Here is a 70,361-nt window from a genome sequence, read left to right as displayed (position 1 = left end):
CTATAGCTATATATTCTATAGCTATATATTTTATTCATCTATAGCTATATATTCTATAGCTATATATTTTATTCATCTATAGCTATATATTCTATTAATCTACAGCTATATATTCTATTTATCTAAAGCTATGTATTCTATTAATCTATAGCTATGTATTCTATTAATCTATAGCTATATATTCTATCTATACATACCTCGGTTTTCTTTTATGATGGTTTCTATCACTTCTCTGGCTTCATTGACTTTCCCTTCAGCCTCGCAGGTCAGCTGGGTGGCAAAACAGAGGAGTTAACCGACACCAGACCGCCAGCACGGCTGATAACGGTCTGATTGGACTATGATGAAGCATAGTCTTCTTTACATCATACCTTGATGTTGAACAGGCCTTTCCCCAAACGGACCAGATCAGCTGTGTTCAGACTGTTCCCATCCAGAGAGAGGTACGCAACAAGACACACACACAGACGGGCATTCAGACAGACACACAGCAATGTAGGCAGCTGTTACACAGGGTTACATTGTGGTAAATGTGTCAAATATGATTTGCTTTTCCATGACCATTTTGACTAAAAGGAATTATGTCCATCCATCAAGTCTCCCACCCTTTTCTCCCTACCCCCTTATTTATGCCGTTGAATAGAATATTGTTCAAGCAGAGGATAATAACAGAATGCAGATGCTCACCTTTTTGGGATCTAGAGACTGGCGTTTCCCAATGCAGGTCTATTCCTTACCAACGTGAAAAGTCGTGCCTGCTCCGCAGCCATCCATTAGGAGAGAGAAACAACTATCAGAGAGAAAGAAAAGAACAGAGAGAAAGAGAAGAGAAGAAAGAAAAAGAGAGACCGAAGAGAGGAGAGGAGAGAGAGAGAGAGAGAGAGAGAGAGAGAGAGAGAGAGAGAGAGAGAGAGAGAGAGAGAGAAAGAGAGAGAAAGAGAGAGAGAGATACAATCAAAGAGTGGTAAAGACAGGTAGCTAGTGTGTGACAATTCTTTATAAAGCCAGGGGAAAGGATCATTTTCATTCATTAACTGCTCTACCCACCACAGGGCTTGTTGCAACAGTTAGGCTTGTGCCTGGTCGTTACTCTACGTCCGATTAAAAATGTAAGACCAACTTTTTAAAAATGTGTAACTGGTGCAACCAGCCCCCGTACATGAGCAGTTCTGTCTCACAGTAACACCTCATATCTCTGTCTTGGTCCCCAGTCAGTGTACACCTGGTTGTGTGGGATATCATTGTACAGAAGTGTCTACACCTATATATATTTAATTGAAACTACACCTATATATATATATATTTAATTGAAACTACACCTATATATATATATATTTAAACTCCACCTATATATATATTTAATTTTAAAAATCCTGCACCCAATATTCAATAAAATGACAATAAAACACAATATCAAATTAAAGTGTAAAGGCTTACTCAACTTTTTTAACATGAGTCCTATACCACTCCTTGGTTAGCCAGCATCTGCCTCCTCAGGTGATGCTGCAGATTAATCAGTTCCCTCTTTATACTGCATCTTATTGATGAAATGGTATTAATGGAAAAAGGTCAGCTTCACAGTCAGGTTCCAGCCAAAGCTTACCCAACCCTCATTCTAGGATTGTGCAATTATAGGTCCACTATACCCAGCCACCAAGCAGATTGTGTCCAGTAAAGGGAGGGAATTGTCCTGTGTGACCCACCAAGTTAGTCACAACAGTCATGATCCATAACGGTCTGATATGATAAAGATGGAACGGATACAAAATAAATTGGATTATTTGATGCGTTGGATAATCATTTGTGCAAATACTCTGAATGTAGACCATTCAAAAGTATGCAAAAACACGTGTATCTGTCTGCAAAGACAGACAGGTAGATTGTAGTGTACTTGTTTGTACTGAAACTACAAATGTAATGGAGTAAGTAGCTGATTTGTCACGGGTGTCTATAGAAATAGGGTGGCGCTGTGTTGAATAATAATAGAACATGTGGGATAATTCAGTTGTCAGCACGAGGGGGTCTGACTCTTTCTGTTAAAATCAGTTTCTGAGAAAGCAACGAAGGAGAGCAATTTTGACAGTTTTGGACTTTTCAAATAGATTAGAACAGAAGCGAAAAGCTTCCTTTCCAAGGGGACTTTTGAGCTGTACAGCAGAGCACAGCTCTCATTCAAGATCTTCTAAATGTCAGCGTGTTTAAGGCACTTGAACACTTGCAACCCACACTTGGGTCAAAGCCTAATAAAAGGAGATGTATCATAGAAATCTCTCATCTTGTGGTTACCCATAACAACCATTAATCAGGGTCAGAAGAAACAGCAGATATGGCTGGCCTGCGGAGGGTGGTAACAGTGACTCCAGACATGCCTATGGGTATCTATGGGATGGTATCTATGGGATGGTATCTATGGGATGGTATCTATGGGATGGTATCTATGGGATGGTATCTATGGGATGGTATCTATGGTAGGGATGGTATCTATGGGATGGTATCTATTGGGATGGTATCTATTGGGATGGTATCTATTGGGATGGTATCTATGGGATGGTATCTATATGGTTGATGGTATCTATTAGGATGGTATCTATAGGATGGTATCTATGGGGATTTTATCTATAGGATGGTATCTATGGGATGGTATCTATGGGATTTATCTATTAGGATGGTCATCTATGGGATGTGTATCTATGGGATGGTATCTATGGGATGGTATCTATGGATGGGGATCTATGGGATGCAATCTATGGATGCATCTATGGGATGGCATCTAGATGGTATCTATGGGATGGTATCTATAGGATGGTATCTATGGGATGGTATCTATGGGATGGTATCTATGGGATGGTATCTATGGGATGGTTTCTATGGGATGGTATTCAGGCAGAGTGGTATTAGCGTGAAGCGTGATGGCGCTCTGGCCAGATAATAGACTACTGCAGAATTCCAGAGACAACATTCCAGCAGCGGAGAACGTTCAATTAGAGTGAGAATTGGAGCTGGAGCAAGGCACGGAGATACCAGGGAGACGCAGTGGTGCCTGGCCCTTTTAGATACACGCACACACACACACACACCTTCAGGTCGCAGGAACATCTTGTGTGGGAGGTATAAGACAAAGCCTATTATCCCTCTAAGGGCTCAGATACACCAATAACATTTGCTGGCCGAGAGTACTTGTAATGTAATTTGAGAACAGAGTGCGCACCAATTTTACATCTGGAATCACGTGAAAAAGGAGGGTGGTCCCTAAAACACAGCGCGCTGAACGATCGGCAGACGAACGCTAGATCCACATTCTGTGCGATGTGTGTGAGCCTTAACTTACAATTAAGTGTACATCATCTCCAATCCCACACAGGACAGTTTGTTCACTATCAGCTCAGGGCCATTGCTCTGGGTGTTACTAAACACTGGGACCACCACAGCTCCATCCATAGTAGACAACCCTAACTKAGGTGCTGCCCTACATTAAACATTCCTCTGACTTCCCATCCCCCGCGGACTCTACTGTCCCTGTCTGAGCTTCATACTTCCACATGATTTGCAGGCTGATGGGTTAAAACCACAGACAACCGTACGGCCATCTCTGATAAGGTGTGTGGGAGGTGATGGGTGAGGAATGCATGGGGTAGGGCAAGGGGAAGGGGGAGATGGGAGATTAAACCTGAGAAGATCAATGCCAGGGAGAAGAGGGGGAGGAGAGGGAGGAAAATAGGGAGAGTATGTAAGAGAGAGACGGGGGGGAAGCGGAGTGAGCAATGGTTTAAAGTGGTGTATGTGTGAGAGGGAGAGAGTGAAAGAAAAAGAGAGAAAGTGTGTGAGAAAGTTAAAGGGATTTGAGCTGGTCTGTCCTCGTGTGTGGTTGGGTAGTGTACACAGTTGACAGGAGCTGTGCACCTGTCAACTGGAGAGACGGGGAGAGGAGAGAAGGGGAGAGGAGAGAAAGAGGAGATGACAGACATTCCTTCACCACCGCTGCTATTCCTTAGCCATGCACCCAGCCCTGAGGCACTAACACACAGATAGCTAGCCTGGCAAGCTCCATAGCTACTAATAGTGAACCAGAGATGGCTAAAGCTGGAACAGTCTGGTGATATGACATCATGACTATAAGTATGACTATAGTCTTCTATAGTGACCATGACTTCCTATGAATGACGCTACATGACCGTGTTCCAAATACTTCTGCGGTCATCTCCCCCCAGGGCCGCAGTGGCTCAGCCAGTCTTACCTTGGGCCCCCAGACTGGAAGTGGTCTCTGTCAAGTACACTCACACATGCTCCATTTCCTTCTATAGAAACGTGGGATCGCCCCTCTCTTTTCCCCGGGAAGCTCCCGTTGGCCACTTCCTGTGCCGCTCCCAGTCTGTGAATAAACAGAACATTTCTGTGTCTGCGTGTCTCACAACACTGCTTACACACACACACACACACACACACACACAAAACCACACACATCCTGACCCCCTTGCCATGTCTCCTCTCTGTGTCTGAGGATTTATATTCTGCATATCCACCTTTCAAACACACACGCACCAACCTCCACCCTTTCCCTTTCCCTGTTTTCTCCAGCTTCATTCCATCCAAGACATACTAAAAATAACAAAACTATATCCATCCCATCCATCACACAGCGGGAAGCCTAGTCCAGGCCTCTCCCCAAGACACGTCCAGAGACTGCTTGCGAGTGGCCTCTCCTCAAGAGTCTCAACCCAGAAAGGGAGCTTCATTGACAGGCTGAGTCAAATGGAGACCTGGTGTAGATCTGGCTGTCGTGTTTACTATCTGTAATGTCAGTAGTGATGTTCGCACACAGTAGCACCTCCAGATAAACCCTGGGGCTGTAGGGGTCATCTGATACCTCCTCAGCTTTGAAAGCTTCCTCTCAGACCCCAAGTCTTGGAAATGTTCCATGGGACCCACAAAGATGTCACCCACCCCCAAACTACTAACCCAACTCCTCACCCCCAGATACCAACCCTTCACCCCACTACTCGCCACCCGGGTCATCCTAAGTCACGTCCTTACCTCCATCCCCCCGCCTGATACAGGTGAGGAGAGGAGGGTGAGCAACATAGCGTTCAATAGTTAGAAACCAGCTAAAAACCTCCCTCACACATTCTTTCACACATGATCATGTACACGAACAGGCAGAGATATCAGGAGCGGCTCCAGTTGGAACCAGGCTTCTGATAAGGAGGTGTGGAGTGTTCTGTGTCCTGTCACTGAGCCTGTAGTGTACCTCCTCCACACAACTACGCTACGAGCTCACACACACACACACGCGCACACACACACACACACACTGTTGTCTATCAACAATGAGGGGTCTGACAATCTGGGTGGAAAATTACTGAGGATAATAGCAGATGATATTGCCACTCCTATTTGCCCATCTTTAATTTAAGCCTACTAGAGAGTGTGCCCTCAGGCATGGAGGGAAGCAAAAGTAATTCGATCCAAGAATAGTAAAGCCCTCTTTACTGGCTCAAATAGCCGACCAATCAGCCTGTTACCAACCCTTAGTAAACTTCTGGAAAAATTGTGTTTGACCAGATACAATGCTATTTCACAGTAAACAAATTGACAACAGAATTTCAGCACGCTTATAGGGAAGGACACTCAACAAGCACAGCACTTACACAAATGACTGATGATTGGCTGAGAGAAATTGATGATAAAATGATTGTGGAGGCTGTCTTGTTAGACTTCAGTGCAGCTTTTGACATTATCGATCATAGTCTGCTGCTGGAAAAATGTATGTGTTATGGCTTTACACCCCCTGCTATAATGTGGATAAAGAGTTAACTTACAAACTACCTGCCCCCCAGGACACCTACACCACCCGATGTCACAGGAAGACCAAAAAGATCATCAAGGACAACAACCACCCGAGCCACTGCCTGTTCACCCCGCTATCATCCAGAAGTCGAGGTCAGTACAGGTGCATCAAAGCGGGGACCGAGAGACTGAAAAACAGCTTCTATCTCAAGGCCATCATACTGTTAAACAGCCATCACTAACATTGAGTGGCTGCTGCCAACATACTGACTTATCTCTAGCCACTTTAAACAATGCCACTTTATATAATGTTTACATACCCAACATTACTCATCTCATGTATATACTGTACTCTATACCATCTACTGCATCTTGCTTATGCCGTTCGGCCATCGCTCATTCATATATTTTTATGTCCATATTCTTATTCATTCCTTTACACTTGTGTGCATAAGGTAGTTGTTGTGAAATTGTTAGCTTAGATTACTTGTTAGATATTACTGCATGGTCGGAACTAGAAGCACAAGCATTTCGCTACACTCGCATTAACATCTGCTAACCATGTGTATGTGACAAATAACATTTGATTTGATTTGTCTAACAGAACACAGAGGGTGTTCTTAAATGCAAGCCTCTCAAATATAATCCAGTTAGAATCATGAATTCCCCAGTGTAGCTGTTTAGGCTCCTTGCTTTTTTCAATCTTCACTAACAACATGCCACTGACTTTGAGTAAAGCCAGAGTGTCTATGCATGCGGATGACTCAACACTATACACATCAGCTACTACAGCAACTGAAATGACTGCAACACTCAACAAAGAGCTACAGTTGGTTTCAGAGTGGGTGGCAAGGAATAAGTTAGCCCTAAATATTTCTAAAACTAAAATCATTGTATTTGGAACAAAACACTCACTAAACCCTAAACCTCAACTAAATCTTGTAATAAATCATGTGGAAATTGAGCAAGTTGAGATGACTAAACTGCTTGGAGTAACCCTAGATTGTAAACTGTCATGGTCAAAACATATTGATGAAGTAGTAATTGAGATGGGGAGAAGTCTGTCTATAATAAAGCAATGCTCTGCCTTCTTAACAGTACAATCAACAAGGCAGGTCCTACAGGCCCTAGTTGTCACACCTTGACTACCGCCACAAGAGGTCTCTTCACAGTCCCCAAGTCTAGAACAGACAATGGGAGGCACACAGTACTACATAGAGCCATGACTACATGGAACTCTATTCCACACCAAGTAACTGACGCAAGCAGTAAAATTAGATTTAAAAACCAGGTAAAAAAACATCTTATGGAACAGCGGGGACTGTGAAGCAACACAAACATTGGAAAAGACACATGCATACACACACGCACATGATAACATACGCACTATACATACACGTGGATTTAGTACTGTAGATACAGTATGTGGTTGTGGTGGAGTAGGGGCCTGAGGGCACACAGTGTGTTGTGAAATCTGTGAATGTATTTAAATGTTTTTAAAATGGTATAAACTGTCTTAATGTTGCTGAACCCGAGGAAGAGTAGCTGCTGCTTTGGCAGCAGTTAATGGGGATCCATAATAAATACAAAAATACAAACACACACACTTCAACTGAAACTATCAAGATGTCACCTACAGACACGGCTGCCTTGTTTCTATTTCATAAACGTTGATTTGGAGAATACAGTGTGTAAGTAAAGAAGGTGACTTCCCTTCAATTATATTTGTGAAACGTCCCTTTCTTCATTTACCTAGTTTAAATTGCATGCAATCCTTCAGCTATATGTAAAGTAAATATGTAACCTCCTGGATGAAGCACCAAAAGCTTTTTATACTTAGAAAGGCACACAGAAGAGTTACTCAACGGAGCACAAATTTCAAGCCAAAAAGGATGTGTTTTCTGTTTCGAAGGGTGTGTGCTGTATAAAAGGTTGTGTTTGATGTGTTGCGGATATTTTAACAAATCGTTACATTCTTGTGTGTCAGGGTGTCTCCCCCTCCATACCAGCCCCAGCTCTCCCCCTGACCTGCTCAGGCAGGGTGCAGTGGAGGTGGAATATTTTTTGGAGTACGTAGGCCTCAGATGCTGTCTCCAACAGCTCTGGGATTCATCTACCCATGGAAGGGGGGGGGGGGGGTGAATGATGTACTAAAGTAAAACTTCTTCCTACACATACCTCAGTGATGTTACCGCAACAGAGGACACAGTGCCCAATTACAGACTAAAATTCCTGTACTCGAAGTCTTCATCAAGTCTGATTGTTTGATCACCTTCTTTGTTTTCTGAAAGTAAATTAGGGGAGAGTTCCATCACTTTAGGATTGGAGACATCCTAATGGAAATTGAATAGGGAAACATGTTGATGGAGAAGCTACCAAATTAATCCATTGTTGTTAAGCACCTGTTGCACAATCTAATCTCGGTCAGTGTTTTAAAATGATCTCATTTTATGGGCTGATTAATTTCATTTCTAGCACCAGTGGATACTCAGTGTTAGTCGGTAACTGAATCAATGTTTTGTTTACTTAGTAAACCTGGGCAACAGTGTCCACCACAACAGCCCATATTCACATGGTTCTACCAGGATCATTCACCATCAATACACTCAGATGTAACTAACCCCTGCCATAAATGTCCTGATAAACCAATCTGTGCTTCCAAACATGGAATTCATCATATAAGGGAGGACCTGGCCTTCGACTTTCTGTGTTTGGTACCATGTGAGTCCAAGGAGGGGACTCACATGGTAGGGGTGTATGAGGGGAGCACTGTGGTTAAGTGGGGAGTTGTGACGTGGGAGATATTAATGTCGGTGAGGTAAGTGAGAGGGAGACCTAGAGGCACCTCCCACAGTGTCTCTCTGAAGAGACTGAGGTCTAGGAAGATGGAGGGATGTGTAGGGGATGAGGAGGAACGTAGGGGGATGTAGGTGTAAGTCGGACTTAGGGAGTTGTAGCGGCGTTTGGGGCGTAAGGAAGGAAGGATCAACAGGAGGTGTAGGGGTACAGGTGGAGGAAGGGACTGAGGGGGGTGGATGGGATGTAAGGGGGGAGGACTACCAAATTGAGAAGGGTTGTTGGAAAGGTGAGGAGAGAGCGCGGGCACACATTCCAGGCACGCCCGCTCCATTGTAGGAGGCTAATGAGGCGAGTGAGTGCTGCTCCGGGGCGAGAGAGAGAAAACTCTCGGGAACGCCATCCGGCACGGTAAAGTGAGCTAACGGGAGAGGAATTCCAAACGCTGGACATGAGAAAGCATGGCTCAGAGCCAGCAGATCGCTCTCTCACACAGACATACAACTCATTGTGGTTAAGTAATCATGTCTTTAGAATGTGTATGAGTTCACATCAACTGGGTGGACACTATCCCTGGGTCGACTTCCCCTTTGTGACATAGAGATAGATGTTGGCACCAACAATCACATACATCACTTGGGACAGACACACAGTCACATGGCTAATCTGCCAAACTGACATTGATCTTTGAGAAGTTTAACAACATAGCTTTTTTCATTTAAATCTAGTTTTAGAATGAGTTATAGTATTTCTACAACGCACCATCAATAGGAGTGGCCAAATGAAAAAGTAGATAATGACAGCTTTAATAAACAAAGACGAAATCAATGTACTAAATGTCCATAGGTGCTCACAGTCCTGGGGCAACTTGGCACTGAAGGGTGCTGAGAGACAAAAATGACAGTTCATGGTTACATGACAGGTCAGTCAGCAGCCCCACTGTGATACCCCTCCCAGCCCTGTGTCTGGCCAGCCTGGTGAGGTGAGGTGCAGCATCAGCCCTCAGTCAGATGATGGTACTGGAAGGTGTAACGTTTGAGGAGTTTAGAGGATCCCTAACACCAACACAGCATTCCTCTGACCAGCTGCTGGTACTAGGGACGATTGGTGGCAGTCACACACCAGCTCGCTCGCTCACTCACACATACACAAGCTCCATAGATTCGTACAGGTGTAAAAACACTTGTCGACTCCCTCTGCCACACGCACACACAGTCAGTCACAAACAAACAAGGGCACACACAGCGTGTATGTACACCACTCCACACTCATAAACTACACTAAACTCTTACGTGTTCTTTCAATCAAATAAGTTGTATATTGTTGAAGGTAAATGAATAACCCAGGCTGACATGGGAGGGAGTACCATTAGCATAGCTTTGAAAGCTCCACATCTAAACAGCTTAATAATGACCGACTATTTCAGTCCATAGAAACGCCCAGGAAAACCTCCACACCCCTGATCTTATCTCCTCTATTTTCCCCCTAATTTCCCATCACCAGAGCAGCCACTGGATCTTATATCAGACATCATGCCTGGGGACCTTACATCTTTCAAAGATACATGTATTACAAGTAGGGATTGATGTAGAAGTTATTCAAGATATTAATGAAATATTGTCTAACACATGAAGCTGCCAGTTGAGGCAAATCAAGTATTTTGCCAAAAATAATCACATTAACTTTTGGATCCAAATGTCTTTGACTGACTGGTCTTTGAAGAGGGCATAATCAAAAGCGCGTTCAAAGCAATTCCAGGAAAGCCTGTGAATCCCCGTTGTCATGGCTTCTGAGTGGAATTAACTCAGCTCTCTCCTTAGGGTCAAACAGCCTGGCTTGGATCCCCAAATCCAAAAGACAAACATCACACCTGCTGGTTATATGCCACTTTCCCAAGCAAATTAATCTGTCCTTGTTGGCTAATATGGTGAATGAATCGAGGACTATAGATATGAATGATTTGGGAAACATGTATTACCATGTCGTGTGTCTGAAAGAAGCAGCACGCTAAGAATCGTCAGTTATTTATTTTCATTGACCATTATTGGAATAAGGCAAATTGAAGGAACATAAGTCTTTGGGAGTCGTTTCCTTTGTTATTCAAAGTGTTGGTCAGTTTGAGAGTCCACCCAAAATGCTTTCTATTGGATCTCCCCTGGCCTCGCATGACAAGCTGGAATGGGCAGTGCCATGGGCCTGTGAGTAACAGCTGAACACTTGTAAAGAAGACTGGGGTCTGGACTGGCCACGGGGCTTGCGCTTTGAAAGCACAATACGTCTTCAAGCCACTCCGGGAGAGGGAGCCAGCAACAACAACACAATCAGCGCAGCCAAGGAGACCGGAGAAAAACTTTCCCCCAAATTCCCGACTCAGAGAGGGGGAGAAAAGAAGGGGAGAAGCGCCAAACAAAAGCATTCTTGGCTTTCAGCAAAACAATAACTTTGCGAAAATAATTTACTTCAAATACAAATTCAATGAGATAGGCGTAACGGAACGCGTCTCCAGCAATAATCCGCTACTTTTATTCAACATTCTGATTCTGAATACTTAAAACCACGGATTGAGTGCTGCAGCAACACTGAATGAAACAAAGTTTCGTAAAAAACAGAATGGAAACGAAAATGCGAATCACGTGGGCACTTCTTCCACTTGGTAAGTGTCTATTCTTTGTATTTTATTTATTTTATTTCACTTGATCAAAGTTGGTTTTATTTTTGGGGACCCACAAGACCCCATCACCACCTTTCCTTTATTTGAGCAATTGAAGACATTCAATGAGAGAAGTTAACATAGGATGAGATCACATTTGGTATCATAATTTATCAATTCATAATAAAAGAAATACAACTAAATAAAACAATGTTGATAATGATAGGTGTCTGTGTTTCTCCTCAGCAACAGGTGCGCACATCAATAGCCTACAGTTAATGGTGCACGGAAGTTTGTAGCCTAATCTGTAAATCAAAATGGAATGGAATTCCCATTAAAAATGAAATCGTTTTCGTTATATTCCGTCTATATGATTGACATATTTTCGTTTTCTTCCGTCATCGGTGCTAAAAGAACATGTTGCTTGGAAGTAATAAAAAAATAGAATTCCTATTAAACCATTATCTTATTAGCCCTCTATCCCACCAATACTAGTGAGAGTCTATACCAGCTGCGCGCTTTCACAACATGCTGCTCTAATTTCGGTATCGACGAGTGAGTGAGGGGGAGTTGCACTGTAAGTGCGAGGCAGAGACTGGCACCTGAGGGAGTGCCACCGGGGAGTCAGGGCCAGGGCCGCGCAGCTGAAACATCTGCCCCCTCTTCACGCCCGGGTCCTCTCCTCTCACACTGTGCTCAAGAGCCGGGAGGCCGGGAGGGAGACAACGGGACGGCATAATGAACTGCCCCCGTGACCCGCTCGAGACGACCCTCATGCCTAATGGTGAGGCGGAGTGTTATTCTTTAATTACGCGCAGGTCGCACCTGCCTCTTTCCACTGTAAATTAATGACAAGTAGAGACTTTTGTTTTTTTGTCGCCGAGCAAAAACAGACTGGATGTTCACGGTCAGCCCTTTTTCCAAAACTTTTTTAGACCACATAATGAGTTAGGCCTAAAACTAACTTGACAAGCATTATTGCCAAGCATATAGGCACTAATAAAAAAAAATGTCCTCCTTGGATACAAATCAACCTCCATTACCATTTGATAGAACACGAACCATTCATTTATGATGTATAATACAACATTTTCAATCTGCAAACTAACCATAGTGCTATTAAAAGAAAATGTAAAATATCCCAGACCATATCCTTCCAGAGCCTACCCCGCACACACCACTTCCCAGTCCTTTTCATCCTCTATTTGGGGTCATGAAGGTCATGTCATGTGTTTTCCTAAAAGGTAAACCCAGCCAGGATCTCTGTTATGATCGGGATGCGGCTTGGCAGCCATGGCTATCCTCCCTAGGCCTAGCCTATGGGAGAGCGCTAGTGGAGAACAATAGATAGGAAAACACCTTTAACAACATCCCTGTTCCTAAGGAAGGTGTGGCACCAGATTCCCATCCTGAGAGGAGACGGCCATGAGCTCCCTCCGTCTCCTCACGCGCACACACAGCCTGGTTCACTCAAATGCAAGGACAGGGAGACGGAGTCCTCACTCCTTTACTCCCCTGGAAATTCACCTCATAAAAGTGTGGGGAAACAGGACAATAAACAGGCTGTGCGTCTGAAATGACACTCCATTACCTCTATAGGGCACTACTTTTTGACCTGAGCCCTATGGGCCGTCCAAAAGTAGTGCATTGTAATGTGGCCAGGGTCCATTACAGCTCTGGTCAAAAGTAGTGCACTATAAAGGGTGGGTGCCATTTCAGAGGCAGCCAGGGGATTTAGATCCACTATCGACATTCAGGGGATTGGGGTTTTAACAGCAGTTTTGGGGAACAGTACAGGAGAGGGAGGCTTCCAGTTCCTCTAGGCAGTAAGTGTAGTAAAGCCTTGTGATTCATCACTGTCTGATGTGGATGATAAAGCACCACCACACCCTCCACCTCTATCTTCACCCCAGAGCAGCCTACACTCCTACATGTCCAGGCCAGGTGGACATTAATCAGGCCAGTGGCTGGCACCATGCATCACAGACCTTCACTCAGCTCCCCTCCTCCGGTCTACCGCCTCCCTGCTTCATCTCTCTCTCATATCACACATGGGGAACACACACATGTACAAGGTCTCTCCCTCCCACCTTCACTCTCTCCTCACACTCTTTTCTCTGCCATGGCTGGGAACTCCCTTCTACTTTACCTCTAAGAAAACAAGAGAGTGGATGTTTCCTAATAAGAGCCAAGCAAACAAAACGTGTGTGTGTGTGTGTGGGTGTGGTGTGTGTGTGTGTGTGTGTGTGTGTGTGTGTGTGTGTGTGTCAAAGAGTTGGCCTTAAGTGAAGTGTCGGTGACACTATATCACTCCAACCTCCTCCATGATGTCAACTGCTCCACACTGTGGTCTACCAACATTCCTTGCCTAATGTATTTACTGGCAATAGATTAATGCAGATACTGCATTGCTTAGTTTAGCTCAAGCCAGCCAACACAGAGGACTAAAGACAATAGACGGTCGTTCCACAAAATGAGTTCTTTGTATTTTAAGTAGTAAAAACCTGTTATATTAAAATAGAACTTCCGGAAGATTTGCATACTTTTTACCAGTAGTTCTGAAAGTAGCGCACAAGAGCTAAAATGGGTCCCCGAAAATGGTATACTACATCATTTATGTGCTCATTGGATAACGCTGGGCAGGCCTGGGCCAGCCTTATTTACTGTGCAACTTGTGGGCTGGCCAATCTTGCAGCACTCAAAATGGTGCCACACAGCTTCCAGAAGCTTTCAATCTAGGGATTTCATGGCTAATTGAGATATAACAGTAATTCTGCTAATAGATTATGCATGCGGTGAACTACACATTGGCACATCCAGCCCAAGGCGGGAGGTTTAATAAAAATACTTAGGTAGTCGACAAAGTTCCGGATGTCTCTTTAAATGTAGTGCCTATTAATATAGACCACATGGAAAATTCATGAATTTGATTTTTATTATGAATAAAGACTTGCTAAAGTGCCAAAATGCAGCATTTTGACATGTCCCTCTGTACACCCTCTGTGACTTCTAGGAAGATTTTAACCCACTTAACCCAACATTTCTCCAAGCTTAGTCCATCTGTAACATTTCAACTATCTACTACCCTTAACCCCTATCCTAACCCTTATTCTAACGCTAACCTCACTTAACAAGCAGTTGCAAACCAACAGATGGTTTGCTGATAGTATGACCATCTGTAGAGAATCTACAATGGACTATCAAATAAAGTATGACCCCAAGTTTTCAACATGATTGTAAAGCGCTAGCTATTTTGTTGCTGTTGATAAATCATTCCTGAAGAGTATTATTTTTCATGTGATTAGTGATTCATTTTAAGGGGGAAAAAACCTGTCCCTCATTTTAAGGTCAGCCCTGTTACGTGAACTAAATCTCGTTTTAATATGGTGAACTATTCCTTTGTAAAATTTTCAAATAAACATTGTAAAAATATAGTGTATAAGCAGGTGACTGGTTCTACTCTTTTTGGACTTTTTCTAGTGGAAAACTTAGCGTGTCGAGCATAACATGTCTACCCTGTTACCCGTAGATAGACAGGCTAGAATTGTAACAACCCTGTCACAGGGATTTATGGCTGATTTATGACTAAAGTCGCCCTGTTAATTTATTTGCACTCAGTAGGACTTATTATAATATATTGAACTCTCTTGATTAAAACTTGTATTAAGTTGCTGTTCATGACGAATGTTAGATTAGGTGAAATCAAACTTATTTTTCATTCACTAAGTTACATTTCAGTTACACTGAAACGCCAGACCTCTATAGACTAAAGTCCTGTAGAAGTGCTGGACCATATGTGCACACCACAGCTCAACATAGACACAAACACACCCATCACCTGGCATACAGCACTAGAAATGTGGTTGTGTTTGGGTGTGTGAACCACGCCGTGTGGAACTAATAATCTTATCAATGTCAGTATGCTGTGTAGTCACAGACAGTTAAATAAAGGTTAAATAAAATAAAAAATAGATTTACACCATCAGACAGAGACCAACACCCTTTTTCACCCTCACTCTCCTCTACCCACCTCCCCTATTCCCCATTCCCGCTTTCTCCCTTTAATTCATACAGTGATTTTACATTCACAGCCCCTCTCTTAACGGAGGAGCCTATTGGATAGTACTTGTGTAAAGACGGCCTCCCTCCTCCTTTTCTCTTCCTTCATTCTCCTTCCCTCCCCCAGTTCCAATTCTGAATTAGCCCTCTCAATGGGACAAACCCCAGGAAGGCGGGGGACTACTGGGCCCTAAAAAGCTGGGCCGCAGCAGGGGGCCGGGGTTGAGGGAGTAACCCCCCCTGGCAGAGCCACACGCGGGGAAGCCAGGCTTTTGTGTGGGCCGTCACCCACTTAACAGGGTGCTTTGTGCGTCGGGGCTGGGAGGGATAGCTACATTTATTTATTTACTCCCTGCCTCTGGCAGCGCATGGTGGAGTTCACGCTCAGACGACATAAATCTGGCCTTTTATGGGATGGCCTGGCGTGGCAACATACAGGGACAGAGATGAATACACACACAGCTAGACAGGATCACATACCCATGCCAGAACACAAGTGGACCGGCAGACACACACCCTTAGGACTCAGCATTAAGAAAGGCTCTTTTTATTTTTAAGATGTCCACTGCTGGTGTCCAGGCTGGTTGCCATAAGCCTCTGCTCCCCTCCCTCTATCAGTAGTCTGTGTGGGGCCCGGAGGTTATTCTTACAATATGGCTGGCAGGAAGGCAGGATAATTCAACAAGTCTCCACCCTCCAGGCCAATTGTCATTCTGCTTTAACTGTGTACGGATGGAGGCTCTCACGCTAAACATGATTGTGCTTGACGCCCGCCAGGACCCAACAACAGGACCCCTGTGGGGAGGGCAGGGGAGAGGGAGACACCCCTCTGACCCCATTACTGACTCGTTAGTCACAGTGGGACAGGCCAAGCCRTAACACTGTCACAGGCATGAGTTAGGAACACAAACACTGGGGAAGTTGGAGAACTCAACCCTATGGTAAATGGTATTTAGAGGCCTTATCATCATCTTGTTGCATTTCCATCTTAAAGATCTGGAAGTAACTGACTGTATTTGACTAGGTTTCTGTCTGTGTCTCTGTTAGTCTTGAGTCAGAGCAGGGTGTGTGTAGAGTGTTTCATGCTCTCTGTGTTTCAGTCATGCACACACGTGAAGGACGTCACGCTGCTTACTTAGCGTGTACCACTTCTTCCTGATTCGGCTCACACCGAGGCTCGAACCCACGACCTCTGCCTTGCTAGCACACATAACCAACCTCCTGAAGTGTCTTACCAGTCGGCGCCATGCAAAAAGCTAGGTATTTGTGGCGCAAGTGGAGAAACCTCAGGCTGAGGAGGGAGTTTCACACATTTACATTTGAGTCATTTAGCAGACGCTCTTAACCAGAGCGAGTGTTTACTTTTATTCGTACTGGTCCCCCATGGGATTCAAACCCACAACCCTGGCGTTGCAAGCGCCAWGCTCTACCAACTGAGCCACACAATCCCATGTGCTACACACCCACACAGTGAGAGAGCAAAGAAGCCCATATCTTATTGCATAACAGAGTCAACAGGAAGGACCYTGGGGTCGGTTCTCACACCCTCTGACTACCGTCTGGCCCTGAGAGGGTCCAGGACACCGGGTCGCACCCCGTGGGAGAGAGACAGGCCACTGTAGTAGCAGACCCAACCGGACGTAACCGGACCCAATGACCTAGCGATCCATCTTAATAATAGACTGGTGGAGGAAGAGGCTAATAAGACCTGGCTGCAGGTCAGTCTGTGTTGGCCCAGTTATGCTGTGTAGTCACAGACAGACATCCAATACTCATGGGGATAGTAATGTAATCCTACTGTGGTATACAGGAACCTGCTCTGGTGTGCTCTATGAGTTACAACAAGGAGGCTTCATTCCCGATTCACTACTAAGCATCATGGCTAAGCATCATGGCTACTAGCTAGGGACCCTATAGCAGAGGAAAGGGAAGCTATGGAGATGGGAACCTTCCATTCCATCTCCTGCCCCCCCACCCCCTCCCGGAGAAAGGAGGACATATCTTAAGGAATGAGTGTTTTTGGAGAGACTACAGGTGCTATCCGTGTGTGTGTGTGAGTGAGTGTGTGTTTGTGGGAGGGTTGGAATGTCTCTGAGGTAAAAACAGCCCCAGCTAATAATGTCAGGATCAGGGTTGCTGCTGTCACCTGTTAAGAAACAGACCCCCGTGTGACAGATGAGGTCAAAGAGGGTCACCCCAAAAATATGACACCACAGCTAGAGGAGGTAGAGGAGGGGGGAAAAGTGGAGCAGACAGATAGAGACACACGTCTCACAACAACACAGAGTCTCAGAGGCAGAACACTGTGTGGAAATCACAGGAGCAGTTCACCAGTCCCAGGCCAAATACATACTGTACACGGAATATCTGCATGATCAGTACAGATGTTTAGAACAGTCCACTCCCAAGACATTGCATAGTGTATGTCCCAAATGATCTGTATCACTCCTGATTTACACATTTTCAAAAGCTGTCWAAAAATGTAGCAAAGAAATACTGTCTGTAAAACATATTTTTTTTCATTGTCATTCAGTCCTGCTGGGAAACTTCCACCTGTTAGACGACAATGTTGAAGCAGCCTCCTTTCTCGAGCTACCCAGCCTGGTCTCATTGACTAGACTAGACTAGACTAGTAACATAGGAAATATAAATCCGGGACACTGAAATTAGTCTGATATGTTACATGTGGTATGGTTACATAAGAGAGAAGGTTACTTAAGGCAAAAATGAGCGGAGGGTGGTTGGTCGTTTTAGCATTTTAGCTAATTAGCAAATGTTCAACTACTTACTACTTTTTAGCTACTTTGCAACCACTTAGCATGTTCGTTACCCCTGTCCTAACCCTTTTATCTAACTTTTATCCTAACCTTAACCCTTTAACTTAAATTCATAACATATTGTACGTTTTGCAAATTTGTAACATTTATGATTCATAATTCGTAACATATCAAAATGAATGGAGTGTCTTGTATTTATGTAAAGAATAATACGAAATGCTCTGAGACCAGGTTGAGCCACACGGGGGCATTACCAATGCTGAAGCAACCTCCTTTCACTAGCTACCAGGGGACATTACCAGGAGTGTAAACAAACAGGCTGGGCCCGGGGGGAGGATTCAGAGTTTCCCCCTCCTACAGAGCTGTCTGTGTCTCTGGCTTCTCTCCTCATAGTGACTACTAAGCTGCTTAATGGAGCCTGATAACAATTGGCGTGTCTGCAGTTTAGGATGGCAGCCACAGTTTAGGCTGCCTGTCAAAGGGAAGCGATGGAGACAACAAGGTTTTACCTCTCCCCTCCTCCACCACCCCTCTAAAACAGACACTGATAAGAGGCTGTTTTAGACAATGTCCTCATTGCCCCTGACAACCACTATTAATCACCATGACAACCCACCATGTCGGGATTTACATCTTTACATCCTGGGTGAGCATCTTTTTAACGGGCTGGTCAACAGGAGGGGCCCTACTCAATAACACACATACAATACAATGRCTATTAGAGTGTGAAAATATGTATTGATATGGAGATTGACAATCTGGTTGGAATGTTGTAAGGGTGATTCAAGTAGTATAGAAACCTTGTTATGAGGTTGGATTGAATAGAGTTGATTAGAGCCCCCACATCTCTTTATTCTACAGTGCACATGTGGAGTGGGAGGTGAGAGTGTTCGTGCATGGTTTATGTGTGGGTGTGTATGTACAGTTTGTCCACTACATGTATTGTAGGCCTGTGTTTGTGCATGTAACCTTGGGAGGAATTTCAAATTATTGAGCACTGTTTAAAAAACAATGTCGTCCTGTGTGTATGAATTTAGGGCTGCACAATATTTGCAAAAAAAATCTAAGTGATTTTTTTAACCAAATATTGCGATTTGACTTGCAATATACAGGTAACTGCCAAAATAAAGGAAACACCTAAATGAAGTGTCTTAATAGGGCGTTGGGCCATCACCAACCAGAACAGCTTCAATGTGCCTTGGCATAGATTCTACAAGTGTCTGGAACTCTATTGGAGGGATGCGACACCATTCTTCCACGAGAAATTTCATCACTTTGTGTTTTGTTGGTGGTGGAAAACACTCTCAGGCGGCACTCCAGAATCTCCCATAACTGTTTAATTGGGTTAAGATCTGGTGATTGAGAGACAGAGACAGAGACACACACACACACCCCCCTATGCTCCTTTGAGACCCCTCTTCCAAAGTCACAGATCTCTTCTAACCATGGTAGCCAAAATAATGGGCAACTAGCCATTTTTATACATCACCCCAAATACTGTCTATTATATTGACAAGATATTCAAGTTACCGCTCTAACAATGGAAATACATGTTCCCAAAGATAAAAGGCAGGCAGGAGGAGATGAGATCAGATGGGACCATTCTAGCTAATGAGAGGGCAGATAAACAGGCCATAGAGATATATAAAGGACTAATCTAATCTTTGTATCTGTGCAATTCTAGCGTCTGTGACAGCATGGGCAGCGCTATTGAGGCAATCTCCATTTTAAAGTATTCAACGTCTTCATTGGCTGATTCCTCCCAACTCATAGGAATCCCCATCCAGTTGACTACTTTAAAATGGTGGAACCTTCGATGGCAATGTCCATGCTAAAACAGGTTATATCCATGATGAGTCCTCCATCTACAGTACATTTGGAAAGTGTTCAGATCCCTTGACCTTTTCCACCTTTTGTTACATTACAGCCTTATTCGAAAATTGATAAAATAATTTTTTCCCGCTCATACATCTACACACAATACCCCATAATGACAAAGCAAAGACAGGTTTTTAGATTTTTTTTGCAAAAAATTATACAATTATTTTGTTGTTGAAATATTACGTTTACATAAGTATTCATACCCTTTACTCAGTACTTTGTTGAAGCATCTTTGGCAGCGATTACAGCCTCGAGTCTTCTTGGATATGACGCTACAAGCTTGGCACACCTGTATTTGGGGAGTTTCTCCCATTCTTCTCTGCAGATCCTCTCAAGCTCTGTCAGGTTAGACGAGGAGTGTCGCTGCACAGCTATTTTCAGGTCTCTCCAGAGATGTTTGATCAGGTTCAAGTCAGGGCTCTGGCTGGGTCACTCAAGGTCATTCAGGGACTTTTCCCGAAGCCACTCCTGCGTTGTCTTAGCTGCGTACTTAGGGTCGTTGTCCTGTTGGAAGGTGAACCTTTGCCCCAGTCTGAGGTCCTGAGCGCTCTGGAGCAGGTTTTCATCAAGGATCTCTCTGTATGCTCCGTTCATCTTTCCCTCGATCCTGACTAGTCTCCCAGTCCCTGCCACCGCTAAACATCCACACAGCATGATGCTGCCACCACCATGCTTCACCGTAGGGATGGTGCCAGGTTTCCTCCAGAAGCGACGCATGGTTTCATCAGACCAGAGAATCTTGTTTATCAGCGTCTGAGAGTCCTTCTGGTGCCTTTTGGCAAACTCCAAGAGGGCTGTCATGTGCATTTTATTGAGGAGTGGCTTCCGTCTGGCCACTCTACCACAAAGGCCTGATTGGTGGAGTGCTGCAGAGATGGTTGTCCTTCTGGAAGGTTCTCCCATCTCCACAGAGGAACTCTAGAGCTCTGTCAGAGTGACCCTTGGGTTCTTGGTCACCTCCCTGACTAAGGCCCCTCTCCCAATTGCTCAGTTTGGCTGGGAGGCCAGCTCTAGTAAGAGTCTTGGTGGTTCCAAACTTCTTCCATTTAAGAATGATGGAGCCCACAGTGTTCTTGGGGACCTTTAATGCTGCAGAAATGTTTTGGTACCCTTCCCCAGATCTGTGCCTTGACACAATCCTCTCTGAGCTCTATGGACAATTCCTTCGACCTCATGGCTTGGTTTTTGCTCTGACATTCACTGTCAAATGTGGGACCTTACATAGAAAGGTGTGTGTCTTTCCAAATCATGTCCAATCAATTGAATTTACCACAGGTGGACTCCAATTAAGTTGTAGAAACATCTCAAGGATGATCAATGGAAACAGGATGCACCTGAGCTTAATTTCGAGTCTCATAGAAAAGAAGTCTGAATCCTTATGTAAATAAGGTATTTCTGTTTTTTAAATTCATAATACATTTGCAAACATTTCTAACAACCTGTTTTTGCTTTGTCATTGTGGGGTATTGTGTGTAGATTGATGTAAAAAAATGTTTTAATCAATTTTAGAATAAGGCTCTAACATAACAAAATGTGGAAAAAGGGAAGGAGTCTGAATACTTTCCGAATGCACTGTATTTCTATGACAACAGGCACAACTCCGATATAATCGTTTTTGGGTAAGTTGCCGAAATGCCACATATCAGTGCATTCATAACAACCTAACCATTATGAAACTTCTATTCGGTCAAATAAGCCTCATGTATCACATTAGCAATTGCATTTTTGTTGACCAAATTCGACACACTCTCATTGACCTCCATAAAAAGAATTACTCACGTCGTGGGCTTACTTTCGTGGACAGATTTTGGGTGGAGTAAAACTGCTTTGCCTCTTCCTCTCTGATGACCCTAAGCATGATGGGTTGTTAATTGCTTAATTAACTCAGGAACCACACCTGTGTGGAAGCACCTGCTTTACATATACTTTCTGTCATTTACTCAAGTGTTTCCTTTATTTTGGCAGTTACCTGTAGATGAAAACACTTGGGTGAACTGTTGGAATCCTAGAAATTATTTATATTAAAAAGCAAAAACAGTGTCATTGTTGTATTTTGGAACAATCTGTTGACTGTATTTGACCTAACAGAACAGCATGTAAACTTATAGTGAATCTAAATAGGAGGAGGAACTGTGCTGCTTGATGGGGCAGGGCTTGTGTGAGTGGGAAGCAGCCACAAGTAAACTATAAAAACGGACACTACACATGGCTGAGCAGTGTTTCATAAATATTGCATGCGATATGAATCTTCTTGCGACAAGAATATTGCACGACAATATTGCGATTTCGATGTGAATTCGATTAATTATGCAGCCCTATATGAAGTGACAGCATATGCAGCCTTTGAAATGTATGCTATTTAGTGTGCAGTGTGTTGGTAATGTAGGTACACGTCCTTATATATGGACGTGTGTGACTGTCCATCCAGGTATGTGTATGACTGAGTATGAGGAAGCAAGTAGTTGTCATAATGCTATGGTAGTGTGTGTGGGTTGAGGGAGGGGATCCTATAGAAGCCATTGTTCTAAATCCCTAGGGTCCCAGCCTAAGAACGTGGTCCAGGATTGTTTACGGTGCGCTAGGGCAAGCCCATAGGTTGGGTGTGGTACTTCCTAGGTTATTGTGTGGAGCATCCTGTCCTGTTTACTATAAATAGAGTAACAAAGAGAACGACTACTGTACAGGTGTCTGGGGAGAAGGAAATAAACCACAACAGGTTTACACAGAGTTCACCACAGAGGCTCCTCAATATCTCATCGCTGATATTCTCTTGGAAATACAAAATATGTATAAAACTGTATGCAGGCCACATGAACGATGGACCATGTTCTAGAGACTAGAGAGAGCTCAATTTAAATGGAAAAAATGCCAAGTAGATTACATTTAGTTAGGCCTACGTAATATTTGTTTAAGATTAAACCGTTAATTCTGTTTTATATCTGTTCACTCCAGGTTTTCTACTTCACTGTACTCATGCTGATCCAACACAAACACCCTCTATTTCTTCAACTCCCATGGTGCACACCAGCTTCCCAACAGTCGCATACAATAACGACAACGTGAACAACACTGTTTCTGATCCAGCCACCAACACCACACAAAATATCAGCGCCACCCATGCAGTAACCACCCCCAGTCTAATCAGTAGCACCGGGACTGCACCAGCCCCGCTTACCGCTGGGAGGTCCAGTGGTAATGTGGTGTCCACCACCATGACTACTGCTGGACTGGACTCCACTAGCTCCTCAGGAATCCCCACCCAGACCACCGCGCAATTCACTAGCTCCTCACGAACCCCCACCCAGACCACCGCGCAATTCACTAGCTCCTCACGAACCCCCACCCAAGACCCACCGCGCAATTCACTAGCTCCTCACGAACCCCCACCCAGACCACGCGCAATTCACTAGCTCCTCACGAAACCCCCACCCAGAACCACCGCAACTCACTAGCTCCTCACGAACCCCCACCCAGACCACCGCGCAACTCACTAGCTCCTCACGAACCCCCACCCAGACCACCTCGCAATTCACTAGCTCCTCAGGAACCCACACTCAGACCACCGCGCAACTCACTAGCTCCTCACGAACCCACACTCAGACCACCCAGCCCCCCACTAGCTCCTCAGGAACCCACACTCAGACCCCCCCGCACTCCACTGCAGGTGAGTCTCTACCTCCACCACCATTTCACCTCAAAACACCTATCACTCACCCAGCATAGAGTTTGGCTGTAGTCGAAAAGCTGAACAGTTCTTATGACATGCACCTCATACATATTCATATGCAGTCATGTGTGATTACATGATGGAAGTGAAAGAATATTCCACTGACAAAATTGTCCATTCTCTTATTTATGCTTCTTGAAACAGTCACAGAGGTGGATGGGAGACATATTCCAAACCTTACAATCCCATGGTCAAGGTCGTCCTCTCCATCCCAGCAACCTTTCACATCCAGCCCTGTGGGTTCAGGAAGCGGTTTTGCTATCACCACAACCCGTGCACAGGGAGGGATGGTGTTAACAACCACGGCTGAGACTACAACCACGACGACCACTACCACAAGTCCTCCCAAGAGCTTTATGGTAGGACAGAAAGAGTTTTACTTAAAGAGACTTGTCAGCCTGGTTCAAAAAATCACAACACAAATATGACCTTAACTTTGTGATTGTTTCTGCTTTTTACAGTTTGTCATGTCCACAGGAAATGAAGAGGTAAGGGTTTCTCCTTTCTACTGTCGTCCTAGATTTGCTTACGAGTTTAGGTCTGCGTTTACATTCGGTGTCAAATGACAAATGTAATGCCAAATCTTCAGCTGCAGTTAGATCCATCTTAGAGTGCACCGTTAGCTGACAATGATGTGCATTCATCAATGGGGCAGAAGTCAGTGTGTTGTTGTGGTTCTGGATGGCCAGATGGCTAGCAACAATGACAAGAAGCTGCCATGTGGGGAATCGCAGGTGGCGCGTTTCAGCTCGTTGTATCTTATTGATACCATGTCTTGAAGTATTTTGACTGATATCATTTCTATTCTAATATGGCAAATATTCACTTGCTAGCAAACCAACAACTGCTCATTGTGCAAATATATTTATGTTTTCAATAAACATTTGGAGACAGAGTTAACATGTTGTCAACAATCTAAGCAAACCGTCTGTTTTGACCCATAAACAACCAACCCGTCTATTCTCAACACAGAACACAGAGCGACACTTCTCTGTTTCCAAAGCCAGGACAGGAAGTAGTGCATCATGTTATAAAAAAAGATTCTGCAGGCATTGGGTGGAAAAAGTCTTAGTGGGAAACCTTCCTGACATTTTGCTAGATTCCATCTTTCCCACACCTCTCTCGCGTTCTCCCTCGCTTTCTGACTATGAACAGCTGCTCTACTTCAGAAAGGCCAAGAATAACTGACACCTCACTGCACGGGAAACGCTGACGTCCCACCTTTGACCTTTTCCTCGACTCACTACAACCAGCATTGTAGAGATGGCTGTAATGATGTCATGGTGAAATTACATCAGCTCAGCAATTGCCAATCTCTTTAGATAGATTGAGATTCACTAAACAAGGCATGTTGATTGTTTTTTGTCCCGATTATAAACTATGAAAACATTTGGCGCAATCTACTAGAAAAAGTTGAAAACTAATGAAAAGCTTGATGGAGTCTTACAAAGGTGTTTGTTTTCTCTCATCAGAATCATGAGAGGAAGGACCTGGAGAAGCTGTGTCGAAAGCTGATGTCTCAGATGCATGACGCTAACTGCACTCTGACTGGGAGAGAGAACGGACACACTACCTTTGACAGCGTGGTAATTACCGGCAAAGGTATGTAAACTACCCAGTCCCCACTACTCAGCAATTAAATAGATCACACCTAAAGTACCCCATTTCCTAATGCTAGTCTTGGTTGTATGAGTTGTGTTTTTAAATACATACTAATTGAGAGGGTTTGAGCCAACTGCTGTCAAGGTCAAGTACCAGAAGTGAACAGTCGTAAATTAAAGTTTCCTCTGATTCTTTTAGTGGACAACGCTGTCGTCCAGCAATACTATGAGGAAATCACCAGAGTAAGTCTAACATTGTGTACATATCTCCCTGAATGTCATCATAAACAGGCTACTGGAGAGCATGTAAAGTTGTATTTGGAGGGAGGCGTGTCAGAGTGGGTCTTTATTTACTTTTTCATCTATTCTGTCAGAAACCAAGTGACAACATGACACTGATTGCCATTTTGGCGTCCTGCGGAGCTCTGCTGGCCATGATTGTAGGCTTCGCCCTCTACGCCGCATACCACCGCAAGTCCTATTGGAAGAACCACCAAGTAAACAATTAGAAAATCAAACCTGAAAATCAAACTACTCTACAATCAATAATGTCTGTCCGTGATATGTCCACATTCTTCCTAAAATACTTACTAATAATAGTTGAGCTATGCTTTCGGAGGGTCCTCACCAAAATCTCCCCTTATCTTCTCTCAACAGCAACACCTGACAGAGGAGATGCAGACGGTGGAGAACGGTTACCATGACAACCCCACGTTGGAGGTGATGGAGGTGCAGCCGGAGATGCAGGAGAAGAAGGTGGCCCTGAACGGAGACTTCAACGACAGCTGGATTGTTCCCATCGACAACCTGCTCAAAGAGGACATGCCAGATGAGGAGGACACTCACCTGTAGAGGGGGACTGGAACAGACAGGGGTGCTACTATAATCCCTCGACCAACTGACTCTCCCTTCCCTGCACCGTTACAAGGGCCCTGTTTAGTAGAGGGTTCTAGCTCCAAAGGTTTCAGGTAGAAATGTATTCTATATAGAATGTATACAACCTTAAATAATGGGATTTGAGAAATCGCACAATTGTGAGTTCAATGCAATGCATTTCTATCCGCAACACTTTTAATGTTCCTCCCCATTGAAGCAGACCCAAGGCAACAACACACAGACACCACCTGACAAATCTGAAAAAAATAACACCCAGAGGATGACAGGTTCTGGAAACCCACCGGGCCTAAACGGGTGTCTGAGTCCCATCGCTGTGGCCATGGAAAAGTAACAGGGCATTTGGTGGATACTACACCAATCAACATTGTGCCTAGTTTTAGGAGATATTAAATAAATATTTGGGAAATGTAACTCTCAAGCATACACAATCCCATTTTAAGCACCATTGAGTGTTTAAAGGTACTTGATGTACCTCTACATAGTTATTGATTTAATTGGGAAAACCAAACACTCAAACCACCAATATTTCAGGGTGGAGTTTATGAACTAAAATCTGCATGTTCTTTATGCTGTAATCAATGTAATCGACAAAAGTGCATTGAATTGAGCACCTGTACATAGTATTTTCTTATATTTTCAGAGAAAATGGAAGCAGAAACTTTGTAATACTGTAACACTACTTGCCTTTATGGTTACATCTCAATAGTATTGATTTAGAGAAAATGACCTCAGGATAAAGTGAAATAATCATCCTGGTGAATGAATTAAACTACTAGTGAATCTCAGCTCTGACGACCTGGCAGTGGCTGCTGTATAGAAGCCATATACTGGTGAAACAACGGGGTCCCTGGAGACACTGCTGGGACAGGAGCTTCTACAGATAAAGGGGAAAAACACTAAATAGTCATTTGAAAGTTCTAAAGAATTTTACCTAGAGCCTGTTTCCTGGACATAGATAAAGCCTAGCCTTGGACTTAAGAGCCCTTTCAACTATGCTTTTTAGTCTAGGACTGGGGTTACTCTATCAGGGAAGCTGGACCCTAAAGATACAGTTGAAGTCGGAAGTTTACATACACTTAGGTTGGAGTCATTAAAACTCATTTTTCAACCACTCCACACATTTCTTGTAAACAAACTATAGTTTTGGCAAGTCGGTAAGGACATCTACTTTGTGCATGTGTAACAGTTTAACTTTACACCCGTCCCCTCGCCCCGGGCGCGTACCAGGGACCCTCTGCACACATCAACAACTGACACCCACGAAGCATCGTTACCCATCGCTCCACAAAAGCCGCGGCCCTTGCAGAGCAAGGGGAACCACTACTTCAAGGTCTCAGAGCAAGTGACGTCACCGATTGAAAGGCTATTAGCGCGCACCACCGCTAACTAGCTAGCCATTTCACATCCGTTACACATGACACAAGTCATTTTTCCAACAATTGTTTAGACAGATTATTTCACTGTATCACAATTCCAGTGGGTCAACATATTGTGGTAATTTGTTAAACACCAGGGATGACTTGTTACATAGGCCTCTGGACATTTTCCTTTTTGTTTGTTACCCTTTTTTGTCAAATCAACTGAATAGAAATGTATTTAAATATCCATTAAATATCCAATATGTGATTATCTGGCAAAACATTCAAATTCATGTATAATTCACATGGACACAATAATTCCCAATCATATTTAAGCTGTAAAATCAACAAAAACAATCCACCACTTATTCTACACATTCCTATGTACTGTTTGTCATTAGTTATTGTGTACAGTCACTCACTCGTATTAGATTTCTTTAACTTTTACACCAAAGTATTTAGCAGTTATTGTATATATTTATGGTTTGTTTGCTGATGAAGCCAAACAACAGGGGGTCTGACACACTGGAAGCTGTGCCTCGTCTATCATGACCAGGGCAGCCATGTTTTCTTATACCAATAAAGATTTGCCAATAAAACACACTTATTTCAAACAGGTGTTGTATTTTTTCTAACTTTTGACCAATGATGAAACAATCAAAATACAAATGTATAGTTGCATCCCAACTGGTTACAAACAAATCAAAGACCTGAGTCATTTATTTATGAAAACCTGAACAAAATACAATCTTTATTCGTTATGTACATTACATACAATGCAATTCTACAATAGGCTCTTCTACACATTCACGTTATCCACAGAGTAGTGCTCATTCATGCACCCTAGAGTACCTCCACATACTCCTGAGTCCCAGTTGGGGAGAAGAGGGGGCAGATGAAGAAAATAACATTCCATTATTTTATCTGAAAATTATAATATCCTTCCCCTCCCAAAAATAAGAAAAATAATTATTTGGCATTGTGTTTATATATATATATATATTTTTTTTGTTTTTTTTGTTGCAAAGGTGCTTCTTTATTTCATGTTTTCTTAAGCTTCTTTTTTTTCTGACAAAGAAACTAATGCAAACATCACAAAAGTCTTCTATTCTGTGATAATGACCATAAATGAGTCCTTCCTAAATAACGGGTTTTTAGTACAAAGCTATGATGGTAAGTATGACACTCCTTTCTCTCTGGATCTCAGTTCAGAGAGCTAATATTTACTAAGCTTAATATGATGGCAGCAGAAGACATACATTAACAAACAGACACAAACAAGCACACAAACTAGTTTTAAGCTCACACACTAAGCATACAGGTGTGTGCACCGTGCACACAAGCAGCAAACGCACACAGCACTGACTGTGATTCAAATTAAGCTAATACTGATTACTGAGGACATGAGTGCAAACGAACAGAGAAATCGGATCTGATCACTCATCTTCTAACAATAAGAGCAGATGTCTTCATGTATATGCCTGTATGAAGAAACCAGATGTAATGAATCTATTGGGACGTAGTGTACAATCTGCCAATTTGATTAGGATTTTGATCAAGGATTTATAAGCATCTAACAAGAAAAAGTATCTCTAAAGTTTGTCTCTACCACCCTTGACAGGACTCAAGCACTAAGTGTGCGTCTCCTTGAATGTGAATAGTCCCTCCATCCCTGGTTATCTGATAGTGGAGTTGATTGATCTCAAAACAAAGGGGATGGATATTTCACAGACTCCATAGGCCTTTGCCTAGAGTGTACTCTGCATACTGTACAGCGGTCTCAGAAAAATGCTAAATATATAGACAATACACACAATGTAATGGAAGACTAGGCTGCTACTATTCTTGAGAAGGAGGGGAAAGGGGATCACTTCAATCATCTCTCCTACTGAGATTAATGGAAGAACAATATGAGGCAAATGTTTGTATTATGCTACACAGGTGAACTAAACAAAATACCCTGGCGATCCGAGACAAACACACATATTGACGGACAGACTCTCACTCACACACACACACACACGTCAGCTATATCAAAGGGCATCCTCAGTTCCAGCATAATGATTATGAACCAATCAAAAACATTTCCTGTACATCAAAACTTTGGCTGGAGCCACAAGACAGATACCATTTGCTTACTTGGTGTTTAGAGATCACTTGTGAATGCTCCTATCGCCTTATTCTGAGTAAGAATGAAATCTAGTGTTCTGTATTTCTTTAGGTCAGAAATGAAGAATGTCTAGTCATCACTGTTTGCATAAGAAACAGCGAGAACACAGTAATCAGGCCATAGCTAAAGGGGGAGACTGGGCTCTCTCTCAATGAAAGCAATCATTCATTCTTCCTTTACCCATAAAATAAACTCCCATCGTCAAAGGAAGATACATCCCAGTCAATGAGATCATGTGAGTATAGATGTGTTTGTACATTAAAAAAACCTCCCTCTGATACAGCAGGACCATCATTTTGCAGTTCTTACAAGATGGGGAGTTTGAGTTTAAAAACAATAACGTTCATACTTGGAAACTACATTTCCCAACATGCCTCAGTGACAGATCCATGGTTACATCACACTAAAGTTACAATAGCCATTACCAGAATCACAAGCTTTTGACAACTTGACAATGTTTTCCCCCAAACCCATGATTGATTTTTTACATCGATAGAGGATTTAATTGACATATATATTGTCTCTTAGGATCATTATTCTATTGTTTCTATATAACAAAATTAACATTTTGACACGTAGTGTGCAACAGCATGGCCGTCATAATTATAAATATGGGGCATATAATATGGCACCAATAATACAGGCAGAGCAAGCAAAAAGCATGAACTTGGTTGAAGGTATATTCAGCGTACAACACGCCGACAGGGTGTCATTAAGTAACACAATTACTTTCACAAGCAGGTTTGTGTGAGTGCTTGGGTGTGTGTCAGAGAGACGGATGCAAGACAGAGTGGAAAATAAAAGGAAGAGACTCCTCCTTGATCTAACAGGCTACTAATGCCAAGCAAACTCAAACGCAGCGCGTAAAAGCATCATGTAAACCTCACAAATCAAATGACTTGACACAGAAGATATGTTTGGCAGAGTTCTGGGTTATTTTAAACTGTTAAATCAGTTTATTCAACAAAGACCATCAGGCCTGGGGGAGTTTGTGTTTTTTTTTCTTTTTCCACAGTGACATTCAGTATCAACCCCTTTAAATCGTGGTCTGACCCTCATTTTCCCTTTTAGTTCAGTTCCGCTGTTGAAGAACCAACGTCCTAAATAGGGGGTCAACAAGTGCAGTCCGCGAGCAGAGCACCCCTGAATTTGGAAGGGTCAAGTATAGAAAAATATGAAGTTTGGCTTTGGGCCAGCCAATCAGAGTCTTATTGGCATATGGTGGTGGTGCGTAGGGTTCTGGGGCGGGGCTAGAGTGTGATGAGGTCAACGAGGTTACCCTTGGGCGGGGTCATGCTGTCCGGGAAGAAGTTGACGAGCGTGTCGAAGAGCTGCGTGCGCTGGGCATACGTCTGGTCCACGTCTGAGAAACCTGAGAGAAGGAGGGAGAGGGGGAGAGATGAGCGTGGGAAGGAGTGTGACAGAAGGGAAGAACGGAGAGGGGAAGAGGGATGGAAAGAAATAAAGAGAGGGAAAGAGGGACAAGAGAGAAGGTGAAGGGGGAGAGATTGGGAGGAAGAAAAGACTCACTTCAATTGCTCAATCTCCACAGGAAGTTATATGAGCTCATAAAGGTCACATACACGCTCAAAAAGGTCATGTGGGAGGATCAAAATGAAAGTACGAAGGGCTGAAGGGGGAAAAAGCAGGCGAGAATAATCCTTCCGTTCATTGGTTTTCATCTACTGTGTATCCAGTGAAGTATGCAGATAACACAGCAGGCTCTTACCCAGAGGGATGAAGTCAGAGCTGGACTTGAAGAGAGCCGAGGGCAGGAGCTGGAACTGAATAGTCACACCGGAACACAACATCTCAGTCACTGAACACTAACGCAACACCGCCAACAAATACACTGCCATTTCACTCCTGAGTAACTATGGTAATAATATCAAAACAATGAACATCAACAAACAGGCTTTGAATGTTACATTCTCAAACCATTTCATCCGTTTACTTGATCTAAAAGCAGTTTAATAAATAACACTGCACAACGTGCAAGTACCCCTCTCCCCATCAGTCAACCCTCCCTCCCGTCCCTCACCTCTTTGGTCTCGTCAGGGTTGGTGTGGTCCACGGTCAGAGAGAGGTCGTTCTGCAGGTACTTCAGAGCATTCAGAGGCTCCGACTGGGCCTTCTCCTCAAACCTAAAAAAAACCACACACAGATCTTCAGGAATACCTACAGAGAGCTTGAGGAAATCGTTTAGCCTAACCTACAGAAACTCTGTACCACACAAGGTGAAAAGATCACTGCAAAGACTGCAAAATGAGCGAGGAGAAAACCCTTCCCTACAATGGCAAGACATGGCCACTAGGTGGAATCAGTGTCAAAGCAGAACTCGAAACTAGAATTGTGTCATAACTCCTATACATTTGTATCCACCGTTTTGCTATATGGTACAGAGAGGTTACAGTTCAGTTCCAGGTGTATAGTCCATTCTCTGCTTCTGTACCTGTACTTCCTGATTAGGTATCTGCAGTGTCGGAGCAGGTACTCCTTGGAGGGGCGACACAGCTTGAGGGACCAGAAGTCATCCAGACGCATCTTAGGAGAGCACGACTTCCCTGGGTTCCCTCCAAACAGGTAGTGCACCTGGACACAAAGAGGAAAAATAACACTGGATATATTCAATATTATCCATCAATACCTCAAAACTGCAGCTGGTCTCAGATCATAATGATATCCTGAAACAGTATTTAACTAGACTTTTGTGCCCTTATGCTTATAGCATTTTGTAGAAGTGTGTGTGTGTGTGTCCATGTTCTTCACTGACATGCTGCATGTTATATTGATGTATCTTAGTCTGGTTGATGTCATGTGTCGATGCTGCTGTCTTCGTTCAGGTCTCTCTTGAAAAATAAATGTTCTCTACCAGACTAATCTGGTTAAATAAAGGTCAAATAATTTTTTTTAAGCATGTGTGTGCGCGTGTGTGTGTGTGACCTTGTGCATTTCGTCATAGACCAGCTGGTGTGCGAAGCGTGGACAGGGCTCCTCCTCCTGCAGGGCCTTACTGGGGTTCTCCTTCAGCGCCTGGTCATTCTTATATACACATGACCTGCATATACACATGACCACATGACACACACACAAACACAGTACAACAAGTTAGTACGCACATAGCCTTAACCCTGAAGACGAACACCCATTGTGTTTCTATACCTTAAAAAGGAAACACGCCCACACACCCCGAAGCAAATACTGGAACACACTTCTAGACAGCCTCCTACGGAGAAACACACACACAGCTTGAGCCGTTACATTGACTTAATTTACTGGACACTCAGTAAAAAGAACGACTGGAGAAAGCAGTGTACCGGAACCAGCGGCAGGCAGCACTGACAGCCTGTTCTCTCACAAGCACTGTTTCAACTGACCAAATTAGCTAGGCCAGAACAAAGACTTTCTCCATGAAGGTGCAGAGGTACAACAAACACACGCTCTGAAACTCACCCTCTGAAAGAACATTTAGTTCTCTTTTGAAGGGCAGAGAGATTATGAAACTCACTTTCAGGTCAGGAAAGCCTTTGAAATATGACGTTACTGGTTGACGATTGTATCAAAGTGTCTTACTGTGTGCGTTTGCCGGTGTGTGGGCGTGTTCAACTATACTTGTGGGGACCAGAAGTCTCCACAAGAATAGTAAACAAACATTTTGTTAGTCCCCACAAGGTCAAATGCTATTTCTAGGGGGATTTAGGGTTAAGGTTAGAATTAGGTTTAGGAGCTAGGGTAGGGGAAAATATGTGAATGGGACTGAAATGTGTGTCCCCAAATGGTTAGTTATACAAGACTGTGTGTGTTTCGTACCAGTTGTTGCGTGCGATGTCATAGATCCAGAAGGAGTTACGGACGTTCTCCTCTCGTTTGTCCTTGTCCTTGCTGAGGCCAGACAGGACGTGGATCTCATTCAGCTCGGGGTCTATGGTGGCCCTCTGGGTGAAGCCCGTCATCGGCACTGTGGGACAAACACACATCAGAGAGAGGTTTAAAACCGAGACTGGTGCTACTGAGAACACCGAGAGAGAATAGCCGGCTACATTGAGAGAATGGCAGGGATTCAGCATTTTTCCTGGTCACAGAATTCTAGGCTCTATGGTTATTTAACGCTATCACACATTTTTTTCCCCCCATCAGAGGCCAAGATTAAAAAGACTTGAGAGAAATGGGATAGACTACGAAAGCAAAAGGCTGCTCACATAGCAACGTACATAGCAACGAGATTCGCTGGAAACAAACAGGACACAATGCAAATGTATGTTTGTTTTTCTACGGATTTGCATTACCGACAGAACAGGATGTGTTTGTGGTCACAGTGTAAACAGTACGCAACTATCCATATGCATGGTGTTTTACCCAGATTTACGTACATTGCTTGTCTAAAGCAATCCCCTGATAGCACCTGATGTGTTTGTGGTCATGACACGTCACAGTGTATACAGTATGCTCCTATTCATACGTATAGCAGAATATGGAACACATATAGGCCAAGTATTTCCGCTTTGTGGTCATCGGCTGCTTATTTGTCACGTGTTTCAGTAGTTGTAAGTAAGAAGCAGGTATAAGCTTTCGCAATGACTTCACAGTGTATCAAATCTATGTGGGTTGTTACCATGGCTATGATAGTAAGAACAGTGTCAAAAACAAAGACGAGGTGTTGTGCTGGGAAGACATTCTTTAAATCACTTAGTACTACCAACTTCAACTAATACATTTTTATGGAAACCACCATATGCTTTCAAGGAAAATTAGAACCATTTCTCAAACAAGCTCCATAGACAGTTTGCCAAACAGCACACAACATGAATTATGCGTCAACGTCCTGTTCCAAGACATTAAGCTATGCATTAACTTCTGGATAAATAAAACAGGCCCCTAGGTCAACCAGCCAGTGTAACTTGAGTAGAGTGTACAGACTGTTTTAGGGAATCAACAAAACAAATAAGTTTATTTGAAGAACAAGAAAAAAACACCAGAAGGACAGAGCCACCAGAGACTGTGCTCTGCCCTTCAGACATAGGGTGCTATTTGGGACGTAAGCTAACACATATAGTGCACTACTTTTGACCAGGGCCCATGTGAGTCCCAAATGGCACCCTAACACATATGCAGTGCACTACTTTTGACCAAACGCTATGGGCCCTGGTCAACAGTACACAATATAGGGAATAGGGTGCCATTTGGGATAGATATAGAGCTCATTAGAGCACAGTTCTAAAATGGAAATGAACAGGAAGATGTTGCGGCAGCGATAAACATTAGAGAATTATTACAAGAGCACTGTTTGGGCTTGCTACTTCCTTCCTGCCAAAATACATTCTGTTCTTTCTCGCTCCATCTCTCCTGTTCTTTTGCTCTCGCTTGCTCATTCTGCATCTTTCGGTTTCTTCGCTCCCTCTCTCTCTACTTCTGCCTCCCTCCACCCTCCCTCCTTCCCCATCTCTCGTTCTTGCAGGATGACACAGATGCGAGAGGCACACAGACAGAGGTCCTATTAATACTCTGCCATCATCACGCCAGTCCAGTCCAACTCCGCCCATCCAGAGATCTTAGACAATCTGTTTCAGGACAACAAGCATCTCTTTCTCTCTGCTGCCCTGTGCCTTTTAATGAGCTGCACTGAAAAGTCTGTCACATGTCACTTTAATAGAGGAGCCATGAGATGGTATCTCCTCCTACAGCCATCTACTGCATCTGAAACCACAGATTCTATTAGATTCTTTAGTGTAAGGGTAGATGAAGATATGTGATGGGGAGAGTTCTGTAAATGTAGTATCACTGAGTCACAAGCTTGAGGGGAAAAAGACCGATTAGGCTACACACACAGCTGCTGACCAAAGCATCAGCTGATAGCGACTAAACGGAGTGCAACGTTGCGATTTGCTCAGGTTAGCATTCAGACTGTGTGTGTGTGTGTGTGTGTGTGTGTGTGTGTGTGTGTGTGTGTGTGTGTGTGTGTGTGTNTGTGTGTGTGTGTGTGTGTGTGTGTGTGTGTGTGTGTGTGTGTGTGTGTAGGGTTGCAAAGGGAAGGTACATTACTGGAAACGTTCTAAGTTTACCAGCAAACTACCAGAATTTTGGTATCTTTCAAGGATGTAATTTATCACAAGACATCTACTGGCCCTTTTGGGTACTTCAGATTATCACAGGTGTCTAATCATCTCTGGTCCTCTGTGTGTCATCACATGTAAAATATATGAAATAATGAACAAGATGATTTATACAAAAACTATTAAATGACAACGCTGTAAAACATAATCCTAAATATAAACTTAGTGAATACCATTGGTGTTTAATTTGTATGTGTGAACAAACACACACAAAGCTCAGAAAAAAATTAAGAAACCACTGCAAAATGATCAGTTTCTCTAGTTTGACTATTTATAGGTATGTGTTTGGATAAAAATGAACATTTTTGTTTTATTCTATAAACTATTGACATTTATTCCAAATAAAAGTATTGTCATTTAGAGCATTTATTTGCAGAAAATGACAACTGGTCAAAATAACAAAAAAGATGCAGTGCAGACTGACCTCGAATAATGGTAAGAAAATAAGTTCATATTCATTTTTAAACACAATACTAATGTTTAACTTAGGAAGACTTCAAATGGACCAAAAGTTTGGACAAACCTACTCAGTCAAATGTTTTTCTTTCTTTCTTTTTTATTTTATTTTTTTTTTACATTGTAGAATAATAGTGAAGACAAACTATGAAATATCACACATGGAATTATGTAGTAACCAAAAAAGCAAAAGTCCCATCCTGAAAAAGGGACGTTTCTTTTTTTGCTGAGTTTGTTTTGTGTTAACTATCAAAATTACTGAAGATTCCAGTAACTTTGGTGAAATACCAGTACCTTTGCAACCCTGTGTGTGTGATAGAAAAAGTAGAGGATAAAAGAGTGTGGTTCTGTGAGAGAGTGAGAATAAAACGTAAAGAGAAAGTGAATTGTGAGAGATTGAAACAGTGTGTGTGTGGTGTGAGAGCGCAATCTAATTAAATGTTCCTGTGAGGTTTTGCTAAATACCACAATAATACGGGGGTGGGAATTTCTAAGAACCCCACTTGCACATGACAAAAATGCTATTCTCAGAAGATGATGACATCAACTGCTCACTTTCTAATCACAGCAAGCAATTATGAATTCCAACTTTGTAAAGAAACGCACCACGGCCACGCTACTGGATTCTCTGTTGCCCTGCAGAATGGGTAGAACCCAGGGTGCAAGTGCATCGTGCTGAAAGCAGTAAGGGGACTTTTACATGAACACCTAAATGAGTTTAGCCTTGCAACACCCTTGGCATTAGACCTGCCAATCTGAGACCTGAACAGATCAATTTGGAACAAAATGTTGGCACTAAACAATTAACTTCTTACGGCTGAGATCCCGTTAACGGGATCGATATGACAACAGCCAGTGAAAGTGCAGGGCGCAAATTCAAACTGAAAACTCATAATTAAAAATCCTCAAACATACAAGTATTTTCACATTGTCTGATTTCAGAAAGGCTTTACGACGAAAGCACACCATCTGATTATGTTAGGTCAGTACCTAGTCACAGAAAAACACAGCCATTTTTCCAGCCAAAGAGAGTAGTCACAAAAAGCAGAGAGATAAAATCACTAACCTTTGATGATCTTCATCAGATGACACTCATAGGACTTCATGTTACACAATACATGTATGTTTTGTTCGATAAAGTTCACATTTATATCCAAAAATCTTAGTTTACATTGGCGCGTTATGTTCAGTAATATTTTGCCTCCAAAACATCCAGTGATTTTGCAGAGAGCCACATCAATTTACAGAAATACTCATAATAAACATTGATAAAAGATACAAGTGTTTTACATGGAACTTCAGATACACTTCTCCTTAATGCAACCGCTGTGTCAGATTTCAAAAAACCTTTACAGAAAAAGCACACCATGAAATGATCTGAGTACGGTACTCAGACACAAAAACAAGCCAATACAGGTACCCACCATGTTGTGGAGTCAACAGAAGTCAGAAATAGCATTATAAATATTCACTTACTTTTGATGATCTTCATCAGAATCCACTCCCAGGAATCCCAGTTCCACAATAAATGTTTGTTTTGTTCGATAAAGTCCATAATTTATGTCCAGGTACCTCCTTTTTGTTTGCGCGTTTAGTTCCAAAATCCAAATTCATGACGCGCAGGCCAGACGAAAAGTCAAAAAATTCCATTACAGTTCGTAGAAACATGTCAAACGATGTATAGAATCAATCTTTAGGATGTTTTTAACATAAATCTTCAATAATGTTTCAACCGGAGAATTCCTTTGTCTGTAGAAATGCAATGGAACGCAGCTAACTCTCACGGGGGCGCGCCTGAGTGAGCTCATGGCACTCTGCCAGACCCCAGACTCAATCAGCTCTTATTCCCTCATCCTTCACAGTAGAAACATCAAACACGGTTCTAAAGACTGTTGACATCTAGTGGAAGCCTTAGGAAGTGCAATATGACCCCCATAGACACTATATATAGGTAAACCTACAAACCTCAGACTTCCCACTTCCTGGTTGGATTTTTTCTCAGGTTTTTGCCTGCCATACTCACAGACATCATTCAAACAGTTTTAGAAACTTCAGAGTGTTTTCTATCCAAATCTACTAATAATATGCATATCTTAGCTTCTGAGCCTGAGTAGCAGGCAGTTTACTCTGGGCACCTTATTCATCCAAGCTACTCAATACTGCCCCCAGACATAAGAAGTTAAGGTGTGTCAGTTGTACTATACTCCACCCATGGCATAAACAGTTACTGTCCCTGGTGGCTTAAGTGACTAAGCGGACAGTCTTACCCATGCCGGAGTCCTTCTTGGTTCCGTCTGAGATGATCTCCACATGGTTTCCGTCCACGTCGTAGCTGAAGAAGTCATTCAGGTACGTCTTTGACCTCTGACCTCCGAACACATACAGACAACGATTTCTCTGGAGAAAGGGAGGGGGGATGAGAGAGAGAAGAGCAACACTATTTTATAATCATGCCAACACTGAATGGTTTACATTCTTCTGTGAAACAAGATAATAGTCTGAACAATTTTCCTTGGCTTCATAAAAGTCCTGAGAGTAAAATTGGTGCATATTTGTTCTGTTATGTCTTTGGCTTTCTCTAAAAACACAAAGCAGAAAGCGATGAATTCTGAATGCTTCAGTCATGATTGTGTGGGTATTGATTTGTTACTGTCAATAAATCATTCTGGTGTTTGTGCTGAATTCTATAATTCTCACAGCAACACCAGTCATGGTACTACTCCCATAACTCACAGTGTGGAAGAGCATGCAGTGTCCGATGCGTGACTGGACATCCTCAGGCCCAGCGTTGCAGGAGTCTTCCCTGAGCAGGCTCCAGGTTCCGGCCTGGCAGTGGAAGGCATACAGCCCGCTGAACTGGGGCTCGGACGTCCTGCTGTCCTCCACACTGCCGTTACACATCAGAATCCGACCACCAAACGTATAGATCATGTGCTTCTCCGAGTCCATACACATCTATAAGGAGAGGGGGGAAGGATGAGAGAGGAGAGAAAGGTTGGGTACAAAGAGAGTCATGAGATTCAACATTTGGTTTTCAGTGTTGGGCTTAGAGCAGTGGAAAAAATATGCAAAAATCCTTGGCATTTACAGATCCATTTTTAGCTTAAAAAGTGGGACAGGAGGAAAATATGTCAAGACTATAGCCGGCTAAGCCTTCATCATCAGTGCTCTGGTCTCACCTCCAGATGGCTGAGTGTACCAATTATTTAACCAACAAAAACTCTGTAACCGATTTTTAATGAAGCCCAAAGTGTTTAAATTCACTCCTAGCCAGTTTGGTCCAGTTTGGACGTGTGTGTGATACAGCTGTGTGAGGGGCGTGATAATGGGGTAACCTGGTGGTCAAAGACGAGCTTGGGCCCGCCGTCGGCTGACGTGTCCTCGCTGAGTAGTGTCCAGGTGTTGGCGTCGACGTCGTATCGATAGAAGTCACTCTTCAGAGACTTGCTGTTCCTGACGCTGGAGTCTAGGTAGCGGCCGAGTGTGTAGATCTGCCGCCGCTGACTGTCGATGCACATCTTGTGACAGGACCGCGCACTGGGACCACTCTGGGAGAGGACGGGGTCAGCCATCACACAAACTATCTATACAATAGGAGAATGAGACGACTCGGCCCCCTGCTCCCATGTGGTGACAGCGTTGCTACCATTTACTGAACTTTGTTGATATCTAGTACCTGCTCAAAAACATTACACCTTTGTTATATTTCCCTATAGTGAAACTTTCAACTATTATCTTCATTATAATCATCCGTTAGATAGACATTACCCTCACCTTGACCACAGAAAACTGCAGTCATTATCATGATCATGTCTATAAATAATTTAGTGTTCTGCTCATTAAGCAGCTGTAACAATCAGTATAGACCATTTAACAGTGTTGTTCTGTGTCACAATAACGGCTCTTTCCACCGTCCTTCGGTCTTTCATACATCTTTCCCTCTCACCTCTTTCTCGGTGTCTCTGGAGATGCAGACCCACTGGTTCTCCTGAACACTGTAGGCCCAGAAGTCAGCCAGGTCCTGTGTGCCGTCCCAGCCCCCAAAAAGATACACCGTCTCTGTAGGAAACAGGAAGCCAACGCTGGTCAACACCTGGGATGCATTCAACATCACTGAACTACTCTGGTGCCTATACTGAAACTGGTCTCCACTACAGAGCTGCATGGGATTCAACTGACAGGCGTTGTAAACAGCAGTACTAAGCGCAACAAGAAGATACCCCCGTCCCTCCCGCTAATTTGGCTACTTTTGCACATGTTTAATCAGAGAGGGGAATATTGTAGATCAAGAGGACTCGATTTGTTTTAAAAGATGAGACGTTGATTATAATAAATACTGCTTTGATGTCATACAAGCAAACCACACACCCACAAGTCCAAATGTGCGCTTTGCTTTTCCATCTGACCAAACTCATGTCCTTCACATTATCAACGTTTATGATCGCTATATTTGATGTACAGTTACAAGGATGACATGGCGTCATACCCTGGGTTATTTTTAACAGGAGGAGCCTGTTTGTCACATAGTGAAGAAAATTTGCAGCAGAACACGCACCTGAATGCACTCAATAATCCATGCTATGCACACCAAAATGACTATAATTTTCTCTGAAAAGTGCCTTATGTTGGCAAGAGAATAAGCTTCCAAAATTGTGCCCACCTGACCCAGAATGCAATTTATAAATGGACCAATTATGGATTGCAAAAACAATAATTGTGCCATGGGGATGAAGGGCAGTGCTTGCTTCAATTCTTCAAAGGTACAGCTAGGAGAGCTAAAAAAAATAACTAATAGTTGAAAGCTCTTTTCTTGAGCCATAAAAGTGAATTGAAATGAGTTAGTAACTGTGCACACTTCGGAGAGCGGTGTGGCCACTTCCATACACCAGTTAGACCTCTTAATCTAACGCTTGACTGCTGTGTCCTCACCTTTGGTCTGATAATTTCCCCATATTATGAAAAGTGGTCCCTTTCAATTGCTACCATGGTTATGCATATGTTTCTTCAAACATTTCAACGTAGCCCTATCCATAGAGGCCAAGTCCCCACGAATGTAAAGGGTTAAGGAGGAGAAAAAGGGTATTCAAGAAACACTTAGACTACATGCTGCCATACTGAGTGCAATCATGAGAATTTGGGGAGGAAATCATCACTTCAACTGTAGTAAACACAGAGTTCCATTCCATTCCAGAAGTCCTGAAGAACCCCTGAATTGAGTAGCATGAGTGCATAATTAACACAGCGGTGCACAGGTTCAATGGGCCGTAACCATGGCAAATCAGCAGAGCAGCACACAGGGGTAATGTTTGCATGGTGTGCAGACGGTGTGGAGGTTTTTGTAGGTTGGGGGGGTTACTCTAGGTCATCTGGTTTGGCCAAAAACACAGTACTCAGTGTCTGGGGGCCTGAGAGACAGACCAGCAAGATGCAAGGCTTCTCACAGCCTGTATACACACTCGCACAATACAAGCCTTTGTCTTTACAATCACCTGCAGGCGAGTAAGCCACCAAAACATTACAGAGCACTAAAATAACCACCGTGTCTTCTGCAAAACAGCTTAAAAAAGGCACTAATATGTCTTACATATCCACAGCAGTAGAAATCCACTTTTTTCGAGCTGAAAGACGATTGCCAGAGCTTACCCACGATGTTGGACAACACTAAGTCAATAAGTCATTGTTTTAGTCAAAGTAGAATATATTTGGGCTTGAAGTGACAACCCCGAACTGCCCACTTCGTGCAACTTCGTGCCAATGACATGTCTTTTCCTATGAAATGACGTGCAAATTATTTTTAGCATACGTTTCATTTCAGGGCTGGGTTTTCATCAAATGGTACCACCCACCAGCATGGCATTGTTTATTAATCAGAAACACCTGCAAAGTTTGCAAGTCGCAACTAAGCTGAGCAATATAATAGAAAATATTTGGCTACAGCAAAGATGGCGGATAAATAAAGATAGTTCACTCAGGCTGTTTACCATTGAAAAACATGTGTCAGTTCCGGTCTAGTTAATGGGTTGGGTCTCCCACAGACACCAATGCAACAGCAGCTGGGTCTGGTCTATTTACGTCATTGACTTTTATTGAACCAGAAAGAAAGAAAAACAGTGAGTGGGGTGTCTCGCTTCCTCTTCCTTCTCTGGCTATAGCTTTTAACCATAGGCAGCCAAGTGTAGGCTGAGCCATGGCGCATATTAAAATAGGGGGTAAAAATTTATGTTTTTGCACCTCCACTTTTTTTATCAGCAAATTATCAAAATTCATTGGATAACGTGTCAAGTTGCACTTATTTAAAATTGCGTGTGATATGCTTGCATTTTGGAATCACGCTCCCCGCAAGATGAATGGTTTTGAACACACTCCACTGCTTTGATTGGTGCTGCTAGAAATCAAGTGTCCACGAACTTGTTTATCTAGCTTCACGGCGTCCCCAGTGAAGGTTGCACCCCTCATAGTTAGGCTATCCATATTACCAGAGCGTCATCTTATTCTTTCCATTTCTATGGCAGATTCCCGGCCACAATTTATGAATGATGACAAAACTTTGGAGATACAATAGATGGCAAAGACACGGCTTTCCCCTATCCACCTGTGGCAAAGTTTTCCCTACATTCTTATGACAAATTCAACTCCAGAACCAGCCATAGCCTAGCTGGCTAATCTTTTGAATGCAGTGTAGTAGCAGATAACATTAGTTAGCCGGATAAGGTTAGCATGCTAGCTAGCTACACTGACAGCTGTTGGTGCCCTACTTGTTGTTATTTGTCCACGTCATGTGGAAAGCAACCACGGCATTCCCACCCCCAATTCTTGAATATGTATTAGCAGCCTGCGTCATTCTGCAGAGGTGGAACCTAAACGTCAATTTCCGCTAAAGGAAAATAATTACATTGAAATAGGGGTGGGATTGCCCTCTGGTGGGGGCCTTTAAGGCCAGTTTGTAAAACACATTTGGAAGAGGAGAATTGCAGTTGAAGTAATAGCTGACATTATAGGGGGTGTTGTCTAGGTGTGGTTTTAGCCAGCATGCCTCACCTGTCTGAACGTCGATGACCATCTGATGACCTCCCCTCATCCCTGGTCTGTTGTCATCCTCATTACCTGGAGAGAGCGATGGAGCGGGAGAAAGGGGTTGAGGGAAAGGAGGGAATAAAATGTAGGAGAGGGATGGAGTGTTGAAGGAAAATGGAGGAGCAGAGGAGAAAGGGTGGGCAGGGGGAAAAAATTATTCATCGCTATAGACCGGTTATGTACAGCATACCATAGCATTTTGTTAATGAGAACACATATCCTACTTGAATAGTTTGTCTCACTGTTCATGTCATCTGGGCTTGGCTCTTGGGCGGTTGTACCTTTGTTACTCTTGGGGATGATCTGACTCCATCTTGGCTTGTACTCTTGCTGGCTGATGTACTGGTTAAATAAACCGTCTACAGAGGAAAAGGTCAAACACAGGAAGATTGTCCAGATTATTTTAGCCAGGAGATAGAAGTGAATAGTTTTGTTACCTTTTCAACCTCAAAAAGAAAGTATGATGTCAGGATGACATTGCCACGCCCTGTGGTTTCAAATCAATCTGATAAAATGAAAAGGTCACGTACAGATACATGGGTCATATGGGTCTATAGTGTAAATAATGAATCACTATGGTAACCACTGAATTCATGAGCTAAATATAAGCCGAGCTAGGTTTCAAGATCTCAGTCATGGGATGGTAGAGGTCTGTAGTTAGTATGATGATTGAGGTCATGTAGTTGTATTGCAGTTGATGTGTACAGAGCAGTAGGTCCAGCCCCCATCGGTCTGTCTGAGGAGGTGTGGGTGTCAGGACCTTTGACAGCTTTGTCGATGAGCTCCTCACAGGCATCAAAGTCTCCCCGGAGTACCAGGCGGTCGTGGAGGTGTGTCAGCATTTGGTGTTCCAACGCGATGCGTGTCTTCTTCTGCAGCGACTCAAAGGCCTCTGTGTAGTTATGCTGCCGGAAGTGCTTCAGGCACAGGCGGATCGCTTCCTGTTCCCGGTACTAGAGGAATACAGGGGAGGAGGCAAGGGGATGGGAGGGGACACACTCACTGTAATATCGGCTCCATCTTTGTTCAATGTTTTTCATCACAAATGTTATACTTCATATTATAAACTGGGTGGTTCGAGCCCTGAATGCTGATTGGCTGAAAGCTGTGGTATATCAGACCGTTTACCACGGGTATGACAACAACAAAAACTTTTACTGTTCTAATTACGTTGGTAACCAGTTTATAACAGCATTAAGGCACCTCTGGAGTTTGTAGTATATGGCCAATATACCACGGCTAAGGGCTGTATCCAGGCACTCCGCAAATACCACACCCTCTCTGGCCTTATTGCTTAAGTAACCCACTCAGACTGATTCTCTCCCTTAACCCCAACTGTGTATGTGAGTGAGTGCGTCTCAGAGGCAGGCTCACCTTGCTGTACCAGTTAAGGCAGGGCTGCACTACGTCAGGTTCCTCTATGCCATGCAGCTCAATGTACCAGATACTGAAGTTAAAACTGGGCCCCCAAGACATCAGAGGCACTGAGAGAGACAAAGAGAACGGTCTATAATTTAAGTCATCAACTATTTTGCCAGTTTGACTTATTTTCATCTCCAGCCGTGTAGCATCCCTTCACTACAATAATTTTCAAGCTGGACTGTCTGTACAACACGTAGGCCCAAGCCTTGGGCCCATTCCTTTTCCAAACCCACCTATTTTAACAAATCTGCAAGGAAACATCTGTTCGTCGATCTTGTGTTTCAAGGTGAAGGTCTCCTTGTTGTAGTCATTCTTCAGGCCACTGCAGAGGAATAAATATGGTACAGACAGGAAGGTAGGTTATTTATACAGTAAAGAATAACACTTCACTGTCCCTCTGCCCTCGCCCATCACCTGGACAGGAGTTCTGTCATGTTCTCTTCACTCATCCCACCAAACACTTTGAACTTCTTCAGGTTGCACACGTGAGTCTTCTCATACTTCCCAAAGGTGATGCTTTGAACGATCGCTGGCCTTTCCATTTTCAACATTAAGTACTGGAAGGAAAATAGAGGGGAGAATCTGATCAGCGGTCTCTCACAGTAATTCATAATGCAGTGTCCGGTCTATATTATCAACACATGACACTGCAGTTTTCATTCTACTGCTCTCCGAACATGTTTCACAACACTGCAGATGGCACAGACCGCAGAGGAGAAATGCTGTGTATACGAGCTGCTGCACAATCAAACTATGGGACATGTTCACAGGTCATTGGAGTGGTAACTAGCCTGGGCATATCTGCTACCGACAGGACAGGGCACTGGCCTGAGCCCTCTGGGAGAGACAGAGGGGATAGAGCAGCACAGATGGAACATCGATTAAATCTGCTTTCCCGGAAACCAGGCAACCCACAATCTCTGGAGACCCATGTTTCTACAAATCCTGTAGGTATAAATGGCTGTGTGAGTGAGCAATAACCATCCACTACCAGAGTGCATCTGCTAGGCTTACTAATGGGTCCTCTGATATGGTTCCATCTTCAACAGTTTTCATCAATAATAAGGCAGGCATATTGCATCTCATTAGGTTATCGCCTAGGGTACATCTAACACAGAGGGATTACTCCTAGGCTTGGGTATTTCGATCTTTCTTTTTCAAAACAGTCCTGTCAGCTAAAAACATGGCACACTTGATAATGAAAAAGACCCGTATCTCAATGATTTGTCGATTCTTGTTGCCACAGAAACCATTATAAAACATTTATATGAAAAGACTCCGTCTTCATTTATTGAATAAAGAAAATAAGCTTTGCGATGGGGTGATTTATGGGGTATGGCTTTATCATTTGTTCAGTATAATTATTTTCAAGGCTTTACCTCTCCACAACCTCCCTCTCTTTGAAAAGATAAAAGGGGTTGATGAGAGTTCAACATCTTTATAGTGTGAAAAGTATTTGACGTAAACAGATGCAGTGGAGTTTTGCCTCTGCCACACTTGAATGTCTAGCTTGGGTGGTTAAGACAGACATGCTAAGTTTCCTCTTGCTGCAAAAACAAACTTTCAATTTCCTCTGCCCGTAACCACAAGACAGTCAAACACGCTACGCTGGGCAACATCCTATTCCCAAAAGTGCAAATGCAAGTCATTGGATGCATACTGAAGATGCACGCGTTGTCAGCTAACACTTCTATGGGGCAGAAGTCCGTGGATTTTATGACTCTGGATGGCCAGATAGCTACCAACAATGACAAGAAACTGCTATGTGGGGAATCGTAAGTGACTCGTTTCAACTAGTTTAATCTTTTTCTTGAACTTTACCATGTCTTGTTTTGAGGTGTTTTGCCTGATTTCATGTCAATGCTAAAAAGGCTCAAATTCACTAGCTAGCTATCCAACAAGTGTAACGATGTATTTGAGACAACATGTGCACATTGTGCAAATGTATTTATGTTTTCAATAAATGCTGGAGACTAAATATAGTTTACAATTTGTCAACAATCTAAGCCAACGCAGTCTGTTTTACCCCATAGTTGAATGCTTTTGTTGCTAAACAACCAACCCATCTATTAGGCGCTACTATTTTGCAGCCACCAGTGAATTGAGAACACGGATGTTGTATGCAACTGGGCACAGACCCTCTACTGAAGAGCCCCATCCCAAGACAGGTAAGGCACAAGGCATGGAAGGTGTGTGAGTGGCAGGTAGGCCTAAGTATGAGACAGGTGTCTATGTGGGCGGGGCACAGCAGACGTTACCTGTGGAGGGTAGTTGCTCTCAGACGACCACCTGGAGGACTGGTCATTGGGTTTGTCCACCAAGATGTTTCTACACACAGAAAGGGAAAGATGGGAGAAAGGACATGTTTCAGCCAACATGCAACCATTTGTTGTGAGCAAAGGGATAGGGTAATATCCATGTAAAAGGACCCATGAGCAACACATGTGCAGGGAGTTCATAGCAGCATATCAAATTGGGAGTCAAAAAAATCTAAGAGTGTATATTTTGGGGAAATTAAGGCATAGATACATTTTCAACCATTTTCCATCTTAAAAATTAGGCATAAGTACTGGCTTTGATTTCTGGTCAAACAGAAGGAAAATGGGTATTAGATGAATTCTCTGGTACTTTCGTATACTTTTTAGCTAGTAGTTCTGAAAATAGCACTCACGAGGCAAAAGTGGTCCCTGAAAATTGCATACTACGTCACATGTGATGATACTGTACGTGCAACGTGTCACTGCTCTCTCACTCGCTCTGCTGTGCGGGTATCTTGTGTATCTTGCTAGCTGTCTCATATGACGAGGGGCTGAAGCTCATTGGTTGAACCCGAATTGCTAGGGGGCAGACCCACTTGGGAGAAAATGGCGCAACACAGCTTCCAGAAAAACAGTTCCTTTCGATCTAGGAATTTCGTGGCTAATTGAAGTGAGACAGTGATTCTGCATGTATGAACTAAACATTGACACATCTAGCACAAAGCAGGAGGTTTAAGTAGTTGCCAAAGTACCGGAGCATGTCTTTAAAAAGGTATTAGAAATACATCAAAACACAATAATATTATTGAAGTTAAGAACTTATATCAACACACATTTAATTTAGGAGAAATTACTTTCTGTAAGTTTAAGAATCATTACCTTGTGCCTTGTAATTCTGTTACCAAAAAAACACATATCTTTAAGATAGCTTCTAATTTCTCTCCTGGGCTTGACATTAAAATTTGTTAGACAGATTTTTTTTTACCTGTCCGAAAGCTCAAGAAGTCAAGACCCCAACCCCCCCCCCCCCCCCCCCCCCCCGAAAATGGTGTTGTATGATGCAAGGAACCACTTCGCAAAATAACATTCATTATCACTGGTATTGACAATGGAAGGCTGCTGCTCTCTGATCCCATGTATTATACAGTACACTGGCGACCTGTCATTCAGGGCAGGTGGGGCAGAGCCTGTTTTGAGCCCCACTTTTTTTTTTACATGTTATTGTGTCACATATCAGTTTGCAAACAATGTAAAAAAAAAAGTTTATAAAACCGCATACTTAAGACAGCTCCGAAATCCAGGTGTTCAGCCTAGCTCAGTGCTTTCTGTGGTGGTGGGGCAAGCCAGCAGAAAATATGGATTGTTGCACCGTGATTGGCTCAGTGTTTTGTCACTCATGGGGACACTACGTCACCGCCAAGTCTAAGAGTAGAGCTAGAAAATTCAAGCCCCCTGGGTGCTGCCATAGAGTTACATTTGAAGTGCCCATCCAAGAAGGCTCAAGGTCATTGGCCAAAGATAAAATTACATCAAACCACATCTTATCTACAGTAGCTTTGATTGGACTGATTATGTCAACATCATACTTTCAAAATTTTAGCTGGCAATCAACATCATGAATCAAGTTGACAATCTACTGGCAAATCCTTTTTAATCCTTGTCATATGAAGAGAAATAATGAAGAGAAATGATAGATAAAACGTATCGCTGCTCATCGGCTATTGGACATAAACATTACACAACAAGTTGGAAATCGCAAATTCAAAAATGAATGGTTTAGAAGGAATCAGTGGCTAACTGCAAGCCTTGCAAAGCAATCATTATCCTGCTATTCAGTGGAGTGGCAGTGGGTCCCAAGTCCAAGATTAAGGGTCTCTTTACCTAGTTAAAGATTATAAACATTCAACATTGGCCGTGCTGTTAATGAACCATGATTTATGCTGCGCCCAAAACAACTGTTAACCCAGAACTGCAAAATCTGACTAGTGAGTTCAAGACAACTGAAGACTCTGGAAATACGAACTACGACTGGGAAAAAACATTTTGAACTTTCCTCCAAGTCGGAATTGTGAAATTCGGAACTCGGGCCTCTTTCTAGAGCGACGACTTGAAGATCACTGACGTCATCATGATTCACAACTTTCTCCCCCCCAGAGTTCCCAGTTGTCTTGAAAGCACCAAAAATCCAGAGAATGCCAGACTTGACGACAAAATTTGCCCAAAAGGACCGCCGCGCCACCTTCCTGTTCAAGTGAGTGTAACAGTATAACTTTAGACCGTCCCCTCGCCCCGACCTCGGGCGCGAACCAGGGACCCTCAGCACACATCAACAACATTCACCCACTAAGCGTCGTTACCCATCGCTCCACAAAAGCCGCGGCCCTTGCAGAGCAAGGGGAAACCCTACTTCAAGTCTCAGAGCAAGTGACGTAACCGATTGAAACGCTATTAGCGCGTACCCGCTAACTAGCTAGCCATTTCACATCTGTTACATGAGCAAGGCACAATGCAACGTGTGAAGTGATCACAGAATTTTTCCATACACACAAAAAGCTTACTTCTCTCAAATTGTGCACAAATTTGTTTACATCCCTGTTAGTGAACATTTCTCCTTTGCCAAGATAATCCATCCCCCTGACAGGTGTAGCATAGCAAGAAGCTGATTAAACAGCATGATCATTACACAGGTGGCATGCTGACTGCAGGAATGTCCACCAGAGCTGTTGCCAGATAATTTAATGTTCATTTCTCTACAATAAGTCGCCTCCAACATCGTTTTAGAGAATTTGCCAATACGTCCAACCAGCCTCAAAACTGCAGACCAGGTGTAACCAAGCCAGCTCAGTACCTCCACATCTAGCTTCTTTACCTGTGGGATTGTCTGAGACCAGCCACCCGGATACCTGATGAAACTGAGGAGTATTCCTGTCTGTAATAAAGCCCTTTAGTGGGGAGGAGACTAACTGTATTTAGCCATGTTAACAGCATCATAGCATCACTGTGACATATGAAATACAAGTGATAGTGTAATCACTACCTATACAATGTACATGCTAAATTATTAAGTGATGTGCAGTCGTATTCAAGTCCTGATTGGTCAATAAGCTTATTTGACATATAAAATAGTGTTATTTGACGTGTCAAATAGTGTCATTTAACTTGTTAAATAACTAAATGGACTGTGACCTGAACGGCGTTCCTAATTTGTTCCGGCATTGGCCAGAGCAAATTAGGCCTACTGATGATTTTTATTTATTTATTTTTTATTTAACCTTTATTTAACCAGGTAGGCAAATTGAGAACACGTTCTCATTTACAATTGCGACCTGGCCAAGATAAAGCAAAGCAGTTCGACACATACAACAACACATAGTTACACATGGAGTAAAACAAACATAGTCAATAATACAGTGAAATTTTTTTTTAAAAAAATAAGTCTATATACAATGTGAGCAAGTGAGGTGAGATAAGGGAGGTGAAGGCAAACAAATATATGTATAAATAAATAAAAATATAAAAGGCCATGGAGGCGAAGTGAGTACAACACAGCAAGTAAAATAAAAACTAAAAAAAACACTGGAATGGTTGGTTTGCAGTGGAAGAAAGTGCAAAGAAGAGACAGAAATAATGGGGTGCAAAGGAGCAAAATAAATTAATAAATAAATACAGTAGGTAAAGAGGTAGTTGTTTGGGCTAAATTGTAGATGGGTTATGTACAGGTGCAGTAATCTATGAGCTGCTCTGACAGCTGGTGCTTAAAGCTAGTGAGGGAGATAGGTGTTTGATGATGACCTCTCACATCCCTCATCATCATCAAACATGGAATGGTATTGTGACAGAGGCAGTGGTACTACTGTCTTCAAGGCTGCAATTACAAAGGCAGACCAAATCTGGTATTTTTTTTCACTAATGGGTCTTTTGACCAATCAGATCAGCTTTGAAAAATATTTATGGGTAAGGACAATATTACTATTAGTGGAAAAAAATATTAGAATTGGGCCGCCTGTGTAAACGCAGCCCAAGACACATTTTCAGCCAGTTCCAAGCTAATAGTGCTGAAAATTGCAATTCCACGCGTTAAAAGAGCGGGATAATAGGTTCCATAAATAGCTGACTGTACAGGCATGTCCTATGGTTTAAGGTTACCCAAGCAATGCCATAGAGACATACTAACTCGCTACCCAACGTTAGCTAGTTCTCCCTTTGGCTTTGTACGAACGGGTAGTCAGACTAAACATGCCTACAAAAAGTGTAGGTGAAAAAAGTAGGCTTCTAGTATGATTAGTTAACTATTTAGCTAACTAGCTAATATAAAAAGTAACGAGTGGTTTTGGCTACCAACTAACTTAGTAGTGGTGGTGGTGGCATGCTCGTCTAGTTTGCGAGCTCGCTAACTTAACTAGCTAGCTTTTTTTTGCCAACTCGTTAGTACAGCTGTTCGATAGTTACCAGTATCGGATTTACAGTGTATGGCAAAACGTCACACAGTACACAAAAATAACCAATTTAGCTGACTATGCGTGCATTTTGTTTACTCGAGTAAATCTAACTAGCTAACGTTATCCCCGTTGCCAAACGGTGGAGTAGTAAGCTCGCAGTCAAGCTAGGCCGTGGAGAGACGATTCGATGCACTGTGGCAGTTAATGAGACCTGCAGCCACGAAAACAAATACATACATGTGGTCAACGTATGCGTGGATTACTTACTCTGGTAAATATGTGGAGGAATAAGAGCTCCATTTAAAAACACTGAAGGAGAGGACTCTGTTCTCTGGAACGACCGCCATCTTGTTGCAGAAAATGACAAGCAGCAACGGCTCGAGTGACAGCTCTTAAAAAGACAATACACTTTAATTCGATTAATGCGTTTGGTTACGTCAGTCAAGTTCAATAATAGAGAAAACTGTTCCAAATATTTATGAGGACATGATATTGATTAGTGACCCTGAAAATGTGCATGGAACACTTGCACCAAGTTATTTCAACCAGACTGCTTCCATTTGGCTTAGTGTTCGTGTGTTTGTATGTGTGTGTGTGTGTGTGTGCGTTATCATCGCAATAGGTTTTTCCTGACACCTATTTTACCTGCAGAAATAATATAGTTTGTAAACTTTTAGAAGCTATTCAATATAGGCTTGAGTATAGGCTTGTCTCATATTTGTTGCACGTTGAGACACTGAACAGCATCAATAGAATTTAGAATATGTTTGAAATACTGTATCTCTCAAAGATATGGAACCGGTATTACCTCACACAAGCAGGACTGATGTTTCCTCCTGTGTTTGGTTTTCCTTATTCATTTTTAACATAGGCCCATATCTGTCTCTTATACACATCTAGATGTGTATAAGAGACAGGTATTACCTCACACAAGCAGGACTGATGTTTCCTCCTGTGTTTGGTTTTCCTTATTCATTTTTAACATAGGCCCATATCTTTTAGTTCCAAATGTGTTTCCCACCAAAGTCCCGATGATGAGGATATCACAGGATAATAGAGTCATAATAGAGTCACTGCTTCATTCTTATGTCATCTTTCCTGATGATCTCAGTTCCAGCCTGTAAGTCACAGGGCACATGAATCCTCATCACCCTTTCCAGTCAGCATGAGATAATAACTGACCCCCCCCCCCCACACACACACCTCTCTCTCTCTTTCTCTCTCTGTGACTGTCCAACCTACGGGGCAATGACTGTACTGATTCGATCTTAATTTCCTGTTTCTAGTTTCTGATTATTTGTGTGGTTGTTTTTTCTGCACTGTTAGGAGCTAGTAAGACAAGCATTTTGCTGCACACGCTATAACATCTGCATAACTGTGTATGCAGAACAATAAACTTTGATTAGATTTTTATTTGGTTTACTATTAGGCTATTATATTATTGCAACAACAATAATCTTATTATAAATAAAGCCTCATATAATTGTACATAAATTACTGAAAACAATAATAGCCATGACTTTCTGAGCGTCAACCAAGCTTTGATCATCCCATTTTTCGAAAGGACCATCTCCGTGTCAAATGCAATTTGACACCGGTGAATCATCTCCAAGTGGATTACCAGGAAGCTTTTTGATGTAAGAAATGCAAGACAATGTCATTTCTTCTAAGTGCACGAGCAGCACTTGGCACAGGAACCTCTTAATTTACCATAAATGGAGTGGAGGGGCACTTTTTTCGTGACTTTTTTGTCCAAAGCCCAGCGGACAAGGGATTATTGAGTGACATTGAGAAGTATAGGCTATATTAAATTATGACTCCTTTTGTAAACTATTCTATTTCATTTTTCACTTACTCAGTTAAGTATTCCAAATTTGGTAAAATTATAGGCTACATGTTTATCATGATAAAACATATATTAACCTATAGGCCTATGGACCACGAGGTCACTAGACACTGCATTGGTCCTATAATAGCAATAAATGCACCTGCTCATCTCATTCCTGAGTCATGGTCATGTTGATGTTATAGCCTACACATGAACTCATATATGCGGGAAATAACTCACTATGTGACTCTTTTGGAGACTTATACTATTATGTAGGCTAGTTTATATTATATGGGCCAGAACTTGGACGCTGTAGTCTTTATTATGCGATTAATGGCTCATGCTGTTTACAGAGCGCAGTGGACTTCCCCCTCCCATAGTGACTGCGCATGGACTGGATCACGTGGGAGGTCCCTTTAAGTTTCTATTGAAAGGCTTGGCCATGTCACATGATGGACATGATATAATGAAATAGCAGGAAAACAGAGACGGAGTGTACCCTGAGCTGATTAAAAAAAAATCTACGCACTCATCTGCAATAGCACCCGCGCAATAGCCTCGGTGCAACTGGGGACCAAGGGGGGGACAGGGGCGGTCCAGAATACGTCCCCATCTGACTGGACATGTCTGTTGATTCGCGATTGTACCTGCAGCTATTAAGCACTTTTTGAAGGGGAAGATCCCTTGAAAGTGCGTGTTTATTCCATCCATCTACCTGGGAGTGAAATCGGTGATCATCTCACGTGAGTGAACTTATTTATATAATGTCCCAGATGGTTGATACGCAGCTGGGTAGAGGCACTGTTTCTCTATGCTCTTCTCAGCTGTCATTTCTGCGCGTTACCGCAGGTGCTTTCCGCGCGTTATTTTGGCTTTCTCGTGTTGATACAGCGGAGGAATCGCATTGTGTTCTGTGTTTTCTGTAAGTGCGTAATACGAAAATTCGCCCCTGCTCTTGTGACTGAGCAGATTTTTTAAATTTTCTGCCAGATTTTTGCTCTCTATAGCTTTGCCAATGTCCACATTCCAGTTTGTGTTGCGCAGATTGAAGTTGAAGTAAGCTCGACAACTGCGTCTTTGCTTTCTACACATATTTGATAGCCTATTGAACGTATGTTGTTTAAAAAATAATGCCTATAGGTCGTCCACCTCAGCCATATCTTGAAGGATGGCACCGCAACAACACACAGACCGCTGTCTGATCCAAGGCTAGAAAATACGAGCAAGAAAATGTTTAGTTTAAACTAAAATTGATGTCGCCACTATAGTCTGATTTTGCGTTGTGGAGACAGGTTATTTGGAGCTTGCACTGACAGTCGAGAGGGCGGCATTTTTTGAGGACGCACTTTCATAACTTGTGATGTTCAGATCTCTCCAATCGTCATCATTACGCAACATAAACAGAACATAACTACTCATCTTTATGAATTATAGCCTATTGTGATGTAAAATATGGGGTAGCAAAATCATTCATAACCTGGTTAAAGTTTATTTCTGTGAAATAATTGTAAAGTTCTAGAATGAACCGAATACTGGGCTATAGCATTGTGATTGGGGTAGCCTTTATATGTCCGATGCATGGAGAACTTTCTACTGTCAAATCGGAAACTGCGTAGCTGTAGGGCCGTCCGCCTTTGATACATCCTATACCCCCCTGTTAGCCTACAGGTGGGGCCAAATCCTTTATCAACATGTTCTACAGTCCCTCTGTCGGACGGGGACGGGATGTTAAGGAAATGTGACAATAACATTTGACGTCACTGCCTTGTACAGTATGTCGGAGTAGTGTCAGGGACACGTGAGCGTTCAAAACAGGTAGGAAGTCGAAAATCTCCGACTTCAGTGTGTTCATGATAACTGGGAACTCGAGAAAAAAAAACTATCTCTGAAAGGGAAAAATCGTTTTGAAAGTTCATCCGATTTGGAATTGCAAGTCGGAATCTCGGGCATATTCCTAGACCTCGGATTTACCAACCTGAATATTTGTTATTTTATTTTATTGAACCTTTATTTAACTAGGCAAGTCAGTTAAGAACAAATTCTTATTTACAATGACGGACTACCAACAGGCAAAAGGCACTCCTGCGGGGATGGGGTCTGGGATTTAAATATATATATATATATGAGATTTAGTCTAGATTTAACTTTAGCCTGCAGCCGTGATAAGTGCTGAGAGAAGGACAGTGTACCTTCTAGCCATACTCCTAAGTACTTGTATGAGGTGACTACCTCAAGCTCTAAACCCTCAGAGGTAGTAATCACACCTGTGGGGAGAGGGGCATTCTTCTTACCAAACAACATGACCTTTGTTTTGGAGGTGTTCAGAACAAGGTTAAGGGTAGAGAAAGCTTGTTGGACACTAAGAAAGCTTTGTTGTGGAGCATTTAACACAAAATCCAGGGAGGGGCCAGCTGAGTATAAAACTGTATATCATCTGCATATAAATGGATGAGAGAGCTTCCTACTGCCTGAGCTATGTTGTTAATGTAAATTGAGAAGAGCGTGGGCCTAGGATTGAGCCTTGGGGTACTCCCTTGGTGACAGGCAGTGGCTGAGACAGCAGATTTTCTGACTTTATACACTGCACTCTTTGAGAGAGGTAGTTAGCAAACCGGGCCAAAGACCCCTCAGAGACACCAATACTCCTTAGCCGTCCAGCAAGAATGGAATGGTCTACCGTATCAAAAGCTTTGACCAAGTCAATAAAAATAGCAGCACAACATTGCTTAGAATCAAGGGCAATGGAGACACATCCATATGTGTATTCTGAGCGGAAACCAGACTGCATACCAGAGAGAATACCATAGACATCAAGAAAGCCAGTCAGTTGATTATTGACAAGTTTTTCCAACACTTTTGATAAACAGGGCAAAATAGAAAAAGGCCTATAACAGTTGGGATCAGCTTGATCTCTCCCTTTAAATAAAGGGAGAGGATGAACCGATGGCTGCCTTCCAAGCAATGGGAACCTCCCCAGAAAGGAGAGACATGTTAAAAAGGTCGGAGATAGGCTTGGCGATGATAGGGGCAGCAACCTTTAATGAAGAAAGGGTCTAAACCATCTGACCCAGATGGTTTTTTGGGGTCAAGTTTCAGGAGCTCCTTTAGCACCACAGATTCAGTGACTGCCTGCAGGGAGAAACTTTGTAGCGGGGCAGGGGGGAAAGAGGGCGAAGCATCAGGGATAGTCGCATTAGAAGGGGTGGGAGATGAGGAAATGTTGGACGGGCAAGGAGGCATGGCTGAGTCAAATAGGAATCCTGACTTAATGATGTGGTGATTAAAGAGCTCAGCCATGTGCTTCTTGTCAGTAACAACCACATCATCAACTTTAAGGGACATGGGCAGCTGTGAGGAGGAGGGTTTATTTTCCAGGTCTTTAACCGAATATCACTGACACCATGATTTGACATTGTTGTTTTCCGAGTTCCCAGTTCTCTTGAATACACAAAAAAATACTTGCAACTGACCGCCTTTGGAACGAGCACAGAGCACGGGAATGTGCATCTCCATCTTCTTTGCACGTATGTGACAAGACCTAGAGAGACCAATGGCCAATTGATAGATTGTAACATTGCCCAGGTCAACTACATTTTATAATTGTTTTTGAGTGTGTATAAGAAAAGAGCACAGTCTAGTCTAAATCTCTATCCATCTCATCCCTTTAAATCTGACAAGGTAACCAACAACCAGGTGTTTACCTCTACATTGAATTCTATTTATCCACAAAAACTAGCCTAAGAGCCAAAACACAGGTGGCATGAACTCTCCTCCTGTCACAGCAGAGCAGGCTGACATCCTTCTGTACAGTATAAGAAAATATGCTTTCTAGAGATGGGGCTCTCTAACCCAGCACTCTCAGTAAACACAGCCATAGCTGCAGGAAGTGTGGGTGCTGAGGGTGCTGCAGCGCCCTCCTAAAAAATCAGAATAAAAAAGAAGGAGAATAAAAAAAGAAAGAAAGAAAAATAGCACAGCACCCTCAAACTACTTCCCGCGGCTATGAACACAGCTATAAAAATGCTCTCATGTCCTGTCCTGTCAGCAAAACTAGTAAGATAGTAATGTACACATAGCTACGTGCCTTTCTCCACTATAGGTTACCTTTTTTTGCTCACAACTCTATGCAGACTTAAGGCTGTACCTACTGCGGTCCATTGTCCATTTATGACTTTATTTGTTGATTGAGTCACTGCCAGTCTGAATCACTTTACATAAAAAGAGGAAGCATTGAAGGACGTGGTAAATTTCACAGGAATCAAGCTCTTTTTCGTGTAACACCCTGGTGTGTGTGTGTGTGTGTGTGTGTGTGTGTGTGTGTGTGTGTGTGTGTGTGTTGTGTTGTGTGTGTGTGTGTGTGTTGTGTGTGTGTGTGTGTGTGTGTGTGTGTGTGTGTGTGTGTGTGTGTGTGTGTGTGTGTGTGTGTCTGTGTGCATGTCTCCTTGTGTGTGTGTTTTGGTGTACAGTAATCCTCGTTTATCGCGGGGGTTACGTTCCGAAAATGACCCGCGATAAGTGAAATCCGCGAAATAGAAAACTTTTTTTTTTTACAATTAGCAACTATTACATGTATACAAATACAGTGACTCACGTGTAGCCGTTTCGTCGACATTATGGGTTTAGGAGTGTTCGAAATTACAAGATAATTTGGCCAACTTAATGTAAATTTGCCAAGCTGTTTTATGTACGTACACATAACTGCAACGAGACGACAAAATGATAGCACAATTCGTAGCATGTTTTGATACAAGAAGCGGGAGTGAGTTTTTAGCGAATCAGAATGCAGAGCACAATGCACCAAAAAAAAAAAAAATGCATTTGAAATCCGCGAATAGCGAATCCGCGATAAGTGAACCGCGAAGTGGCGAGGGATCACTGTATTTAATTCTGAGAGATTTTGTTTTGTTCTCATGTCCTTGTCAACAAAGTGCCAAATTGGCCTAAATTGTAGACCTCAGCTCAATCTGATATTCAGAATCTAGCTATTGAGCAGGTTGAAGAGACTACATTTCTTGGTGTCACCTTGGATAGTAAACTGTCATGGTCAAAACGTATTGGTTCATTGTTGTGAAGATGGGAGAGGTCTGTAATTGATAAAGAGATGCTCTGCTTTTGACCCACACGCCACAAAGCAAGTCCTGCAGGCTCTAGTTTTATCTTATCTTGATTATTGCACAGTCATATGGTCAGTTGCGGCAAAGAAGGACCTAGAAAAACTGCAGCTGGCCCAGAACAGAGCAGCACGTCTTGCTCTTCACTGCAATCAGAGGCTAATATCAATACGATGCATGTCAGTCTCTCTTGGCTAAAAGTAGAGACTGAATGCATTACTTCCTGTTTAAAAAAAACATTAATGTGGTTAAAAATTCCAAATTGTTTGCATAGTCGACATACACACAGAACTGACACACACACTTACCGTACCAGACATGCCACCAGGGGTCTTTTCACAGTTCCCAAATCCAGAACAAATTCAAGAAAACGTACAGTATTATATAGAGCCATGATTGCATGAAACTCCCTTCCATCTCAGATTGCTCAAGTGAACAGCAAACCTGGTTTATAAAAACAGATAAAGCAACACCTCACCACACGCCTCTCCCCTATTTGACCTAGATATTTTATGTGTCTGTACTGTACCGTTCCAGCCATTATTATGAGCCGTCCTCCCATCAGCAGCCTCCACTGATATACTGATATGTAGGCTATGTGGGATGTTTAAAATGCATGTAGTTCTGTCCTTGAGCTGTTCTTGTCTATTAATATTCTGTATATGTCAGGTTTCATGTTTTATATGGACCCCAGGAAGAGTATTTGCTACTATCGCGAAAAGCTAATGGGGATCCTAATAAAATACCCCAAATAAACCGTTGTCAACAACAAGCAGAAGACATGGGAATGAAGCATGTTTGAGTTTGAGCAGGGTTGACATTCCAAAGCGTTGAGTGAGATTGAGTGTGTCAACATAACTCATGTTATTATAGTTGGTATTAGTGGGGATATTCTAACACCCATTTCAAAGGAGAGGTTCAGGGGTATAAGCAGTTGTTTCCTCTGGAGGGTGCATGACTTAGCTAAACTATGCGCTGCACTTTACTACAGAGGAAGCAGCGAGATTAGTGACATGTTTAAAATGGCCAGAGTGTCACTCAAGTACTGAAGTGTATTTGTGTGTGTGTGTCTGGTGTACGTCCATGCTGAAACCGACATCGCAGTCTGCGTCACAGGCCATGTATGAAGTCCAGTGTTGACAGTCTCCCTGTTACAGGCCAAATGGCTCTGTTCTTGTCCATTACAACAAACATACCATTTATTTTAATGATATGTTGTTGTGTTTGTCTTTTAGCCACGGCTGTATTTAAAGTTGAAGCACGCCTGTGTCTGTGTAATTTGCAGCAGACTGCAATTTAATTCCTGTCCTCTTTCCCCTCCCTCTCTTCCTCCCAAACTCCATAAGCCTTCACTACTGGTGAGTCAACAGTAGCTCAGCAAATGTTACTTGAAAAGACTTGGATTGCAGACTGATTTGAGTACAGAGATCACTGAGGTTGGTGGTTTCACTGTGTGTGGGATGTTGTTGAATTATTGCGTTTCCTCAGGCAGGTGTATTGTACTCAGAGTGTTGGTGTGTGTTGCTAGTTATACATTTGTCTCTGTATGTATCTGTGTGCCTCTGAGTGGGAGACAGCTGGTTTTTAACCCAGCTGTTAAAGTTGTATTTCCGCTTGGTGCTTGTGGTTGTGATGAACAACCCTTGTGTGTGTGTGTGTGTGCATGTGTGTGTGCGACTGTGTGTGTGACTGTGTGTGCGACTGTGTGTGTGTGTGCGACTGTGTGTGTGTGCGACTGTGTGTGTGCGTGTGCGACTGTGTGTGTGCGTACGACTGTGTGTATATGTGTGCGACTGTGTGTGTGTGTGCACTCATGCAAAGGAGCATGGGTGCGCTTGTGTTTACATCTCACAGTGTACTAGGAGGGGAAGTGACGCAGGAAGCAGCAGAAGAGCTGCAGACATTAGGCTACACTGCTGCAGAGAAACGGAGGGAGAAACTAGCTGTACGCGCAGCGCTGCTGAAATGCTCCATCATTTGCCTCTGCTCACAAGAAACAGACGTAGACAAGTTTAGTGTGTGTCTGTTGGAGTGTGTGTCTGTTTGAGTGTGTGTCTGTGTTTGATAACAAGATGTTAACCGGAACGTGGCATGGCATTTGTGTATCCAGAGCCCTCCCTGTTCCTGCTCTCAGCAAACTCTACTGTTGCCAGAGCTACAACAGCTCAAACACAGTTCCAAGTCTCTCTTCAACACTAATCTAGACTGTTCTAGAATGGAAGGGTTTTATCCCTGAGGCGAGCAGCTGGCTCTAGTCTAGAGCAGGTTGATTCCAGAACCGAGCAGTCTGGTGGATGGGTATGCAGTGTCAGTGTGTCTGGGCTGGCAGAGTTGGCACAGGGGTGGCCTGGGGAGGGTGTGTAATGAAACCTCAGTAGGGTACTGTCAAACGAGGAGAAAACTCCTGCCCACACCTTTATTTAATGAAAAATGAGATGTCTACAAATTGGCTGAAAAGATCTCCCTTATGTAACAAAGGTTTTCAACCTTTTTTAATTTCCATATCAGTTATTTATCATTCTGACATTAACTGCAGTTGCATTCGGTTCTTTGTCAGTGGGTAAATGTTATGTGAAAATTATAAAACAACTCTGGCAAGGCTGTCTAAATGTGTGGGCCCACCAATTAAGCATACTGGAATTTGGATGAGAGGGAGAGGGAGAAAGAGACCGAGAGATGAATAAAGAGAGGTGAAAGAAAGAGCGAGCGAATGAGTGAGAGGGTTGGTTGTCAAGCTGACCGGCAGAGGGGTGGGTTGGGTAGGGAGCGGGATGCATTTTCACACAGCAGTCACATGAGCTGTACTTGGCAGCCGCCATTTGCTTTGATTCTGTACAGCCGGGGAGAACAAGACGTTCTCATTCCGGAACCCATCCCGGACCCTGGCCTGCCATGAGGAAGTGGAGCAGTCGTCAAAAGAGCGAGCGAGAGAAAGCATGGAGCCTCATTCAACCCAGAGTGAGAGTTAGGGGGGAAGTGCAGAATGCTACGGCTAGCTAAGTAGGCCACAGGGACAGCGACTGTCACATGAACACTGCTGCAGCGTTAGCCATTCTCCAGTGTATGTGTTGCCACAGAGTGGAAGAGAGAGTTCATCATTTACTGTACATTAGACCTAATGGGGTTGGCTATATATGGAGAAAGACCGAGTGCTTTAGGTAAAGCAGGGCAGTGACTAGCTACGTCAGAGCTTCCAATATCCTGTGAAAGACAAATATCGACAGTCAAATTTGGTATTTGATTCAAAAAAAGAAAAGGAAAATTCAGATGTCTTCTTGATGACCCCCCATGATCACATGACCCTTGGATCTCAATAACCACTACATGAAGTGGAAGTACTGTTGTTCCCTTATAGATGAAATCCACAGTAGGGGAAACGGTGCCACAGCCCGCCCCACAGCCGTTGTTATTGTATTTGTTTTGTTGTCAAAGCAGAGCTGGGAAGCGTTGTGCATCAAAAGCTTTAAACACTAGTTAATGATCTCTCTAACTCACCTAGTTAAAATACAGAAAAAACCCTGAGAAGAAATCAAATGTTAAGGGATTGTGTCCATTCAGAGAGGATGAGGCGAAGCAAGAGGCTCCGTTCCCATCAAAATCTGTCTACGTGAGAATACAGCGACAAGCAGACCAAATGGGGATTTTTTGTATGGTGGTCTATGAGAGAGTGTTGGATTTGGTCAATAAAATGTTGTGTTGCTAATTTGCTAAGTGAGGCTTATTTAATCCAATAAAAGTTTCGTAATGTTAAGGTTGTTCCGAATGTATTGATATACACTGAGTGTTCAATACACTAATATTGAGTTTCACCCCCTTTTGCCCTCAATTGCACCCCCCTTTGCCCCACAATTCGTCGGGGTATGGACTCTACAAGGTGTCGAAAGCGTTCCACAGGGATTCTGGCCCATGTTGACTCCAGTGCTTCCCACAGTTGTGTCGAGTTGGCTGGATGTCCTTTGGGTGGTGGGCCATTCTTGATACACACAGAAAACTGTTGAGCGTGAAAAACCCAGCAGCGTTGCAGTTCTTGACACACTCAAACCGGTGCACCTGGCACCTACTACCATACCCCGTTCAAAGGCACTTAAATATTTTGTCTTGCCCATTCACCCTCTGAATGGCACACATACACAATCCATGTCTCAATTGTCTCAAGGCTTAAAAATACTTCTTAAACCTGTCTCCTCCCCTTTGTCTACATTGATTTGAAGTGACATCAGTAAGGGATCATAGCTTTCACCTGGATTCACCTGGTCAGCCTATGTCATTGAAAGAGCTGGTGTTCCTGACGTTTTGGACACTCAAATATTTGATATCGGAGTTGTGTCTGTTGTTCACATGAGTATCTGCCCAAACAATGTGCTAGTCTAGTGTGAGAATGTTCCCAACTGATCGTACCTGCTTCCACCTGCCTTTTCGCCTTTCTGACAACGACTCCCATTGTTAGGGCAGAGACAAGACCATTTTGACATTATATAGATTATCTCTGGTCCAGTTCTTATCTGAAGTCACAGGAAATTAGGTCATCACTTCACACTAGTCTGGTGGTGAAACAGCGTCTGCTGCTCCCTGAGTCCCTGCTCAAATTCTCAGCTATCCCTCACTACCCTGACATTCTCTCACCAATCAACAAGTCACACCACTACTGTAAGGAAGATAGCACTATCCCTCTCTTGTGTGAGGATCTAACATCCAGAGAGAGAGAGAGAGAGAAGAGAGAGAGAGAGACACACACACACACACACACACACACCCCACACACACACACACCACACACACACACACCACACACACACCACACACACACACACACACACACACACAACACACACACACACCACACACAGAGGGAGAGAGAGGGAACAGGAAAGAGACAGAACGCAAACAAATAAAGCAACAGATCGATGGAAGCCCATTTTGGGGCCCCTGCTGTCAACAGACTTGTATTTGCATTTGGATTTATTCCCTGTTCTGTCTCTGTAAACACCCGTCTCTGAGTGCTACTGCTGCTGCTGGGAGATTTACCCCCAGCCTGTCACCTGTCTTTGTCTGACTGGAGGAGGCCTCTCTCTGTCTCTGTCTCTGTCTCTCTCTCGCTCTCTGAATCTCTCTCTCTCTCTCTCTCTGCTTCTCTCTCTCACTCGCTCTCACTCTCTCTTTCTATCTCCACGGAGCTGTGTCGTCGCCCAGTGACTACATGAAATGTGATGACTGGGGAGGACTTTGGTTCCCAGTATGAGATTGAAACAGGGTTACATGGGGATAGAAACTGGTACACTGAGGATTAGGATTCCCAGGAAGATGTTTAAAACTCTTGTTCTGGGCTAAATGATGGTGACAGTGGGTCTCACACTCACTCACTCACTCACTTACTCACACAGGTCCTCAGATCCAGGATCATTACATTCGTCCCATCCATTTCCAGGCGTGACTGGCCTAGATTGATGAAAATGGACCTGTAACACTTACCATTTTAAGACTTTCCTCTGCTTCTACCCAAGCAAGGTTTTCACCCAAAAGTTCCACTGAGTCTGACCATTTTGTAGTGCATCGAGTCTATGAAATTATATTTGTCTTCGCTTTACAAAGTTGTTTGATGTTTTGTGGCAAATATATAATGTGGGGTAAAGAATAACTTTTATGCGTATATAGTACCAGTCAAAAGTTTGGACACACCTACTCATTCCAGTGTTTTTCTTTATTTGTACTAATTTCTACATTGTACAATAATAGTGAAGACATCAAATATATGAAATAACACATGGAATCATGTTGTAACCAAAAAAGGTTTTAAACAAATCAAAATATATTTTATATTCTAGATTCTTCAAAGTAGCCACCCTTTGCCTTGATGACAGCTTTGCACAGTCTTGGCATTCTCTCAACCAGCTTCATGAGAAAGTCACCTGGAATGTATTTCAATTAACAGGTGTGCCTTGTTAAATGTTAATTTGTGGAATTTCTTGCCTTCTTAAAGCCAATCAGTTGTGTTGTGACAAGGCAGGGGGGGTATACAGAAGATAGCCCTATTTGGTAAAAGACCAAGTCCATATTATGGCAAGAAGAGCTCAGATAAGCAAAGAGAAACGACAGTGAAGGTCAGTCAATCCGGAAAATGTCAAGAACTTTGAAAGTTTCTTCAAGTGCAGAAAAACCATCAAGCGCTATGATGAAACTGGCTCTTGTGAGGACTGCCACAGGAAAGGAAGATCAAGAGTTACCTCTGCTGCAGAGGAGAAGTTCATTAGAGTTACCAGCCTCAGAAATTGCAGCCCAAATAAATGCTTCACAGAGTTCAAGTAACAGACACATATAAGGATACCAATAAGAAGAAGAGACTTGGGCCAGGAAACACGAGCAATGGACATTAGACCGGTGGAAATCTGTCCTTTGGTCAGAGGAGTCCAAATTGTAGATTTTTGGTTCCAACGGCCGTGTCTCTGTGAGACGCTTAGTAGGTGAAAGGATGATCTCTGCATGTGTGGTTCCCACCGTGAAGCATGGAGGAGGATGTGTGATGGTGTAGGGGTGCTTTGCTGGTGACACTGGTGGTGATTTATTTAGAATTCAAGGCACACTTAACCAGCATGGCTACCACAGCATTCTGCAGCGATATGCCATCCCATCTGGTTTGTGTTTTTTTATTTTTATTAAACATTTTATTTAACCTTTATTTAATTAGGCAAGTCAGTTAAGAACAAATTCGTATTTTACAATGACAGCCTACTCCGACCAAACTCTCCCCTAACCCGGACGATGCTGGGCCAATTGTGCGCCGCCCTATGGGACTCACGATCATGGCCAGTTGTGATACAGCCCGGGATTGAACCAGGGTCTGTAGTGACACCTCCAGCACTGAGATGCAGTGCCTTAGACCGCTGCACCACTCGGGACCGTTTAGTAAGACTGTCATTTGTTTTTCAACAGGACAATGACCCAGAACACCTCCAGGCTGTGTAAGTGCTATTTGACCAAGAAGGAGAGTGATCGATTGCTGCATCAGATGACCTGGAAAAGCAGTCAACAAGTGCTCAGCATATGTGGGAACTCTTTCAAGACGGTTGGAAAATCATTACAGGTGAAGCTGGTTAAGAGAATGTCAAGAATGTGCAAAGGTGTCATCAAGGCAAAGGGTGTCTACATTGAAGAATCAAAAATCTAAATGTACATTTTGATTTGTTTCGCCGTTTTTTGGTTACTACATGATTCCATGTGTTATTTCATTGTTTTGATGTCTTCACTATTATTCTACAATGTAGAAAATAGTAAAAATAAAGAAAAACCCTTGAATGAGTAGGTGTGTCCAAACGTTTGACTGGTACTGTACATTTTCTATATGTTTTATGTGGAATGAAGAGCTGTTTACTTTCTATATGTTGTATCTCTATGGCGCTGACTGTGCTGCTTCCGGACCTTTCTTTAGCTCAAGGCCTTTGCTTTGACTCCACGGCAACCAGCGCCAGACACGTAGGTAGCTGGCTGGAAAACACACAGGGTCAGAGCAGCTTAACGTCACACACACCCACACATGAACATAGACACGTGTATATGCAATAAACATTATATTACCAATGTATAACAGTATGTGTGGACAAAAACATGTCACATGTCATGTCACGCACAAAGTCATGTCACATGCTATGTTTACACTGTGTCTGTATCTGTGTGGGTTGAGGAGGAAGTTATTTGTGACTTTGTTCCTGGTGTTGTCATGCCCTTGTTGTCATGCCCCACTTGGCGCCACTGAGCTGGAGCGGGATAGAGCTGGGGACAGGGAGGCAGGGGATCAGAGCTGAGGCAACAACAGACCTCGGGCACTCTGTTCCAGACTTATCAGTCTCATCACTCACAATGTCGTGCGTGCGCGTGCATCATCCAATAGATGTGAGTATTACACACTCATACACACATACTGACACACTCTGTCCCCCTCCCCCCCCTCTCTCTCTCCCTCTCACTTCCCCCTCTTGTCTTTAACACTTTCCCAAAGGGATGTCTGGTTGTTGAATGCATATAGTTATGTCATCAAAATGCATCATGCTTGACACTGGCAGTAATAGTGGTGTCATGGTTACTACTGAGCGGAAGAATAAAACACGACACACATTGTGGCCCTGATGATACTTATGAGCCAAGGCCATCTTTCATGTATTATTTATCAGTAATGTTGACCCTAATTTTCCCCCAAATGTATATGTGTTACTGCATCATGCATGGTGTTTACTGAATGTGTTCATGCGTACTCTAATTGTCAATTTGGCAGCTGTACACTTTATCTCCACTAGGTGTCCCTACCACCTCAGCACTGCTGCACTTTCTGTTAATCCAGTTTGCTCCGAAATGCCGGCGCTGTTGTTCATAACATGTACAAAACATCGTTTTAAATAGTGAGTTAAAGAGGTTAGTGCTACTGAAAAATGATAATCAGCATCAAAGTAGACATCAAGAAAGACTACAAATCCCTGCAAGCTCCTGCACGTCATCTCTAGCTTACACCTTTTCTAACAGGTATTGTGTCAATTTAAAACTGGCACAAAACAGTTCACAGAATTGTCAATTTAAAGAAATGTAGCCAATTTATTCATTACTGCATTTAGCTAACATTAGATCGTTAATCCAGAGATTCTTAACTTTGCCTCGATTCGGCAGTCTCGTCCAGATCATGATGTTATCTGTAGTTCTTATGATAGCCACATTAGCAGCTAATTAGCTTTTCATTTGGGGGGGGAGGGAACAAGTCACCTTGTCCTAGGGAGATTTACACGGTTATCAAAACGTCATGCCAGAGTAAGCATACATGAAACGCAGGCCTTATTTTAAATGTTTATAAAATTACCTATGGGAAAAATTAATGGTGGAAAAATGATTGGAACCATTTCCCTGTTTGACTGCTAGGTTTTATGGGTATTATGAATCATACTGTGGTACTCTATACACGTGCAGAGTTATCTGGAACTCTACTGTTTTGTGTGTATGTGTCCACTGTCTTGCTGTGATGATAAATGGTGATGAATGTTTCTCCTTGCCCCCCGTGTGGGATCCTGCGTTGAAATCAGTGCAAAGTGCATCTGTGGGAGTGGTACATTGGATCGAAGTGTCCTCTCTGTTACACACATAAACACATGTTTGTTTTACTATCCTTGTGGGGACCAAACAGTTGATTCCCATTTAAAATCATATTTTCCCTAACCTCTAAACCTAAACTTAACCTTAACTCCTAACACCTAACCCAAATTGTAACCCCAATTAAACCTAAACCCTACACCTAAAATATCCTTTTTCCTTTTAGGGACTGGTGAAATGTCCCCACTTGTCCGAATGTTCCTTGTTTTACTATCCTTATGGGGAATACTATCCTTGTGAGGACTTCTGGTCGCCACAAGGACAATAAAACTAAAAAACACACACATGTGGACAGTGCTGCCCTCAGATCCACTCTAATGGCATTAGTCAGGCCTCACCAAAGGAGCATAGCTGCTGTTCATTTCAATTAAGAGCATGTCAAGAGCAAGTCCCACACGGCGCTGGAGTGAGCTCTGCCTAGTTGAGCTCATTTCTTATTTATGAGAGAGAATGCAAGTAATACATAAACATTCTGTTCTCTCTCTCTCTCTCTCTCTCTCTCTCTCTCTCTCTGGATGTTAGATCCTCACACAAGAGAGGGATAGTGCTATCTTCCTTACAGTAGTGGTGTGACTTGTTGATGGGTGAGAGAGTGTCAGGGTGGTGAGGGATAGCTGAGAATTAGAGCAGGGAGCAGCAGACACTGTTTCACCACCAGACTAGTGTGAAGTGATGACCTCGTTTCCTGTGACTTCAGATAAGAACTGGACCAGAGATAATCTATATAAGAGATCAGGTGGGAACATTCTAGCACTAGACTAGCACATTGTTTGGGCAGATACTCGTGTGAACAACAGACACAACTCCGATATCAAATATTTTTTCTCAAAGTTGCCGAGATGCCACGTGAGTCCACTTACACTGAGTGTACAAAACATCAGGAACACCAGCTCTTTCAATGACATAGACTGACCAGGTGAATCCAGGTGAAAGCTATGATCCCTTACTGATGTCACTTCAAATAAATGTAGATAAAGGGAAGGAGACAAGTTAAAGAAAGATTTTTAAGCCTTGAGACAATTGAGACATGAATTGTGTTATGTGTGCCATTCAGAGGGTGAATGGGCAAGACAAAATATTGAAGTACCTTTGAACGGGGTATGGTAGTAGGTGCCAGGTACACCGGTTTGAGTGTGTCAAGAACTGCAACGCTGCTGGGTTTCCCGTGTGTATCAAGAATGGTCCACCATCCAAAGGACATCCAGCCAACTTGACATAACTGTGGGAAGCATTGGAGTCAACATGGGCCAGAATCCCTGTGGAACGCTTTCGACACCTTGTAGAGTCCATGCCCCGACGAATTGTGACTGTTCTGAGTGCAAAAAGGTTTACAACTCAATATTAGGAAGGTGTTCCTAATGTTTTGTACACTGTGTATATCAATACATTCAGAACAACCTTACCATCAGGAAATTTATATTCGATGAAATAAGCCTCACTTAGCAAATTAGCAGTACACCATTTTATTGACCAAATCCAACACTCTCTCATAGACCTCCATACAAAAAAGCCCTACTTGGTCTGCTTATCACTGTATTCTCGCGTAGACAAATTTTGATGGGAGTGGAGTCTCTCGCTTCGGTTCGTCCTCTCTGACTGGACACAATCAGGTAACATTTGATTTCATCTCAAGGTTTTTTCTGTATTTTAACTAGTTGAGTTTGAGATCATCCAAATAGTTTCAGGACTAGGTTTTAAAGCTGGAATCCATAATGGTGAAAATGTCACGTCCATTTGTAATATTACAATAACAAAGAAGTTACTGCAAACATCCAACACTGTTTTTTCCCCCTCTGACATCATTGCACGCGGGATAGAACAGCAGCATATGTAATGTGACAATGAGACAATGTACTGTAATAAAGCTTCCAGCTCTCTTGTCTTTACGACCTGTGCTGTGCTGCTGCTCTCACTGTGACTAGGCCTGTTGCTATAGTACACCACCAACCCTGCTCTATAAATACAGCCCAGACTCAACACTGGGGAGGCATTTCGGTGGATGATATGTAAATAAGCTTTTTCCCTTCCCACTCTGTTACCTGGTGTTGGGTTTCATAACTGATCCAGGGACAATGTTGTGGGTTTTTTTGCTCATTTTTTGCTCATAGTGCTACATTTTAGGATGGGGATGGAGTTGGGGAAAGTTGCCATATTGTAACTTTCTTGGTGTGACACAGTTACAGTAGGTTCAAAAGGCAGTCACTTCCTCATACCATCAGAGTAGAGTAACTTATTAGCTGAAGAGCCTTAGTCATTATGACGCTGTGTCTGTGTGTGGCTGCTCATGTTTGTCCTATTTCACACATGTACAAGTGTGTATTAATGTAGTGTGTGTAGAGGGGGTTGCAGACTCCCGCAGACTCCCGTTTATGTGGAACAGTATAGATTTGAAAAGCCATGTATTTTCCTGTCATACTTCCTCCCTCCAGTAATTGATTAAATCAATCAACTTCGTTGTGGCGGGGCAGGGTTTATACTTGCCTGTGATACACTTATGATTTGCTGAGGAACACACATTTGTGTTGGGTATCGCGTGCGTCATTGGCTGATTGCTTCAGTTCTCGCTCTCTGATTGGTTCTAAGACTCCGTCTTCAGCTGCATCAACGCCGACAGTCTTCTGACGGAAGCCTGTGATTGGCTAAGAGCCACAGGTCATCCATTCTAACAGGGAGGGACTGAACTTTACACAATGTGTTTCCATAGCAACTGCATGAGGGTCAGTTGCTGGTAAAGCATGCATGAGTCCTTTTGTAATAAACTCTCTTTTATAGTGTTTTTTCTCCTCAGTCACTATTTCTTTCCCTCTCTGTCCTCAGAGCAACAGCAAACATGCCTAAAC

The 70,361-nt window shown here is 43.0% G+C and overlaps 2 protein-coding genes and 1 long non-coding RNA gene across 5 annotated transcripts; 2 read left to right on the top strand and 1 right to left on the bottom strand.

Annotated features, from left to right (window-relative positions):
• Positions 1 to 10,782: 10,782 nt before the first annotated feature.
• Positions 10,783 to 28,144, top strand: LOC111955893 (podocalyxin). Its single transcript, XM_024134507.2, has 8 exons — positions 10,783 to 11,233; positions 22,900 to 23,611; positions 23,819 to 24,033; positions 24,136 to 24,162; positions 25,147 to 25,276; positions 25,475 to 25,518; positions 25,650 to 25,772; positions 25,933 to 28,144. Exons 3-8 carry the CDS (start codon positions 23,962 to 23,964, stop codon positions 26,125 to 26,127), a joined length of 591 nt encoding a protein of 196 aa, XP_023990275.1. The 5' UTR covers positions 10,783 to 11,233; positions 22,900 to 23,611; positions 23,819 to 23,961; the 3' UTR covers positions 26,128 to 28,144.
• Positions 28,145 to 28,201: 57 nt separating this feature from the next.
• LOC111949615 (muskelin) lies at positions 28,202 to 51,847 on the bottom strand. 3 transcript variants are annotated; one of them, XM_023966956.3, is made up of 18 exons: positions 51,727 to 51,847; positions 47,021 to 47,090; positions 45,177 to 45,319; positions 44,996 to 45,084; positions 44,715 to 44,824; positions 44,101 to 44,293; positions 43,622 to 43,699; positions 43,305 to 43,370; positions 40,213 to 40,325; positions 39,602 to 39,814; positions 39,000 to 39,221; positions 38,534 to 38,663; positions 33,511 to 33,658; positions 32,644 to 32,758; positions 32,153 to 32,292; positions 31,742 to 31,844; positions 31,430 to 31,484; positions 28,202 to 31,072 (listed from the first exon to the last, which is right to left on the bottom strand). In XM_023966956.3, exons 1-18 carry the CDS (start codon positions 51,804 to 51,806, stop codon positions 30,951 to 30,953), a joined length of 2,190 nt encoding a protein of 729 aa, XP_023822724.1. In that variant the 5' UTR covers positions 51,807 to 51,847; the 3' UTR covers positions 28,202 to 30,950. The 3 variants fall into 3 exon arrangements, with proteins under 3 accessions (XP_023822724.1, XP_023822704.1, XP_023822714.1); XM_023966936.3 differs by having other exon boundaries at positions 43,565 to 43,699; positions 51,727 to 51,846; XM_023966946.3 differs by having other exon boundaries at positions 43,583 to 43,699; positions 51,727 to 51,846.
• Positions 51,848 to 53,732: 1,885 nt separating this feature from the next.
• LOC139022826 (uncharacterized) lies at positions 53,733 to 65,692 on the top strand. The gene is made up of 2 exons (XR_011473880.1): positions 53,733 to 54,030; positions 65,326 to 65,692. It is a non-coding gene; the product is annotated as an uncharacterized lncRNA (long non-coding RNA).
• Positions 65,693 to 70,361: the final 4,669 nt, after the last annotated feature.

The sequence above is a fragment of the Salvelinus sp. IW2-2015 genome, linkage group LG3, assembly GCF_002910315.2.
Source record: "Salvelinus sp. IW2-2015 linkage group LG3, ASM291031v2, whole genome shotgun sequence".
NCBI classification, from domain to species: Eukaryota; Metazoa; Chordata; class Actinopteri; order Salmoniformes; family Salmonidae; genus Salvelinus; species Salvelinus sp. IW2-2015.
Note: the sequence above shows the minus strand (reverse complement) of the source record. Positions and strands in the feature narration are given on the sequence as shown.

What these genes read in the sequence shown, in the direction of transcription:
- LOC111955893 (XM_024134507.2), top strand. Translation starts at nt 23,962, where the DNA reads ATGGTGTTAACAACCACGGCTGAGACTACAACCACGACGACCACTACC. An exon ending in GTCCTCCCAAGAGCTTTATG is followed by an intron (nt 24,034 to 24,135) that starts GTAGGACAGAAA and finishes TGCTTTTTACAG; the next exon opens with TTTGTCATGTCCACAGGAAA. An exon ending in TGTCCACAGGAAATGAAGAG is followed by an intron (nt 24,163 to 25,146) that starts GTAAGGGTTTCT and finishes TTCTCTCATCAG; the next exon opens with AATCATGAGAGGAAGGACCT.
- LOC111949615 (XM_023966936.3), bottom strand. Translation starts at nt 51,806, where the DNA reads ATGGCGGTCGTTCCAGAGAACAGAGTCCTCTCCTTCAGTGTTTTTAAA. An exon ending in ATGACAGAACTCCTGTCCAG is followed by an intron (nt 45,085 to 45,176) that starts GTGATGGGCGAG and finishes ATTCCTCTGCAG; the next exon opens with TGGCCTGAAGAATGACTACA. An exon ending in CAGTGAGACAAACTATTCAA is followed by an intron (nt 43,371 to 43,564) that starts GTAGGATATGTG and finishes CGCTCTCTCCAG; the next exon opens with GTAATGAGGATGACAACAGA.